General features: G+C 34.9%; 7 protein-coding genes and 1 long non-coding RNA gene across 17 annotated transcripts in view; 3 read left to right on the forward strand and 5 right to left on the reverse strand.

Annotated features, from left to right (window-relative positions):
- The window catches only part of LOC110670213 (chloride conductance regulatory protein ICln), an 11,156-nt gene extending 10,285 nt beyond the window's left edge, over window positions 1-871 (forward strand). The window contains exon 4 of one of the 2 annotated variants that reach the window (XM_058139938.1): window positions 442-871. In XM_058139938.1, the coding sequence (XP_057995921.1) occupies window positions 442-499 (58 nt within the window). In that variant the 3' untranslated portion in view covers window positions 500-871. The remainder of the gene's footprint in view (window positions 1-441) is intronic. The other variant, XM_021832190.2, reaches the window with a different exon arrangement.
- An 11,258-nt stretch (window positions 872-12,129) lies between these two features.
- LOC131175476 (uncharacterized) lies at window positions 12,130-13,451 on the reverse strand. The gene is made up of 3 exons (XR_009145675.1): window positions 13,184-13,451; window positions 12,924-13,081; window positions 12,130-12,475 (listed from the first exon to the last, which is right to left on the reverse strand). It is a non-coding gene; the product is annotated as an uncharacterized LOC131175476 (long non-coding RNA).
- A 2,640-nt stretch (window positions 13,452-16,091) lies between these two features.
- On the reverse strand, window positions 16,092-18,226 carry LOC110670215 (40S ribosomal protein S20-1). Of its 2 annotated transcripts, none has more exons than XM_021832192.2 (4): window positions 18,069-18,226; window positions 17,719-17,849; window positions 17,366-17,479; window positions 16,092-16,425 (listed from the first exon to the last, which is right to left on the reverse strand). In XM_021832192.2, exons 2-4 carry the CDS (start codon window positions 17,831-17,833, stop codon window positions 16,283-16,285), a joined length of 372 nt encoding a protein of 123 aa, XP_021687884.1. In that variant the 5' UTR covers window positions 17,834-17,849; window positions 18,069-18,226; the 3' UTR covers window positions 16,092-16,282. The 2 variants fall into 2 exon arrangements, with proteins under 2 accessions (XP_021687884.1, XP_021687885.1); XM_021832193.2 differs by having other exon boundaries at window positions 18,025-18,162.
- A 2,943-nt stretch (window positions 18,227-21,169) lies between these two features.
- Window positions 21,170-23,002, reverse strand: LOC110670209 (UDP-glucuronate 4-epimerase 3). The gene has a single exon (XM_021832185.2). It carries the CDS (start codon window positions 22,758-22,760, stop codon window positions 21,513-21,515), a length of 1,248 nt encoding a protein of 415 aa, XP_021687877.1. The 5' UTR covers window positions 22,761-23,002; the 3' UTR covers window positions 21,170-21,512.
- An 8,803-nt stretch (window positions 23,003-31,805) lies between these two features.
- On the forward strand, window positions 31,806-33,144 carry LOC110648098 (protein EXORDIUM-like 3). Its single transcript, XM_021802214.2, has one exon. It carries the CDS (start codon window positions 31,887-31,889, stop codon window positions 32,910-32,912), a length of 1,026 nt encoding a protein of 341 aa, XP_021657906.1. The 5' UTR covers window positions 31,806-31,886; the 3' UTR covers window positions 32,913-33,144.
- A 1,389-nt stretch (window positions 33,145-34,533) lies between these two features.
- LOC110648096 (protein LPA2) lies at window positions 34,534-44,788 on the reverse strand. 6 transcript variants are annotated; one of them, XR_002493517.2, is made up of 3 exons: window positions 44,208-44,788; window positions 36,490-36,782; window positions 34,534-35,927 (listed from the first exon to the last, which is right to left on the reverse strand). XR_002493517.2 is itself a non-coding variant. In XM_058139343.1 (2 exons), the coding sequence occupies exons 1-2, from the start codon at window positions 44,659-44,661 to the stop codon at window positions 36,722-36,724; spliced, it is 507 nt and encodes a 168-aa protein (XP_057995326.1). In that variant the 5' UTR covers window positions 44,662-44,788; the 3' UTR covers window positions 36,603-36,721. The 6 variants fall into 6 exon arrangements, 2 of the variants coding, with proteins under 2 accessions (XP_057995326.1, XP_021657903.1); XR_002493523.2 differs by having other exon boundaries at window positions 34,534-34,894; window positions 36,490-36,589; window positions 44,208-44,786; XR_002493522.2 differs by having other exon boundaries at window positions 34,534-35,839; window positions 36,490-36,589; window positions 44,208-44,786.
- Window positions 44,789-44,925: 137 nt separating this feature from the next.
- On the forward strand, window positions 44,926-50,438 carry LOC110648094 (uncharacterized). The gene is made up of 14 exons (XM_021802209.2): window positions 44,926-45,488; window positions 46,014-46,147; window positions 46,263-46,412; window positions 46,503-46,614; window positions 46,774-47,077; window positions 47,682-47,895; window positions 48,084-48,173; window positions 48,364-48,619; window positions 48,721-48,833; window positions 49,390-49,488; window positions 49,596-49,643; window positions 49,740-49,850; window positions 49,975-50,065; window positions 50,154-50,438. Exons 1-14 carry the CDS (start codon window positions 45,230-45,232, stop codon window positions 50,252-50,254), a joined length of 2,082 nt encoding a protein of 693 aa, XP_021657901.2. The 5' UTR covers window positions 44,926-45,229; the 3' UTR covers window positions 50,255-50,438.
- Window positions 50,381-58,487, reverse strand: LOC110648092 (mitochondrial intermediate peptidase, mitochondrial). Of its 3 annotated transcripts, none has more exons than XM_058139342.1 (18): window positions 58,106-58,246; window positions 57,817-57,887; window positions 57,618-57,699; window positions 57,469-57,496; window positions 57,316-57,370; window positions 57,043-57,181; window positions 56,877-56,931; window positions 56,530-56,752; window positions 56,173-56,268; window positions 55,615-55,734; window positions 55,380-55,505; window positions 55,047-55,202; window positions 54,045-54,161; window positions 52,220-52,342; window positions 52,065-52,132; window positions 51,484-51,619; window positions 51,231-51,396; window positions 50,381-51,031 (listed from the first exon to the last, which is right to left on the reverse strand). In XM_058139342.1, the coding sequence occupies exons 5-18, from the start codon at window positions 57,337-57,339 to the stop codon at window positions 50,766-50,768; spliced, it is 1,815 nt and encodes a 604-aa protein (XP_057995325.1). In that variant the 5' UTR covers window positions 57,340-57,370; window positions 57,469-57,496; window positions 57,618-57,699; window positions 57,817-57,887; window positions 58,106-58,246; the 3' UTR covers window positions 50,381-50,765. The 3 variants fall into 3 exon arrangements, with proteins under 3 accessions (XP_057995325.1, XP_057995324.1, XP_057995323.1); XM_058139341.1 differs by having other exon boundaries at window positions 57,469-57,521; XM_058139340.1 differs by lacking the exon at window positions 57,817-57,887 and having other exon boundaries at window positions 57,469-57,521; window positions 58,106-58,487.
- Window positions 58,488-62,726: the final 4,239 nt, after the last annotated feature.

Consider the following 62,726-nt stretch of genomic DNA (forward strand, 5'->3'; position numbering starts at 1 on the left):
ATTTGGCCGAAGAAACTGGAGCGACGCGCAGGGGAGGGGAGGAGAGAGAAAAGAAAGAGAAAAGAGAGGGACGACGCGCGCGGGAGAAGAAAAAGGAAAGGGAGCCGGTTCGATTCGACCGGTCCGATCCGGTCCGGTTCGATTCGGCCGGTTCGATTCGAAATACAAAATTTTGAATTTTTACTCTGCCTCGGGACCGAAAACGAGGTCCAAAAATTCCGAAAAAATTCCGTAAAACTCAGAAAAATACGTAGACTCCAAATATATTTTTAGTTTTGCCACGTGGTCTTTAAATTAATTTTTAAAAATCATCAAAGTTTATATTTTCGGAAAATCGAACCCGATTTTTAAAATCCGAAAAATCTCAAAAAAATTCCTAAAATTTAAATAAAATTAAAATATCAAAAATACTCATAAATAATAAAATTTGGGGTGTTACAGGTGCTATTTTGGTTATCTCCAGTCCTGGACTTTTGCCTTACAACGTTTGCTTTGGTAATTGATGCTGATTTGTTTGTGCTTTCTTTAGAGGATGAAGATGACCAGAACAAGTGGGTTTTTAGTGCTGATCAGATGGCATATGATGTTGCAAGTATGAGATTGACCAATCAACTTATCTACCTATTATCTCACATATTACTTATTGGTATCACTAGAGTAAGATTCTGGGTGGTGTTTCTCCCAAAATCCTACTAGCTCAATTGGTCATTCAAACTGGGATCATGATGTAGCCGGTAGAGTGCCTGAGGTAGGCCTGTGAATGACTGCTTCACTCACATCTTGAAATGCCAACCATGTTTATTTGATGTCTTGTACTGGTCTGGGACCTGTTTTATAGCTGTGTTGTGCAATACAATAGTTTTACATTTTCTCTGCTTGTGTTCTTATTTACATTTACTATTTATGAGCTGAAACAAGAATTTATCAAATTTCTAGTCAAATATGCCAAATTGCTATTTTATGTGCTAGTTTATACTCTGTAAAATACAAGGCATCATGGGGATGGTGGTGGTGCCTCTCTGCTTGCTCATATTTTTTTTGGGAAATTGACCGTATAAAGGTAAGGAGGAAACAAAAATTACTAAAATTGAGTGTGATGTAAAAAATTTACTTGATCAGGGGGAGAAAAATAAGAAGCTTAAAAACGCTAATACTAGTAGCGTTTTAATGTCCAAAACGCTATTAACAATAGCGTTTAAAAAAATAGTAAAAAACGGAAGCTATTCAAATTATATATAAAAAAAAAAAAATTGAAAGCTTCTTACAGTAGCGTACAATTTTTGTTTTAAATTTTTTAATATTTTAAATAAAATATAAATATTATTTATTAAAATAATATTATATATTTTAATATTTTATATTATAATATTTTTATTATAAAAAATTATTTTTTAATTTAAAATTAAATTTTAATTAAATAAAAAATTAAAATATAAAATATTATTATAATAAAAAATTTTAAAAAATTCAACAAAAACCTGAATGCTAAGTAGCGTTCAGCTTCTTATTTTATTTTTTAATTATTTTATTTTTATATTTTAAATAAAAATAAAAATATTATTTTAATAAATAATAGTATAATAATAAAAAATTTGTAATTTAAATTAATTTTAATTTTTAATTTAATTTAATTTTTAATTGAAAAATAATTTTAATTTTTTATTTAATTAAAATTTAATTTAATTTTAAATTGAAAAATAATTTTTATAATAAAAAATTATAATATATAATTTTAATTATTATTCTATTATTTATTAAAATAATATTTATATTTTTATTTAAAATATAAAATAAAATAATTAAAAAATTAAAAATAAAATCTGGACGCTATTATAAATAGCGTCCAGATTTTTCATTTTAATTTTTAATTATTTTATTATAATAATATTTTATATTTTAATTTTTTCTATTTAATTAAAGTTTAAATTTAAATTAAAAAATAAAATTTTATAATAAAAATATTATAATATATAATATTAATTATTATAATATTATTTATTAAATAATATTTATATTTTATTTAAAATATAAAAATAAAACAATTACAAAAATTAAATAAGAAGTTTGACGCTACTATAAGTAGCGTTCATATTTTTATTTAATTTTTTTATTATAATAATATTTTAAATTTTAATTTTTTATTTAATTAAAATTTAATTTTAAATTAAAAATAATTTTTTGCAATAAAAATATTATAATATATAATATTAATTATTATAATATTATTTATTGAAATAATATTTATCTTTTATTTAAAGTATTAAAAAATATTAAAACAAAGGCTGGACGCTATTTTTTGTCTCGTGTCCCAACTAAAAATGTTATTTTGACTTGCATCTATATTTTCAACTTACCCTGTTTTTGTAGTTTTTAAATTTTTAACCATTTTTCATATTTTCTTTCCCATGACACCCTCGCACAATAATTAACCCCAGAACATCCCAAGTAGATACAAGTTATTTATTTTTTTAATTATTTATTTTTTTATTTTATTAAATTTTAATTTAATTTTAAATTAAAAATAATATTTATAATAAAAATTTAAAATATATAATATTAAATATTATAATTTTATTTATTAAAATAATATTTTTAATTTATTTAAAATATAAAATAAAATAATTAAAAATTTAAAGAAAAATTATAGTAGCGTCCAATTTTTCTTAAATTTTTTTAATTATTTATTTTTTTAATTTTAATTTTTATTTTATTAAATTTTAATTTAATTTAAATTAAGAAATAATATTTATAATAAAAATATTATAATATACATTATTAAATATTATAATTTTATTTATTAAAATAATATTTATATTTTATTTAAAATATAAAATAAAATAATTAAAAATTAAAAAAAAAGGTTGGACGCTACTATCCAACCTTTAAATTTTTTTTTAATTAATTTTTTATTATTTAAAGGAAAGCTGGACGCTATTTTGAATAGCCTTCAACTTTCCTTTCAAACTTTTCGTCCGGACGCTATTATGAATAGCGTTCAGACCTTAAAAACGCTATTATAGTTAGCATCTTGTATTCAACCTGTCCACCTCAGCACAATTCACCCCCTTTTGGTAATTAATTTCAAACTCACCTGTTTTGAGAAAATTTTGTTTTTGATTACCCCTTTTTGGTAATTAACCCATTTTTTTCTTTCTTGGTTTGAAACTGAAGCATGTGTTTTCTTAAATGCCCTAATTGTCAATGTGGTATCGTGTGTGTGGCTTCAAATCAATGATCAACAGTTTGAAGATCCAGAAGAGATGAAACAGGACAGTCATAGTGGCTATTAGTGAGCTTACATAATTGAGGCTTCAGACAGTTCATTCAACTGCTGCCCATTTTATTCTTCGTTATAATCTTGCTGAGTACGTAAATCTTTGTTTTATCTAAATGTTTGACTGGTGGCAAGACCATTGGCTTGTTCTGTAGCTTTCTCCTAATGTATAAGAACAACTACTTGGAAGAAATACACAATTTCTTATCAACATTCAAACCAAAATGTCATGTTAATACTTGAATTGTCTGAAGATGCTAAGAAACAGTTGACTCTTCCTGTAGCTTTGCCCGTAAGGAAGTGGAAATGTATGCAGGCATTTGAGAAAGTTTCAGGTGTTTTTTTTTTTTTTAATTTTTTTGGATCTATCATCTCCTTAAATCATCTCTTTGTGCACAATCCTCTCACGTTCCAAACACAGAAAGCAAAAGAGCAACGCCTAACGCCTTGCTTCTAAGCTGTCAAATATCAGTTCGTTATCTTTCCTCAGTTTAAGGAGGAAACAAAGTGTCACGACCCAACCTATGGGCCGGACCGACACTAGAACCTGGGCCAGCTTAAAGCCCCCGAGGCCCGTAGTAAGCCTAACTGTTCATTAACCCAACTCTAAGGCCCATTTGGGCCCAATATCAAGAAAACAAACGGACAGAGTCCGGCCATAAAATGAACTTTCCAACGGGGAGTTTTCGACTCACCAGACCTGTAAACACAATATATAGTCAATTGGGGAGCTCAGCTCACCCTCCACATACTCATCAACATAATAATAAACGGGAGCTCAGCTCCCTCATCCAATCCATCAAAACAGACTTAAAATATTAAGTTTACAGGTTCAACATGAATATAATATTACAGACCAAATTCAAATAATTACTGCTAACACATGCGAAAATTCTAGGAGTAATTAAAATTACACAAATATTGATAAACAACCTGCGAAGGAGAAAAGCAGGTTAACCAAAATAAAATCCTCCTGTAACCTGAAAAAATATTGAACAGGAGTGAGCGTTCGACTCAGAGAGTAAAATATCAATTTTAACCATAATCTCTATAACTATCTAAATCTAATGCACCCTGTAGAGTGAAATGCAACATCCACATCATTTTCACATCATAACATCACAAAGGTAATTTGGAGCACTCACGCACCCTGTAACATCAATCATAATATATGGGAGCTGATCCTCTATCTGACTCTCTTAAATCCAACTTTGGTGCGTGAAGAACTCAGCTCGGACTTCCACTTAAATACCAAATCGGGGTCCCAGCGAAGAACTCAAGCCGTGTCTACCCCGAAAGACCGGGTCCCAGTGAAGAACTCAAGTCGTGTCTACCCGTCCTATCCATAGTCCACACCACATCACACGCACGCCAACGCACGCACACTGCTCCAAATTACCACAACAACATACATGGCACTTTAACATTTATCAATGCATCAAAAATCGTGCCTAGAGTTTAACTACATAAATATATGCATATAAGTGATGCATGGGCATGCTGAACATATAATAATATCGAAATTACAATTAAAATTAATATTCTACTCACAGACTTGACGACAATCACTGTGGCGGCTGGGCGGAGGAAGAAGGTCATGTCCGACTCACCTGACAATCATATTACATTTATTTAATACAATCTGACTCAACACAAACAAAGAAAAGACCAATTACGTCCTAAGTCGTGCCGAAAATCCGGCAGAGTCTCCCCTATACCTAGGACCTACCCAACCTGCAAAAGGGCTAAAAACGCACTTCTATATTCACAATCCATATATCAACAGTTCAATCATATCACACAGCCCCTCCTAGGCCCATCAAATCAATCACCCATCATAATACGCAAAATTTCAATTTAGTCCTTATTATTGATCATTTTTGCAAAAACTGCCCAAACAAGCTCTAAAAATTATAAAACTTTGCCCCGCGGTCCTTAGCAATATTACTAAGCTATTGCAAAAAGAATCGTAATTTTCTAAGCTACCACGAATATTTTATGGATTTTTAATCCTATTTAAGCACTAGAAAATTACGAAAAAGCAAGGTTCGGGTTTACCTTTGCCGATTCCGACTTCGGGAACGCGCTCGGGACGTCTGACAATGGGGGGCTAGCCAAAACCTCGATCCAATTCGGGGACTTTTCCGGTAACGGGTCTGTCTGGCCGGAATTTTGCAGACCCGGTCAACTGTCGAATTTCCGCGAATCGAGGATACCTACACGAAGCCCATAACACGGGGGTTAGTACATAAATTTTTCAGAATTTTCTAAGCTCATTAAATGCTCGAAAATACACTGCGAAGTTCTGTGGGACCCACCGAAAAACGGTGTCGAAAAAATTTGAAATTTATGTCGTTGCGAAGCTCTCGACGAATGGAGCGTGCTGGTGGCCTCGGTTTTCTCGTGGGATTCACGGTTTTCGAGAAATCTAGCCCAAAAGTCGAAATGGGCTAAAATCTTCCCGAGCAAAAATCGGACAATCCGCTCGATGGATTTCGGCGTTCTTGGTGTCTATGGAAAGCTCTCGCCGAGTAGATGATTTTGGACACAAGACTCGGTCCAATTGGTGGCCGGATCGGCCGGATTTGGCCGGGGAAGTCGAAACGGCGTCTTGCGCGCCTGAGGCGTTGCGCGTTTTCCGGCCGTTCGGGGCGGCCGTGGGCTAGCGGCGGCGCGGCGTCTTGGCTGGTCAGGCGGCTGGCGGTGGGGGTGGAGAGGAGAGAAACGAGAGAGAGAAGAGGGGAGGGACGACGCGCGCGGGAGGAAGAAAAAGAGAAGAGACCGGTCCGATTCGACCGGTCCGATCCGGTCCGGTTCGATTCGGCCGGTTCGATTCGAAATACAAAATTTTGAATTTTTACTCTGCCTCGGGACCGAAAACGAGGTCCAAAAATTCCGAAAAAATTCCATAAAACTCAGAAAAATACGTAGACTCCAAATATATTTTTAGTTTTGCCACGTGGTCTTTAAATTAATTTTTAAAAATCATCAAAGTTTATATTTTCGGAAAATCGAACCCGATTTTTTAAAATCCGAAAAATCTCAAAAGAATTCCTAAAATTCAAATAAAATTAAAATACCAAAAATACTCATAAAAATTAAAATTTCGGGGTGTTACATTCTTCCCCCCTTACAGAAAATTCGTCCTCGAATTTTTACACAAGGCAGAATAAAGCACATGATTATACATTGAACAAATAAGGGTACTTGCTACGCATGTCCCGTTCTGACTCCCAGGTGCACTCTTCCACCGACTGACTCCTCCACAAAACCTTAACCATAGGGATCTGTTTTGATCTCAGCTGTCTCACTTGGTAGTCCACTATGGCTACAGGCTGCTCCTCAAATGTCAAGTTCTCTTTTAGCTCTATCACATCCGGCTGCAGTACATGAGAAGGATCAGGAATGTATTTCCTGAGCATGGAGATGTGAAACACGGGATGAATGTGAGAAAGGTTGGGTGGTAGCTCCAACCGGTAAGCAACTGCTCCAACTCTATCAGTAACCTCAAAAGGTCCAATATACCGAGGTGCCAACTTGCCCTTCTTTCCAAATCTCATGACTCCCTTCATTGGAGAAACCTTCAGGAATACATAGTCGCCCACTGCAAACTCCACATCCCTCCGTCTGGGGTCTGCATAACTCTTCTGCCTACTGAAAGCTGTTTTCAGTCGTTCCCTGATTAAAGGAACTACCTCTGAAGTGTACTGCACTAGGTCTACATCATGCACCTTCGCTTCCCCCATTTCTGTCCAACACAGAGGAGACCTACACTTTCTTCCATATAATGCCTCATAGGGTGCCATCCCTATGCTGGAGTGGTAACTGTTGTTGTAGGCAAACTCCACCAAAGCTAGCTGCTCATCCCATTGACCTCCAAAATCCAAGACACTCATGCGAAGCATGTCTTCCAGTGTTTGGATTGTCCTTTCGGACTGTCCGTCTGTCTGAGGGTGGAAAGCCGTACTGAAGTTCAACTGTGTGCCAAGTGCCTCCTGCAACTTTCTCCAAAACCGAGAAGTGAACTGGGGCCCTCTGTCAGATATTATGGAAGCAGGAACTCCATGCAATCTGACTATTTCTCGAATGTAGAGTCGGGCATATTGTGCCACAGAGTAGGTAGTCTTTACAGGCAAAAAGTGAGCTGATTTGGTCAGACGGTCTACAATTACCCATATCGAATCATATCCTCGCGTGGTACGAGGCAACCCAGTCACAAAATCCATAGTGATCATTTCCCACTTCCATTCTGGGATAGGGAGCTCTTGCAGCTTCCCTGACGGTCTCTGGTGTTCAAACTTCACCTTCTGACAAGTCAAGCACTTGGACACAAAGTCTGCTATGTCTCTCTTCATGCCATTCCACCAGTAGCTATCTTTCACATCATGGTACATCTTGGTGGAACCTGGGTGGACACTGTACAGTGTGTAGTGTGCCTCTCGCATGATTTCATTCCTGAGGTTGTCCACATCGGGCACACATATCCTAGAACCTTGCACTAGGGCGCCATCATTGGCAAATCCAAACTCACCACCTTCACCTTCTTTGTACTCTTTCTATGATCTTCATCGTTGTTGGTCTCTGTCTTTGGGAAACTCTAACTCTGTCCCTCAAGTATGGCCTCATGAAAAGTGAGACAACAATACCCCTCATCCAGCGGATCTAGGATTAAACCTTGATCCATCAACTCATGTACTTCCTGAATCAACGGTCTCTTCTCTGCTGAAATGTGCGCCAAACTACCAGAAGATTTTCTGCTCAAAGCATCTGCCACAACATTGGCCTTCCCAGGGTGGTACTGGATGGTGCAATCATAGTCTTTCAGAAGCTCCATCCATCTCCTCTGTCTCAAGTTCAAGTCCCTCTGTTGGAAGATGTACTTCAAACTCTTATGGTCGGTGTATATCTCGCACACTTCACCATACAGGTAGTGTCTCCAGATTTTTAGTGCAAAGATTACAGTCGCCATTTCCAAATCATGGGTGGGGTAGTTCTGCTCATGCCTCTTCAGCTGCCTTGAAGCATAAGCCACTACCTTTCCACTCTGCATCAAAACACACCCTAGGCCAACTCTGGAGGCGTCACAATACAGTGTATCCTTCACCACTCACAGTAGTGTCAACACAGGCGGTGGTTAGACACTCCTTAAGCTCGGAAACTCACCTCACGATCATCTGTCCAAATGAATGGAACATTCTTCTGGTCAACTTAGTTAGGGAGCCGCTATCTGGAGAAATCTTGTACAAAACGCCTATAGTAGCCGGCTAAACCCGTAAAAACTTCGCACCTCGGTGGTATTGTAGGCCTAAGCCATCGATTCTGACTTCAATTTTCTTGGGATCCACTTGAATGCCGTCACTAGAAACCACGTGTCCCAAGAATGAGATGCTTTCTAGCCAAAATTCACATTTTGAAAATTTGGCATATAGCCGGTGCTCCTCAACGTCGCAACACCATCCTCAAGTGCCACACGTGTTCTTCCTCGGTCCGAGAGTATACGAATGTCATCTATGAATACGATGACAAAGCGGTCCAAAATGGCTTGAACACCTGCTCATCAAGTCCATGAAGGTTCTTTGGTGCATTAGTGAGTCCAAAAGACATCACCAAGAACTCATAATGACCATATCTTGTCCTGAAAGCCGTTTTGGACACGTCCTCATTCCTGATTCTCAACTGATGGTAGCCTGATCGCAAGTCTACCTTGGAAAAGAATCTAGCTCCTTGGAGCTGATCAAACAGATCATCGATCCGAGGAAGTGGATACTTGTTCTTCATCACACCTTGTTCAGTATGCGTAGTCGATACACAACCTCAATGACCCATCCTTCTTTCTCACAAATAAAACAGGAGCGCCCCAAGGTGAAGTGCTCGGACGTATAAAACCCTTGTCCAAAAGCTCCTGTAGTTGTTCCTTCAGCTCTTTCAATTCTGCTGGTGCCATCCTGTAAGGTGGCATCGATATGGGGTTTGTACCCGGCACAACATCAATGCAAAACTCTATTTCCCTTCCTGGTGGCAACCCTGGAAGCTCCTCAGGGAAGACATCCATGAATTCTCTGACAACATGAATGTTTTCCATGCTGACACCTTCTACAGATGTATCTCTCACCAATGCCAAATACCCTTAGCATCCACGCCTCAACATTTTTCTAGCACTAATTGCTGACACTAAATTATATGGAGCCACGCTCCTGTCACCATCAAAGCTAAACTCTTCCACACCAGGTATGTGGAAATACACCTTTTTGTTCCTGCAGTCTAAGGTGGCATAATGAGTTGCCAACCAATCCATCCCCAGGATTACATCGAAATCTATTACTGGTAGAGGAACCAAGTCTGCTGGGAGGATCTTTCCATCCACTACCACTGGGCTACCCGGAAAAACCATATCTACATCTATGTTGTCACTAAGTGGGGTAGCTACTGACAAAGGGCACTCTAAAGTTGTGGGGTTTCTACCCAACCTCATGGCAAACACAGGGGAGACAAGTGAGTGCGTAGCACCCGGATCTATCAAAACACGAGCCTCATAAGAACAGACCAGAAGAATACCTACCACAACTGCATTGGAAGCCTGAGCATCCTGGTGGGTCAGGGTGAAAACCCGAGCTTGACCCCTACCCTGAGTGGCAGAACCTTGATACTGACTTCTACCTCCCGACCGCCTCCAAATCCACGCCCCTTGTCCTCGCCCCACATCGAATCGATCGCCGCCATGTTGGAAGTACCGGATACAATCGGGCGAGGAACATTAGCAATGTAACCTGTGACCCCATCTGTGGCTCATCAAAACGGGCATTCTCTAGCAAAGTGACACGTTGGCCACACTGGCATACTCTGACCCCATCAAACAAGGTCCCGAATGTGCTCTTCCACACTGCACACGGTGCAAAGAGGATCTGAACTGCAGAGCCGTAATCGCTGCATTCTCGAATCGTTACCACCGCCGATCCGCACTCGTGCGAACCTCGTGATTTGTGTCTAAAACCACTCCTCTTATTCCTCGCTTCTTCCTCTGTAAGTAGTTTGGCCACCACTATCCGTAGTACCCATGTGGGGAACACTGACAACCTCTCGCTCGCTTTTTCTTTGCTCTCCCACCGCTATCCGCAGATAGCTAATCTCAATCTGTCTGCTCGATCAACCACCACATCAAAAGATCGATCGACATCATGGCCGTGTTTGCATATCTCCTGTCAAGCCCCTTTAGGAACCTCTTCACCTTCATAGTCTCTGTAGCTACTGCTGTAGGGGCATATCTGCTCAATTCCAGAAATTCTGTAGCATATTCATCTACAGACCTGCCATTCTGTCTTAGGGCCTCAAAAGCCCACTATTTCTGATCTCTGAAGCTTTCTGGCACAAACCGATTGATAAAAAGTTCCACAAACTGAGCCCATGTCAAACCCTCCATCCGAGGTAACACGTAGTCATTCATCCATTGTCTAGGCATGGGCCCCATGACGTGCTGCATACACTCTATCAATCTTCTATCACCAATCGTAATTGCTCTCGCTGTCTGAGAATCCAAAACCGATATGCATCGTCTGACACATCATAGGTACCAGGCACCAACTTCTTGAAATTTATGATCTGTTTGTAAGATTCCTCTCTTGGTGCGGTGGACTGCTGCTGCTGTGGAGGGTGGACCATGTACTGTGCCATCATGTCGATGGTTCTCTGCAGACCAGCTAGAGTAGCTGCCATGGGGTCCATGGGACCCTGTGCCATGAAAGATTGTTCCTGAACTGTGGGTAGTTGCTCTTCTACTTGAGCAGCTCTAGGACTCCTACCTCGCCTCCTCGGAGCAGGCGCCTCATCCTGTGCCGACACCTCGTCAGGCACATCCGTTCTCGTGCAAGTGGCAGCCTCTCTGCTTTCTACGCATTTTCCTGAAATTCAGCAGCATTAGCCCACAAAATTCAAAACTGCACATTGCACAGCTCTATAGACTCATATTTACACACAATATATGGAGTAGAAACTAGAAGCAAAGATGATAATGCAAGACGAATATGGACCCTATTTTTCCGCATGTGACTCCTAGTAGACTCTTCCCAACACTTAGACAATTTTTCCCTAAGAATCTGGAGCCTAAGCTCTGATACCACATTTGTCACGACCCAACCTATGGGCCGGACCGGCACTAGGACCTGGGCCAGCTTAAAGCCCCCGAGGCCCGTAGTAAGCCTAACTGTTCATTAACCCAACTCTAAGGCCCATTTGGGCCCAATATCAAGAAAACAAATGGACAGAGTCCGGCCATAAAATGGACTTTCCAACGGGGAGTTTTCGACTCACCCGACCTGTAAACACAATATATAGTCAATTGGGGAGCTCAGCTCACCCTCCACATACTCATCAACATAATAATAAACGGGAGCTCAGCTCCCTCATCCAATCCATCAAAACAGACTTAAAATATTAAGTTTACAGGTCCAACATGAATATAATATTACAGACCAAATTCAAATAATTACTGCTAACACATGCGGAAATTCTATGAGTAATTAAAATTATACAAATATTGATAAACAACCTGCGAAGGAAAAAAGCAGGTTAACCAAAAGAAAATCCTCCTGTAACCTGAAAAAATATTGAACAGGAGTGAGCGTTCGACTCAGAGAGTAAAATATCAATTTTAACCATAATCTCTATAACTATCTAAATCTAATGCACCCTGTAGAGTGAAATGCAACATCCACATCATTTTCACATCATAACATCACAAAGGTAATTTGGAGCACTCACGCACCCTGTAACATCAATCATAATATATGAGAGCTGATCCTATCTGACTCTCTTAAATCCAACACAGTGCCGTGAAGAACTCATTCTGACTTCCACTTAAATACCAAATCGGGGTCCCAGCGAAGAACTCAAGCCGTGTCTACCCCGAAGGACCGGGTCCCAGCGAAGAACTCAAGCCGTATCTACCCGTCCTATCCATAGTCCACACCACATCACACGCACACTGCTCCAAATTACCACAACAACATACATGGCACTTTAACATTTATCAATGCATCAAAAATCGTAACTAGAGTTTAACTACATAAATATATGCATATAAGTGATGCATGGGCATGCTGAACATATAATAATATCGAAATTACAATTAAAATTAATATTCTACTCACAGACTTGACGACAATCACTGTGGCGGCTGGGCGGAGGAAGAAGGCTGTCCCGGCTCACCTGACAATCATATTACATTTATTTAATACAATCTGACTCAACACAAACAAAGAAAAGACCAATTACGTCCTAAGTCGTACCAAAAATCCGGCAGAGTCTCCCCTATACCTAGGACCTACCCAACCTGCAAAAGGGCTAAAAACGCACTTCTATATTCACAATCCATATATCAACAGTTCAATCATATCACACAGCCCCTCCTGGGCCCATCAAATCAATCACCCATCACAATACGCAAAATTTCAATTTAGTCCTTATTATTGATCATTTTTGCAAAAACTGCCCAAACAAGCTCTAAAAATTATAAAACTTTGCCCCGCGGTCCTTAGCAATATTACTAAGCTATTGCAAAAAGAATCGTAATTTTCTAAGCTACCACGAATATTTTATGAATTTTTAATCCTATTTAAGCACTAGAAAATTACGAAAAAGCAAGGTTCGGGTTTACCTTTGCCGATTCCGACTTCGGGAACGCGCTCGGGACGTCTGACAATGGGGGGCTAGCCAAAACCTCGATCCAATTCGGGGACTTTTCCGGTAACGGGTCTGTCTGGCCGGAATTTTGCAGACCCGGTCAACTGTCGAATTTCCGCGAATCGAGGATACCTACACGAAGCCCATAACACGGGGGTTAGTACATAAATTTTATAGAATTTTCTAAGCTCATTAAATGCTCGAAAATACACTGCGAAGTTCCGTGGGACCCACCAAAAAACGGTGTCGGAAAAATTCGAAATTTATGTCGTTGCGAAGCTCTCGACGAATGGAGCGTGCTGGTGGCCTCGGTTTTCTCGTGGGATTCACGGTTTTCGAGAAATCTAGCCCAAAAGTCGAAATGGGCTAAAATCTTCCCGAGCAAAAATCGGACAATCCGCTCGATGGATTTCAGCGTTCTTGGTGTCTATGGAAAGCTCTCGCCGAGTAGATGATTTTGGACACAAGACCCGGTCCAATTGGTGGCCGGATCGGCCGGATTTGGCCGGGAAGTCAGCGCAGCCTTGTACGAGCGTTCGCGCTTTTTCCGGCCGTTCGAGCGTGGCCATTTGGTGGGGTCTTAGGGTGGTGAGGTGGAGGAGAGAGAGAAAGCGAGAGAGAAGAGGGGAGGAAGAAAAGAGAAGAGACCGGTCCGGTCGGCCGTCCGTCGATCCGGTTCGATTCGGCCGGTTCGATTCGAAATACAAAATTTTGAATTTTTACTCTGCCTCGGGACCGAAAACGAGGTCCAAAAATTCCGAAAAAATTTCATAAAACTCAGAAAAATACATAGACTCCAAATATATTTTTAGTTTTGCCACGTGGTCTTTAAATTAATTTTTAAAAATCATCAAAGTTTATATTTTCGGAAAATCGAACCCGATTTTTTAAAACCCGAAAAATCTCAAAAGAATTCCTAAAATTCAAATAAAATTAAAATACCAAAAATACTCATAAAAATTAAAATTTCGGGGTGTTACACAAAGACAGCATTAAATTGCACAAGGAGGAGAGAAAAATATTTATAGATTAACAAGGAAAAGAAAAAAGAAATGTCAAAATCTCAATCAAGTTAGATGCATTAAGGATAAAGAAGGAAAAGTGTTGGGGAAAGATGAGGACATTAAAGAAAGATGGAGAAATTATTTTAATGATCTCTTTAATAATAGTCAAAATGGTAATAGCGTGAATATAGACTATAGAATGATAGAAAAGAATGTGAATTATACTAGAAGGATTAGATCTTTAGAAGTAAATGAAGCACTTAAGAGAATGAAAGTGGGTAAAGCCTACGGACCCGATGGAATACCAATTGAAGTGTGGAAGTGTTTGGGAGATATGGGAGTGACATGATTAACTAAATTATTTAATAAGATTCTAAACTCAAAGAAAATGCCTGATGAATGGAGGAGTAGTATTTTAGTACCTATTTTTAAAAATAAGGGAGACATACAGAGTTGCTCGAACTATAGAGAAATTAAACTCATGAGCCATACTATGAAGTTGTAGGAGACAGTTGTGGAGCATCGACTACGTCATGATACTTCTATCTCTCTCAATCAATTTGGCTTCATGCCCGGTCGTTCAACTATGGAAGCGATTTTTCTCATTAGAAGCTTGATGGAGAAATATAGAGATGTGAAAAAAGATTTATACATGGTTTTTATTGATTTGGAGAAGGCTTATGATAGTGTTTCAAGAGATGTCCTACGGAGCGTGTTAGAACAAAAGAGGGTATCTATTAGGTACATGTAAGTGTTGAAAGATATGTATGAAGGAGCAACTACTATTGTGCCCACAGTGAGAGGGGACATAAGAGATTTTTCGATCTCAATTGGATTACACCAAGGATAAGCCCTTACATTTTTACATTAGTTTTAGATGAATTGATGAAATATATACAAGAGAATTCCTTGGTGCATGATATTTGCGGATGATATTGTTCTAATAGATGAGACATGAGAAGGAGTCAATAGAAAGCTAGAGCTTTGGAGAAGTACTATAGAGTCAAAGGGATTTAAGTAAAACGAAGACAGAATACATGCATTACAAGTAGATGGATGATGTGAAGAGAATGTTAGTCATACGATTAAAGCCGGATGGTTGAAGTGGAGATGTGCCACGAGAGTTTTATGTGATCACAAGATTCCTTATAAGTTGAAAAGAAAATTTTACCGTACAGCCATACGACCGGCTATGTTATATGGTAGTGAGTGTTGGGCATTGAAGGAGTCGTATGCGTTTAAGACAAGAGTTGCAGAGATGAGAATGTTAAGGCGCATGAGTGGACATACTAGACTAGATAAAGTCCGTAATGAGAGTATTAGAGAAAAGGTAGGAGTGGTACCAATTCAAGATAAATTGATAGAAGGGATATTGAAGTTGTTTAGTCATGTGAATCGTAGACATACGGAGACTCAAGTTAGACAAGTAGAGCACAATAGGTTAGAAGATAGGAAGAAAAGAAAAAGTAGACATAAATTGACTTCGAGACTTAAAAGCATTACAAATTTCTCAAGATTTAACCCCAAATCGTTTAAAGTGGAGAATGCGAATCTATATAGCCGATCCTAAATTTTTTGGATAAAAACTTAGTTGAATTGAATCGACATACTTAAAAAAACCTTTTTTTATTAAAAATTGAAAAATTAAACCATTACATTCTATGAGAACGTTTTATTTGAATCTTGAAATATATCAAATACATTAAATAATGGAGGCAGCAAACCGGAACAAGATCGAAACGCGAAAATTCTGTTGGAGTCGAAGAAACTAAATTGGCTTAGAGCTGGAAAGAACCATTTCAGAGCAAACTTAATGGATTGCTCCAAAAGGCAACCGATAAAAGCTTGGAACAAAAACGCACGACAGGCACCTAAAGGAAAATGGATCATCCTCCCAAAAAGAATAAAAAATAAAAAATTTTGATCTCTTCTATTCTATAAATGCATGTTGCTGAGATCAGGTAAACTCAAACCATTTTAAAAGCCAATAACCCGAGAGAAAATGCACTAGCTGAAAAGTGCACAACGTAATAAAAGCCACACCAAAATTCAGAGCTGTCAAGCACCTCACCTCAAGTAAACAATTTCAAGATCTTGCAAGAAACATTTTGCAAGCAAACATCATCTCATGAAATGAATAAGCAAAATTGTTACTCTGCATAACATAATCTTAAGCTTAAAATAGTATGGAACAAAAACGCATGCTAAAGTTAACCCTACAAGTATCTTTCCAAACACAAGGCCTGAAGCACATTTCGAAACAAATAGATTCATAGGGACCAAATAAACTTCTTAAAGCCAAAAAAAGAAAGCACAAGACATTGATCATTTATGAATCTGCAATGGTAACTTCCACCTCGACACCAGGTTCAATTGTAATTGAAGTGATCTGCTTGACCACCTCTGGGGAACTGAACAGGTCGATAACACGTTTGTGGACCCGAAGCTCAAATCTGTCCCATGTATTGGTTCCTGCAAACAGAACAGAAGGTTAAAAATATTTATTGCATGAGTAGAACAATCTTTAGTAATACATAAGCTACACAGAACTAAAGACCATTAACAACTTCAAAAATCAAGAACATACATTAAAAGCTTAACCAATTAAAAACCAAATGTCTGTGAACTTGTGCAGTCACTCAATTTACACCTTAGTCCTAGTATTTTCCACACAATGTTTAAAAGAGAAGTTAGGTACTCTCAATGCACAAAAACGAATCATCGTAGCATATAAGTCAAATATTTGATAATGCCTATTTGTGAGATTTTACATGGCTGATAGGAAAGAAGTGATCTGCTAAGGAAAAACAAATAACAAATGCAACTCAAAATTTAATATTTAATTACCATGATCAAGATCAAGCATAAAAGTAAAGAAAATATCTGAAATATAAAGTCCAACTTAACAGAAAAAAATAGATGCATGACAACTTGTACAACAGGATAACATGTATGATACAACTAGGATAACACATATGATACAACTTAGTTGTATAACTGATAACAACAGACATCAACTTACCTGCATAACAGACAATATCAGACATCCATGATACTGTATTAAAGCAACTTAAAATTATGATCCCAGTACACAATTTGAAAGTATAATGCAGTACCATTGATCACAAAGGCCCATTCAACCAGCACAACAGATGCATTTCCACTCTTTCAATTTCTTATCCCCACATCACAAATGTTCTTTTATCTTATGCAATTCAAATTTCTAGCAATACATGAGTATAGTGAAGAAACACTCAGAAGCATCACAAATACAGAGATATTTATACCATATTGCTACACATGGTCAAAACCAACAGAATTTTCCTCAACACTATAGGCCATACATAAATTGATTAGGATATGACATTGCATTGAAATTCAAAAAAACTAAGTTCGTTCTTTGGGTAAATACCTTCACCACAAGGAGATTTCCTAGTGGTAATGTGAAGAACCTTTGTGGGCATTCTCACAGGTCCCTTGACCCTTAATCGCTTGTCCTTAGCCCCACGAACCAAGTCCGCACAGACTATAAATTAAACAGACATAATACCAATCAATAATATAAATGCCATGCCATTTACATAAATTTAAATCTGAAATTCGACCCAGTTTTAATCAAGATTGCAGTGAGCAAATTACCATGTATGAACAACAAATTAACCAAAAAAATAAAATAATAAAAACAATCAAATTGGTTTGATCTATTGCTAATTAAACTTATTGAGTAATATGATGATTAGATAAATTCACGGGAAAAGATGGAACCTTTCTCAAGGTTTTTGACATTTTTGGAAGAGAGTGTAATCCTGATCTTATGTATCTGCTCATGGGAATCCTCCAACCCAGCCTTTGCTGGCTTCATTGCTGCGTATGCTGCCATTTTCTCCTTCACTTTCCTTTAATAGCAAAAAGACCGTTACAAAGAAGCACTATATTCATCAGAAATCAAACAAACGGGAAAAAATACAAATAAAAATATTTAAACCAGCTTTTGTTATCGAGTAACAAATTTTTGAAGTAAAAATAATCGATTACTAAAGAACAGCAAAATAGGCATATCAACGATCTAACCTAAGTTAATGACAATTTCTTCAACAAAGACACAAGAAAGGAACCTGAAAGACGAGAGAGGGGAGTTGTAGCTGCTCGGTGGTGCGGACTCTTTGCTACCTCTCTTCTCAGAACAATCGAGGGTTAAAAAGGACAAGATTCAGGTTTATATCGGTGAGCTGCTACGCTAGGGTTAGGGTTTTGTGAGGATCCAAATACTGGGCCGGGTTCTATTTAGTAGCCCATATTTCGATATGGATAAAACTTGTGAACTTTGGGGATTTGTCTCCACAAATGAATTTTCATTTTGATTTCAAAATCTACTGATTGATCAAAGGATTCAAAATAACCAGTTACGAATTAATTAAAATTGAATTAATATATTTTCAAAAAAACGAGTATTTATCATATTTACTATATATATTATATTAAATATTTAATTTTATATAAATAGATTAAAATTATATAATATATTTAAAAATTATATATATATATATAAACATTGATTTTTATTTTCATTCTTTTGTTTAGTTTAATATGATAAAAAAAATTAAAATCATATTAAAACAGTAAAATAATTTCTATTCGGTAATGATTTATTCTTATATTATTAGTTTTTCAATTTCAATTGTTATTGATTTAATTTTTTTAGTTTGGTCGAAAAAGAATTAAAACTGTACACACCGTTACTTTTAATATTAAAGTAAATGAAGATATAATAATAATAATAATAATAATAATAATAATAATAATAATAATAATAATAATAATAATAATAATAATAATGGTATAGATATTCATCTAATTAATTAATATATTAATATTCAACTTCCATTAATTATTGTAAAAGATAGCACTTGATAAGTGGAATAATGCTAATTCTACAATAGTAATTTTAAGAAAATAATAACCATAAAATATTTAAATAATTTATAATTCATAATTATTTTATAATAGAAATTTTAATTAATTAAATTAAATAATAATCATAAAAACACAAATACCTTTGAAATAACTAATTTTATAATATGAAAAATAATAAAATTAATCTAAAATAATTAAAATTATTATAAATTAAAACACAGATTATAGTTTGCAGGAATATTGTGGATAGAGCCAAGAAACAGGCTACCAAGATTTTCATAAAAGTTACGCTTGTTGAACTCGATGCGTGCTCAAAAAACTGGCTAAGAGAGAGACTTGGAACTAAACTGGATCTAGATAAAAGCAAGCAAAGAGAGTCTAAAACTTCATATAAAAAGAAGTCCTACAAGACTTCCTGAAACATGGACTGCTCTTGTTTATTAAAGTGACACACTGGTTAGATCTAGGAACAAGCTTATTGGATTTGAGCAATATCCACTTATTCTGGATGAAAACAAATCTGAAAGGCCTGAGGGAACTCATTGAAATTACCTTTGAAAATGAAACACGCTAGAAAATCAGGCAACTTTAAATATATATTTAAGACCAGCAGTAGTTGAACCAAACCACTCCAGAAGGCATTGACATGGTCCCATAACACAACTATAAGATGATTGAATTACATTGACATTCAGCAGTTGAACCACATATATCTAGAAAATCAAGGTCCTTTTCCAACCATCTAAAAATTTAAAACAAAAGTTGCTGGTGGGTCAAAAATTAGGGAAATAATAAAAATTTGATCTTTAATATCAAAAATTACATAACACTCTGAAATAAAGTTGGCTTAATCAAAGGGCAAAGAGTGTAGAAAGAACGTAAATAGAAAATACTCTTGATTTACACATTTTTCCAGAGGTTGAACAGTTAGAAATAAGAAAAAGAGTGTTAAACAACTAAATAATAGTGCATTCCATCACCCATGAAAGGAAACTTCAAATCAAGTACTCAAGTGAGAAAGATATCCATTTGACATCACTATCATGTTCAACTATAGAAAGCACATCCACTATATATGGCAAGAAAAAACATACACATAAAACAAGCACAAGAAAAGAATATTGCAAAGTTTTACATAGTACATAACAATTTATTAGCTGATTCCAAATCAGTTGAGATTATAGCTTTCCTGCAGTAAGTTGGGACCTTCACAAATTCTCTTTCGTGATGGGCTACTTGTACCTAAACACAAAGAATTACTTCCCTTATACAAAGAACTTTGTTCCCATAACTCTTTCACAATAAGCAACTTGTACCTAAACACAGAACTATTTCCCTTATACAGGAACTTTATTCCCATAATTCTTTTAAGACTTTCGGAATACAATATTTGCCAGTGTCTGTATTTTGAATGATGCACAGGTTACTTTTTCAGTAGACTTCACTAATGCTCCCTATCAAGCTACATGGTTGTTATTAATGCGATAAGATGTTTGTAAGTTGGCACGAATTCTATCCAGCATGAAGGGATATTCATATATTGTAATTCTTGAAACTACAGCAGCATCATGTTTTGAGGGGGTAAAAGTAGTCATAATCTGAATTACAAAATTTAAGCCTATAAGGTTGTTTCTCTAACCACCATGAAATGAAGTTAAGTTTTGGCAGTATTTAGATACCACGCACAACTGTTAAGGGTCTCCAAATTTTCGCGTCACATATCTTGAAATTGTTTTTCACCATGATATTATGTAAAACCACAATTCAAATCTGTTATTTTATCTCTCGTAATACATTTTCACATATTATAACTATGAGACTGCCTCTTAGTCTACAACTAAGTATCTATCAATGGACTAAACGACCAAAAGAATTTTCAATACAGATGTTGGCCACACATAGGGGAATCTCACATTTATCATGTATAAGCCAAATCAGTGAGATATAAAAAATAGTTTGGACACACAGGCGCGCGCATGTATATACTCATTCGAACACACACGCGCGTATATATATACTCATTCGAACCTAATACATGCTGAAATTCAATCTTTAAATTGTATCCAATAGTTTTCTTTTACCAACCAAAATGTAGTAAAAAAAAAAACTCATAGTTCTTCATTCAGCATAATACAGCCAACCAAGTGAATTTGCATAACACAAAAAATCACAACATGAAAGGCACTGCAAGCCATCAAAGGTTTATGCAAAAGCCACGGGAAAGTAAACAGGAAAATTATCACTCTGCATTCTCTTTTCACGTAATGATAATGAAACACCATAGAAAAAATAATACTTGATAAAACCCCCAAAATAAGATGCTCACTTATAATTCTGATTGACAATGATAATAATGTAGTTCATCATAGACAAAAACTGAAGTATCAATAACATTCTAATGAAAAAAATTAAGAATTAAAGAACAGTGATCTAAACAACGAAGAAACTTATGGTCTCAAATTACACTTCAGGAATTCTCTAAAAGCATGCATATCATCCACGAAATTCCTCTACGGTGGTTCAATAATTAACCCTATTGTCACGGCACTGTATAGCTAAATGAACAATAAAGTGAGATATCATAAGAATCAAATCAAATATAGATTCAAATGATCCTATCACAGATCCATAAAAAGCAGGAACATTTACACATTACTTTTCTTCCCTGTTGGTGTGTAGTAATCCAGATACCAACGCACAAATTTCTTCAACCCCGTTTGCAAATCAGTGGTTGGCTTATACCCAAGCTCCCTCTGCGCCAAGCTGATATTCGCATGAGTAAACAACACATCACCATTTGCAGGCATTGGCAGCACAATTTTCTTGGCCTTGACCTTCAACAGCTTCTCCAATATATTCACAAGCTTGCTAACCGGTACAGGTGAAGTATTTCCAAGGTTAAACACTCTCAATTGGGCAGGTCCCTTCTTAATCCCACCACTCCCTGTGCTCTTTTTTGCAGTATCCAATGCACCCAAGCAACCCTTCACTATATCATCAATGTAGGTAAAATCCCTTGCCACTGAGAAATGATGAGGCCCCTCAAAAATGGTTATTGGCTTTCTTTTCAATATATCCTTTGTAAAAGAGAAATAAGCCATATCCGGTCGCCCCCAGGGACCATAAACAGTGAAAAACCGCAAACCAGTGATTGATAAACCGTAGATATGATTATAAGTGTGTGCAATTTCCTCACCAGCCTTCTTGGTAGCAGCATATAGACTCGACGGTTGATCTGTTCGATCTTTTTCCGAAAAGGGGATTTTAGTATTGAGACCATAGACAGAGCTGGAAGACGCCCACACAATTGCAGGCTGGGGATTCGCCGACTTGCAGACTTCTAGTAGATTAACAAACCCAGCAATATTGCTGTGAACATATGATGAGGGGTTTTTCATCGCGTAACGGACTCCTGCCTGGGCTGCAAGGTGCATTACGTGAGTGAATTGGACTAATTCAAAGAGCTTCTTTAACAGAGTAGGGTCATTGATGTCCCCATTGACAACAAATACGTCTGCGCGTTCCAAGAGGGAGCGACGGGCTTGTTTCAAGGAAGGGTCATAATAGGCATTAAAGTTGTCAAGGCCTACTACGCCGTCCCCCCGGCGGCGCAATGCAGCGCAGACATGGGTGCCGACGAATCCAGCAGCCCCAGTGACAAGAACTCTGTGGCCGCCGGCTCGAGACCTGGGCTTTCCGGATTTGATGACCCGGGTTTCCCAATCAGGATCGGCGAGAATTCGGCGGGGGGAGGAATCAGAGGTGGAAGAAGAAGAATGAGGGGAGTGAAGGAAGAAGAGGAGGATAAGGCCAAGGAAAATGCAGGTCCAGAAGACAAATTTGGTGATGGAAAAATGGTAACGAAAGCGATTCATGTAAATGGGTTTGTCCATTGTTGGAGTTGCGTTGAGAGTAAATGTTGCTGTAGAGTTTGATCGGTGTGGGTTTTGGGATTTGAGGGAAGAGTTTGATGGAAGCAAGTAGATTAGATTGTTCTTATCTATTGCCTATTGGATTGGTATTTAGGTAGACGGTAATGTTTATTTTGGTTTCTGTTCCTTTTTTGTGTTGATCTTTTAGTTGCTTGCAGTTGCCATTTGGTGTAGTGTTGCGCTCTTTCATTGTAGAGAGAGAGAAAAAAAAAAAAAAAACCAATATATTATAAAAATAATAATGATAATAATAATAATGAATGAAATCTTTGGTGTGTAATTGTAAATGCTTCAGACCGGTGAGTGAGGTGCGACGGAGTGTAGATTCAATTGAAACCGATTTGAGGGAGAGACGAGAGAGAGCGAGTGTTCCGGTCAATTCGGATTATTTTCTTATTTTCAAAAATAATTAAAATTTTATAAATATTTAAAACATGAAATATATCCGTTATATATTCGCAAATTGCAATTTAGTAATTTACAAGTCGCTGTTGACTCTTTTACTTTTAGCAAACGTCCGCAAAAATGAAATAATGTACATACCTAACTCCTTTACTTTTTATAAATATATAAATTTTCTCAGGATGACTAATTTAACTTTTTTTCTTAGGTAATAATTATTTTTATTTAGTGATAAAAATAAATTATAATAATGAAATAAACAATAGTTCTACATTATAAATTTTTTTAAATATTAAAAGGGCATTTTAAAAAAAAAAAGAAATAAGAGGAGATTTGAACTGATATATATTAATTATTAAATTAAATTAATTTAGACATAAATTATATATAAAAAAAAAAGCTTAATTCATGTATTAGTGGGATGCGAACAAAAACAAAATTTAAAAAAAAATAATATATAAAGCAAAAGTCTAAAGTGAATCGCCTCAACGTAGGGGCAGGGGAGTGTGGACCATGATGGCTACCTTGTAATTAATTGATGGCCATTTTTTGATCTTTTTTCTATGGAAAGCGTGTGGACCACCAACCTTATCATTGCCTTCATATTCGTTTGTCCTTAGTTCTCTAGTATTGTTACTGTGCAATTAGATTTTTTTTTGTTAATTTTGATTTTTGATAAACATGGGCTGGAATTTCAAGAGAAAGTTAGGCTGGGCTGCTGTTGAGCCACTCCTAGTCCAAGACTGTAGAAACTAGCAATTGAGCAAGCGAAAAAAATCCCTAGTTTATGAAGCCCAAGTGCCCAACCTTGCAGCGTTTATAATATATTGGTATTTTACAGTGAAACTTGTAGCCATATTGATTTTGAGTCGGACCAATGGGCTACTAGTTCAACAAATATATATGTATCTTGAGGTTGGGCTTGCCTGTTCTTGTCATTGAATAACTGAGCGTAACTTAAGTCCATGACTCAATTTAGATAATCATTAACATATTGCAACATGGGTACTTGATTATTAGATCATATTGGGCTCCATGAGTAATGTCAATAAGAACCTTATAAGGTCTTTCAATCTTAGCATAATTTTGGCGCATAGATTATAAGTATATTGCTGTTTAGCTGGATTTATAAATTAGAAAAAAAACCTATTTAAAATATATTATAATTAATTGTTTAATTTGACTTAAAAATTAATTAAATCTATTTAACCAATTAAATTATTTTTAAATATATTTTAATTAAATATTTAAACTATTTAAAATTAGCTTTTTAAGTAATTTTACCAGACTTGCTTTGCTTCTATAACTGGCACTGCAATTAAAAACAGAAAAATATCAAGAGTAACTGCCTTGCACATTGATATTTGGGCTTCTTTTTTTTTTTAATTTCAGTTAATAAGAAATGTAAAACACATTCAGTTTCAATAATAGAAAAACTTTTCAATTTAAAATTTTAAAAATTATTTATATCTTTTATAATTAAAAAAATATATAAAATATTCTTAAAACTCATTTTATTTTTTAAATATTTTTTACCTGCATTATTCACTTATTTTATAATAATGTAATTAATATTTTATTATTATAAATGAATACTTTTTGAATGTTTATTTAATTTTAATTATGAAAAAATATTATAATGCAACATCAATTATAAAAAAAAAATCCATTTTTTTTTTCATTTGAAAAATAGTTAGTATATGTGAATGTAAATTTTAATTTTTCAATTTTAAAAATTTACTCTAATTTTTTATAAGTGGACAGGCATTCATCTTCAAGCACATATGATCTGATTCTTGATTGTTACTTGGCAGTTGCCGGTACAACTGAGATAGCTTTAGGTGGAGGATTTATGTGCTGCGAAGAGTCGTACTTAGTTGCCTCACAAGGCCACCTAAACCATTAGCACAGAATTTTTTTTTTTTTTTTTTTTTGAGATTTTTACTCTATGGTGTGATACACTCAAATCATATTAACTGTGAATTCGTATCACAGGTTATATCCTCATTTTTGAAGGGAAAAATAAAGCTAGAATGTGAAAAACAGGCTGAGGCTGGCTGCTTTCCTGCAACCAAAAAACAGGGGTTTCAGTTTTGGCCATCTTATGAATTCAGTGCAAGAATGCAGGCAGTGTCTGTCAGGTGGTCCAATTCCAGATTTTCTAGTTGAATAACCTTCAGAGTTGTATGTGATAGATCTCAATATCTAATACCACTAATTTCCGCTATCTCAATATCTGTACATATTTTATTTCCCTTCTTCCCTAATGTGGGTTGTGGAGTATGCACTAGGAATTGCAGGCTGCAGCTATCCTTTCTCCGATTAACTTACCTGGCACTACTCGAAATGCTCATCAGTCACCACCAAGAGTCTATCTTAAGCCTGTTTTTGTCCCTAAATTCACAACCTGACCCACCCTGGCCTCCAGCATTAAAATCCAACCATAAAGCCAAGAGGCAAGAACCCAATCCTCAGTCACTCCACTTTATCTGTCCTTTTACCTTGCACAGAAGTGGGGTGGTTAAGAGTCACCTCAACAATTCAATCAAGACTTAAGCAGTAGTTTGAAAATTTTGGTCACTGTGCACTCCCACATGACTACAAATTCACGAAAATTTAAAGAGATGACAGAAAAAAAAAATGATTTGATCAGAATTGTGCCAATAAAAGGAAGCTTTAATTGATAATTAATATGGGATCTTTAAATCATTCATGCCTAACAACATCATTTTGATTTTTGACGCTACTTTTGTTTTTTTATCCATACAGAATGATGATTTTATTGGTTGCTTTCGGTTCTTTAATTTTTTGTTTTGCCATAACAGTGTCTCTTCAGTCAATTTCCTGTCAACAAGCATCATTTGTCGCTAAATCATATCATTAGAAAGAAATTTATGCTTTCTATAAACGTGTTTTCCAATAAAGAAACCATGTCCTTGAACTAATTGTCACTGCGAAAAAAAAAGTTCTGGCTTATAAACTAAACCTGTTGAATTTCAATATAACCTTTAATTTCAGAAATTCTAAATATACTCTTAAAAACGGACTTATTGCTGAATTTCCCATTGAGTTTTTTTTTTTCTTTCAAATATGTAATATATATACACTAAAATTTAGGGATTAGACACACTACTTAATAAAATTATTAATAATAAAATCATAATAATTTTATTAAATCATATTAATTTATATAAACTCACATACATAGTCTTACATTATCAATGTGAAATAAATGATTTAAGAAAACACTTGCTTGGCTTATCTATTTATTTATTTTTTGTCCTTTTCACTCGGCCTAGTTGAATCGTTGAACTTCTTCCCCCACGTTCAGGTCAATAATTGTACTTAGACTGTTGGATGTGCGTTCTCATTGGAAATTTGTTACCTCACCACATTTTTTTATATATAGAAATTATCTGATAGGACGTAGGCCCCATTTGTTATCCAATATTATCCTAATCGTAGTAAACACGCGCCTATCAGAGAGTCCAGAAACAGTAACTCTATTGCATCTGCAAGAATGTGACGCTAATGTTCTTAAGAAAAACTTTGTAACGCTAACGCTAATAACCCACAACAACACCAAAGTTTCCGCATCATTGTCGCACCCGATACTCTAGATATATGACAGTGAGACGCACGCCTTTGTAAGTTACGGTTGATTCTTGCGTATCCGAAAGAACCCATTCACACAACAAATTATATTGATTTCAGGTAAAACAAGCTATATAAAATAATAATTAATTATCCTTTTTTTTTAATTTAATAACTATATTTATTTGTATATTTATTTTTGGTTGATTTTAATGAAACATGGTTGGGTGATTTTATTTGTAAAATGATATAGGCCTTAGCTCTAAAAGAGTTAAGGTAGTTTGAAACTTGCATGAAATCTTAAATATATTACGGTTATTATTTTTTTACGTTAAAAAGATAACAAATAGCTCAGTGATTGAAATGAATTATATATTAAAATTATAATAATTTTAAGAGGATTTTTATTCTCATATAAGTCACTCACATATCTAATCTACAATCAATGCGAGATTTCAAAAAACAGCTTATGAGATATACCCATTAACTTACAGATCTCAACTTATAGTCATAATGGGAATAAAATTGTTCACTTATTTTCACTTGTAAGGTTTTTTTTTATATATATATATATATATGTAGATAAGACAATGAACGGCTTAGTAACGAAAATAGATCACACCTCAAAATCATGATAATTTTAAGAGGATCTTTATTTATATATAAGTCATTCACACACTCAATTCACAATCAACACGAGATTCTGAAGTGCCATTGCAGTTATTGTTGAGTTAGATAATTGGCTAAATGCTCAATCTAGTCATTGTATTTATTGAAAAATTTTAATTTAGTCAATTTTTAATATTTTATATAATTTAATTTAAAATTTTTAATTTAAGATTAATTTAGCTTAAAATTTAAAATTTATGAGCTAAATTTCTTAATTTTTTGTTTTAAATCAAAAATTAAGAAGTTTAGTTTTTTAATTTTGAGATTAAATTTTTTTATTTCTTGATTTAAGTCAAAAAATTAAGGTTTTTAGTTTCTTTAATTTCTTAATTTTTGAGTTAAATTAAATTTAAATTATTAAGTTAAATTAGATAAAAAAATTAAAAATATATTAAATTAAACTCTCTTCATAAATATAAGAGTGAAATTAAATTTTAATTCTTAGATAATTTGATGGTATTCTGAATGAGTTTCTGTATTTATATTATTATATTTTGATATATTTAAATAATATGGATTGTCAGATTTATCTTTAATATATTCATTGCAATAATTGATTGGCACACTATTTGTATTATTCTCCAATTAAATAGACAAAAAAATTTCATTTATTGCATCAAAATATACCAGAGATTTTTAGAGTTGTCCCTCGTTTTTTTTTTTCTTTATTTTGCTATTACTCCATTTATTTTCTTTAAAAAAAGAAACTTAAAATAGTAAAGAGTAGAAATAAATTAAATATAAATAAATAAATTTTACTTGATTTAATTATTTTTAATAAAATAATTACTTTTTTATTTAAAAAATAAAGAACTATTTTATTTATTTCACAGAGGTCCAGAGTGAGAGCGGGGTCCACATTCCACAAAGGTAGTGCACCTTTCGGTGAAGGTCGTAGTCTCGGCCTGTAGGACTGAGCAGCCAATTGCTCCGTCGAGTGATTGGGGAAGTAAGCTCCCCCTGCTTTCTTTGTCTCGTGACTGGATTATTAATTCTCTGGGATTTTAATAAAGGAGTTTTTTTTTTGTCTTTATTTCAACCAGGATGAATATTCATTTTTTTTTTAATTCTTTTAAGTCACATATTTATATACATACACAACCACGGTAAGGACTAACCGATAATATTTATTTTTTAAAACTATATTAAATTTGCTAACTAAAAATTGAATCTAAAAATCTTGATATTGTGAGAATTAAGAGATTTCATATTCAATTTTCATTTATAATTATGATAGTGTTATTTATTTATTTTATGTTTGTAAATATATTTTAATTTTTACAAATTTAAAAATATATATATTAATTTTTATCATTTTTTTATTAAAATTATTCTAAGCGCGCAATTTATATATTTAATTTTAATAAAAAATAATTCACAATTGATCCAGGTAAATTTTTTTTTTAATCTAGCCTTTTAGTGGATATTTACCGCCATTTATGGGATTTGACTATTGACGGTAGCCTTCATAATGATTAAAATCCCTAGGGTTTTGGGATTTTCAAATTTACGTGATTTCTGCAATCTAAAAATCAATTAAATGATTGCAACTCACCTTTTCCTTGATTATACATATCAAAATTTTCTCAGACAATTTTATTAATAAATATTTTATTTTTGAGCAATTAAGTATGAAAATAGGAAAATTTTAATTTATTTTTTATATTTTTTAAAATTAAATAAAATTTAACAATTTTTTAAAAAAGTCTATCATCTAAATATATCATATTAAATATTAATTATATTAAGGATTTAAAAAATTTCCTCACATATCTAAATCTCATATTTTGTTTGAATATTTGTTGCTTTTTCCTTGGAAAAAAAAAGTAATATGTTTATCAACACTCCAGCTATAAAGTGTTTATAGCTTTAGCAAGGTTGATAATCTATTCTAATATATAATATTATAAATTATCATAATTTTCTAAACTACAGTTAAATATAATAATAGATTAATATTTAGATAATTTATTAAATTCATCAAAAAATAAATAAATAAATTTTTTTATAAAAAATTGTTAAAATAGTAAAAAGGAATAATATATATATATATAAATAAAATATTATATTTTGAGAAACATGCTAATTTTGTTAATCATCGAGGCATCCTAAATTATCAATTGAGGAGACATTTTTTCTTTAAAAAAAAACAATAATCGAGAATATGAAAAAGAAAGGGTTGTCCGGAAATAAGCAGACAAAAAGTGGGCCCTTATTCTGTCACAGGGTGACAAAGGAAAAGGTTATTTTCGTAAAATCACCGGAGCCAGCAGGAATAAATTGGACCAACCTGAGAGGTTCCGTCAATCTCTTCTCTGTTTAGGGACTGCTTCATTCTCTCTCTCTCTCTATATTGAATATAATTTCTTATTTTTAAAATTTTTGAAATAAATACTGAAAAAGGAAAAAAATGTTTTTTTACCGCTTTCACAATTATATTCTTTTTATCTATGATTTTGAAATGAGTCGGTATCTATATAAATTTCATATAAAATAACTTAAGAATTATTAAATTTAAATATTTATAAAAATTTAATTTAATAATTATTATACTTATTTTTCATATAAAATAAAAAATATGAGAACTGTACCCTTTTAAAATAGTACAATTCTCCCAAGGTAGGTGTGCCCTTAAAGTTTGAACACTCCGAACAAGTCTCAGAAATAAATTCAGAGTAACACAAAAACAAATAATGTGAATGCAATGGGCTACTTCCAACAACTTGTTGTACTTTTGTTTATATTCTATTTCACTATTTGCTTCATTAATCATCTTTGTATAATAATGATTTATATCATAATCCATGTTCATGTGCCACCTCACCACCGTAAACAAAAAATATTTAATTAAAAAATATATTAATTAATCTGTATAAATTAATTTTTATTAATTTTTTATTAATTCTATTATTTTTATATTCAGACAACCCTGATTTTATTCCTTTTATTTCTTTATTATTTTTTTATTATTTTATCTTCATATTTCTTTTCTTTTGCATTATACTATTCTCTTTATTATTCTCTCTTTATTTTTTTAATTTTAATAGCAATTAGTTTGATCTATACACATACACGGAGCTAATATTGGGCCAAGAGGGGCATTAAGCTCCCCTGAAATTTTAAAAAATTTCGAGGCATATTAATAATTTTATTCCTTAATTTAAATTTTTTTTTTCAAAATAACATCATTCATTCTCACATCTCTGCTAATAAAAATAAATTCATTTTTTCTGTAATTTCTCACCTTCACCTCACTGTCCCTTCTTTCTTTTTTGTCAATTTATATTTATTTATATATATTATTTTTATAAATTACATATTTTAATTTAGACCTCTCAACTGAATTTTTAGTTTCGTCACTGCCTATATATGTAAAAAATATTAACTAATCCTTGTTAGACATCCAAGGGCCTGTTTAGCATTGTTGTTGAAATAGAGCATATTTGACATTATTATTGAAATAATTATTGAAAAAATTACTTTTCTAAATATATTAGTTAGAGAGTGTTAAAAAATAATTAAAAATTAAATTTAATCAGTTTTAATTATAAGAACATTAAAATAATAAAATAATTTTTTTAAAATTATTTTTATCAACAATATCTAAAATGGTGCTTTTATTCAGAAAAACAGTTTCAAACCCTGAAACTCAATGCCAAACAGAGTTTAAATAATAAAAGTAATAATCTAAAAAAATTATTTTTTAATAAAAAATATAAAAGTAATATCTTAAAAATTAAATAAAACTACTTAAAAAACAAATTCAAATTTAATCTTCACAAATCAAAATTTTTATGAAAATGTTTATTTTAATCAAAATTATATTTTTTAAAATATAAAAATTAATTAATTTTATTAAAATAAAAAAATTAAATAATAGTGTAATAATAATTGAGTAATATAATATTTAATGAAAGAATTAAAAAATAAAAAGATTAAATAATTTATTTTTAAAATATATAAAAAGTAATTAATTTTATTAAAATATAAAAATTAAATAATGACTTTTTTAAAAAATTAAAAAGAAATAACCAAGTGGAAACAAACAGAATCCTCACGGTACAGCATTTTCCCGCGCAATTGGAAACAGAAAGTGTAACGTGCGATCAGGTCAGATCAGGTGACGACGACCAACATCATGATATCGATGATGCCCCCGCCCCTCTGACTCCTGGGCCCCACTATTTCCTAATCCCTCCCCGCTGCTCCTCCCTACACTTTAAATTATCTACCTGTCTTCCATTACCCGCAAATCAATGCCCCTAGTTAAAAATTTCAAATTTCTCTTTTTTTTTTTTTTTTTTACAGTCTTGTCTTCTTCTATCTCTATGCCTTTCTCTATCTATATATATAATGCGCTTCTGAGCTACCAGACACTTGGTGCTTGTTTACTCTCCAGGCAAAACCCTCCCTTCCACTACCATGACCCTGCCACCTCTCATTTCGCTGCTGCCTGTCCTTACTGTATTTTCCCTTCTCTGCGCCGTCTCTCCCGTTTTGGGGTGGCGCCCATGGCCCCACCTCCGACCCAACTCATCTGATCTCCTATATGCTGGGTCTAAGAAATTCGAGGGCTCGTCTGAGTTCGTTCGCTTGCGCTACCACATGGGACCGGTCCTCACTGCTAACATCGCCGTACACACAATCTGGTACGGCACGTGGCAGAAGTCTCAGAAGAAGATCATCCGCGAGTTCATTAGCTCCATCTCAACCGTTCGTTCCACCCACCCTTCGGTCGCCGGATGGTGGAAGACCGTACAACTTTACACCGATCAAACCGGCGCGAACATCTCCCGCAATGTTCGCTTAGGGGAGGAGAAAAACGATCGATTTTACTCCCACGGGAAATCGCTGACGAGGTTATCGATACAATCTGTGATAAAAAGTGCGGTCACAGCTAGATCAAAGCCGTTACCGATAAATCCTAAAAGTGGGTTATATCTGTTGCTCACGTCCGATGACGTGTACGTTCAGGATTTCTGCGGGCAGGTTTGCGGATTCCACTATTTCACATTCCCGGCGATTGTGGGTTATACGCTCCCGTACGCGTGGGTGGGCAATAGTGCGAAGCTATGCCCAGGAGTGTGTGCCTACCCGTTCGCCGTACCAGATTATATCCCAGGGCTGAAGCCGAGAAAGTCACCAAACGGCGACGTAGGAGTGGATGGGATGATCAGCGTGATCGGTCACGAGATTGCTGAGCTGGCAACGAACCCGTTGGTGAACGCTTGGTACGCCGGGCAGGACCCAACTTCGCCGGTGGAGATAGCGGATTTGTGCGAGGGTATATATGGAACGGGAGGAGGTGGGTCCTACACAGGGCAGCTATTGGAGGGACATGATGGTGCCACGTATAATATGAATGGAATCAGACGCAGGTACTTGGTTCAGTGGTTATGGAATCATGTGGTCAGTTACTGCACTGGCCCTAATGCACTGGATCAGTAATGAGTTTGTTTTTGTAAGTTGTATTGTGGGGGGTTTCTATAATTTTTATATTTCTTTGGGTTTGTGGGTTTTGTGAAATGCATATTTTGGTTAAAGTAGTTAAAGGTTGTTAAAAATTGTGTAATAATATATATTTTGTTATACTGTTTTTGTATACAAAATATCTAAGGTTTTCCCGCCATATTCAATGATGGGCTTCTGTATCAGAAAGTGGAAATATCTTGGAGAAGAATTCTTGTATTGAGACATGAGAATGAGAGTACCGCACAGCACTTTAGCGCATATGGGTTGGGAGGTGCTTAAACTTAAACTGTGGCTTTTATGTCTTTTGTCAATGGGTGTTCGTCATATCAGCAATAGCATGGCAATCTCAATTATCAGTACTGTTGGTGGGTACACGCAATTACAAGTCTCTAAACTTGTTAGTGCTTCTACGGGCTTATGATACCAACTACCACAGTCGCAGCTCTTTTTGACATACCATCATTTGTTTGTTTTGTTAGAGAATTTGAGCTAATCGTCCTTTGGTTATCAACTGAATTAAATCTGATTGGTGGTGTGTATTTTAGCACAATGATTGCGTTTGTAAAAGCAGACAAATGTTTTAATTGGGTTGGTAAAACGATTGCAAAATTGATGTTGACACTGGCACTTTATCTTGAATTTTCTATGATAATAACCCAAAGTAAAAGCCCTGCACAAGCATTTAGTATTAGCAACAGGAGTCATTATCAAACAAGCTGTGGATTTTAGGCGTATCTAAGCGACGGGATCCATCCCTACTGCTTGCTTTCCTATTTTTAAATAAATATTGAGGGATTATTTAGCCTATTTCTTCTTTGAAATAGTAATATTTTTGGATGTTTGTCCTCCTTCTCCTTTACTTAAGAATGCCACACTTCGACACCTGCTCAAATATGAAGGAATCTATCCTAACCAAAAATAAGACTAATGTTATCTTGAGTATTCTACTCTCTAGCACTTTTGCACTGGCACCAGCTTTGGGCTAGAAAGGAGGATTAAAAAAAAAAATCATATTATTACAAGGAACGATATCGAAATGTAATTCAATACTTCAATTTGGCCGCTATAAATGCATGGAAAGCATAAAAACCTGAACCCTCGATTTGATAAAAGACATACAAGGAAGACAATGTTGTGAGTAGAATATCTGTAGCCCTTCAAAATGTTAATACACGGAGAAGCCATCAAAATCGAGGAGGTGAAGCTCAATGCTTGAGCTACTGGACATTACTTGCTCTTTTTGGGATTGAAACCTAAACCGGAAGCGGAGAGCAGGGAGCATGGAGGGCACAACTTAAGCCTTACGAAAAAATATATATCTTTTTGAACTTTTTAATAAAGGAAAACCCATAACCAAACCAATGGCATGCACAGCAAGAACAATTCATTGCCTAAATCAAACATTGCAAATTAGTGGAAATTTGGGAACCAGCTGGCTGGCTCTTTCATTTTGTAATTGACAAACATGAAATGGGCTAGTTTGACTCTCAAGGAATTTGGAACCCACTCTTTTTAGGGTAGGTAAGGATGATAAAATATTCAGCATTTCACTTGTATCCATCCATGCTTAATAAAGAAATCATTAGAGGTCAATTCCTTCAAACGTAGCAATTGAAACACTCATTTAAATTTCAGAATCTGAATCAGTGGAAAAGTGGCAGCGGCGCCTCAACTCTTGATCTTTTTCATCAAAAAGCCCTTGCGTGCTTTTAAATATACCTTCCTTGTCCTTTATCTGGTCTTTCTCAAGTTATTAATTATTATTATTATAAATAGAGAGAGAGAGAGAGAGAGAGTACCCTAATTTAGTCCATTTACAGGCATTAAGTGCATAAAGTAACTAAAATGTATTATTGCTGGGATAACATGCATCCGTGCGTAGAAGGTGCTAATCCAACATTGCTTGTAAGCTCATCTTTCCCATTTATGTAGCTTTGGGCATCTGGCCTTGGCTATAACTTCACCAAACCAAAAGAATCAATCCAAAGAATCAATAAAAAAGGAGGAACTAGCTGTTTATATGCTGTAGCTAGCTTAGCTGCAACTTCTTGTTAACTTTGTATCTCTTCCTCTGTCTAGAGATTACAAAATTAACTACAAAAAGCACAAGGGGTCACTATCATCAAGTATCAATCAGGGCAAACAAATTAATGATGAACAAGAAAGAAAAAGAGAAAAAAAGTAAAGAATTCCCTACCCGCATCATGGATTAATTGTTTAACTAATATCAATGAGAAAAATTTTGAATAAATCAATAGAGAGAGTAAAAAAAAAAAAAAAAAAGACAAGGGGGAGAGAGGCAAAGAGAAGAAGGGATATAAAGAGTTGGTGCAAATTGATTAGCATTGAAAAGGGAAGATGTGCAAAGGAGGAGAAGCAATAATTAGAAGAGGGGACCTCTCTGGATCATGTCATCTAATTTTCACACAAATTTGATGAAGTGACACAAAAGGGTGCTTGCATTGAATTCATTTGCAAATCTGAAACCAACTGGTACTCGGTATACTAAATGATTTGGTGGTCCAAAAAGATGACCCTCGTATTCCCTGGAGGGAAACTACAGATATGACTTCAGATAATTTCCCACACATCATAAAAGCAAATAAAACTTGATCACTGAGGTTAAAGTAACAGAAACCACTTGAGTTTTGAGGATATATAGACAAGGTTCCAACTGCATTGACTAAAATAATCTATTGGTACTAGAAGGTAAAAAAAACAGTGTCATCCCGAGTGACTAGGCATAAAGCTTGTAAATTGATATGCTCATAATTGTGAACTCCGTACGAGGGGCTTTAATGCTTAACTCTACCTAGCAGCATATGTTTGATGTGCAAAATCAAATTATAGAAACTTTTTCATCCTTTAAGAGCCTTCAAATCCAATTAAATCTTCCCTGGATTCTGCCAAACTGGTATAATCAGTGCTCATTTTTGCTAATGAACAAACCATAAAATCAAACTCTTAACGATGAACTTCCAAAATGTAGACCTGTGCAAGCATATAAATGTAGGACAAATCAAGAAGCCCAATATTGATGTCCAAGTGAAAATATCTCAAGTTTGTGATATAAAGTTAATTTGACTTGAAATATTGTACTAAAGGTCTCCACATTTTTGTCACTGTATTTTTTTTTTATTTTTCTATATGTGCTGCACATGCATGATTGTTGTGAAAAAACAAAAGTGAACCAACTGGTAATTGGCCCTAAAAGTTCCAGGAAATTCTAAGTAACAAAATTCATCACCATAATTAGTATTGCACTATAACCATTTAAGAGACGAACAATGGTGATGCCTATATTTTCAAAAAGATATGCATTAATAGTGAAGTAAGAAAAATCATTAACTAAATAATTGTTTAGAGACACTATCTATAGAGTGATTACTCTTCTTGAAATATCTAAATTAACAATTTGCAGTTAAAATAAACAAGAATGGACCTGTTCATTAATGTTCAAGTATGGCATAACCGCATTTAATATGACCTTAATGTGAGACAGAACTTGATGCTCTAAAAAAATTGAAAAAAAGAAGAAAAATAGAATTCGCACCTGGCTACAAAAGCATGGGGTTCCTTGAAACCAACATCAGCACGAAGTCAAATTAACCTTTCCACAACTTCTCACATTCTGGAACAGATGATGTTGTTCACTTGAAAGAGCGATTTCAAACATGTCAGTCTTTACTATTAATTTGAAAACTTCAACCAATGGAATAAATGAAATATAAAACACTAGAGGTGACGAATGTCAAAGAAAACAGGAATTTCATGTTGTTCAGAAACTACTGCCAAACTTGCTGATTTGTGGCATTAACCAATCCATCGTCACCCAGCCCTGCAGCCCTTTACCCATAGGCAAAAAACAAGAAGAAAACAATGCGTAGTTTATGAGAAAAACAATACTGGCGAGTGAAAGAGAGTCCAACCATCAAATTTAGGCACAATAGCATAGAAAAAATAAGTTGAGCAAAAACAATAATACTGTACATCCACAATACATTGAGACATTTCAGCTCAGACAAATTTGCTTTAGTATTTTTTGCTAATAATTGAAAAGAACAAGTCATGCTTATCTCAACTATAAATGAGATAATGCAGTATATGTCCAATGAAGTATGAATTAGACAAAAAAAATTCATTATTTGACCAAATCCTAGCATTTGCGCCATCTTCCATTTTGGTCCAGCACTTCTGTCTCACCTTAAACTAGCTCACGAAGTAAAGCTAGGATTGCCACAACTTACAAAAGGTGATGATAAAAAACATACATGCATACCATAAAGCATTTAAGAAATCTCGAGTTAGTGAAACAGCACCCTCGCTTAAGAAAGAATCAAAAGAATTATCAGACTTGTTCGGCCTGTGCATTTAGTTTTAAGTAGCGGCAACTGGCAAGCAGGCCATTCAGCTTTTCAACAGACAGATTTGGCAGTAATTAGCCTGTTTATGATTTTCATAAGAAGCTTTTGTCACAAAAAAAAAAAAAAAAAAAAATTTAGCTGTCAGTAACTGCAACTCTCCAAGGGCTTCTTTCCCACCCCAAACACCCACCCGTCTTCTTCTGAATAATGCACAGTTAGTAAACAGTGCCCCTTATCTATGCCAGAAGAGAAGCCCTTTGCAATTTTACTTGTCCATGACGAGAACAATGCTAAAGCCCATCTCCAAAGTTACTATGGGTCACCATTCAGATACCTAGAAATGTTGAGACTTCTATGTCAGCATATCCTCATAACATTCTTATGAAATTTACTCCAGCTATTTAAACTTCTTACAAGAAACAACTCCAACCCAAAGAAGTGTATCCCAAACTTGGACAATGGCACTAAAGTCCAGGAACTTGAAAGGGCTCACTTGCCACCAGAGGAAAATAACGACAAAAAAATCAGAAGTGAAAAACTATGGTATGACAAAAGCAAACTAGTCAATAAATCCTAATATGAGTAAATCATGTTGAAGATATGCCGTCTAATTTGAATAAATAAATACATTAAGGCTGATAATTGATAATGCATGCCTCATTGAGAATCAATATGAGATAATATGAATGGCCTTGAAAATAGATGAGATAAATCGCATGTCTGCTTCAATAGGCAATTATGACATTTCAGCAACTTAAATGGATGCACAGCAGATGGCTCCTCTTGCAGAAACAAGTAATGCGAATTTTCTCATAAAATACATCTTCATCAACAGCATGTCAAAATACAGCCTAAGAAATAACATTGAATACTCATCTATATGTAAGAATTGCTCCTCATACAACAAGAAATATTAGTTTACATTCAGAAACCATTATTTTTGGTCTTTAAGTTTCTCATTCTGCAGGTACTTCAACACTCCATATGCAACAGTTCCAGCAACAAACAAGAAGACTGTAGGGGTGAAAGATGGGTACAGATACTTCACAAAAAATTTATCCCATTTGTCAGGTAGGAAGCCTGTGGATATAAGATAGCTAAGTTATATTTGGAATTTGGAAACATCATAAACTATAACATTAAAATCAAACTAGAAGCAATTCACCTATTTTCAATATACACTGAACTAGCTAAGTCAAAATCATGTTGTTAACTTGAGGTAGTTAAAAAATTGATTCCTGTTTCTCCCTTTTGCCTTTTCTCAAATTGGCATCAATTTTTGGAGATTTTGTAAGGAAATTAGGACACATTTAACCATTGTATCTGCTGGTTGAATAGTTTCATCTTTTTTCCACAAAACTTCATAAGTTCTATATGCTAATGTGGCTCCAGTACCACAAGGAAACACAATATACATGTACACACATATGTATGAGGCTCAATTCTTCAACAAGAAAGAAAAAAAAAACCGCATATGATTTGGATAGAATGGTTAAGTATACATCGCATAAAATCAAAAGAGTAAATGTATAGTCAAATTCCAAAACAAATTGATAATGATCTTGAGTTGAAACGAACTTTGAAGAATATAAGTTATTCAGAAAAGTTCTAGAAACAGAATAGAACAGAGGAGGAGGGAGATTTACTGTATGAGTCGTTTAGTTAGCTAAAGTTTGTTAAAACTATCAGGCTGAGTTGTCTTTTATTGATTGGACATGTGCTATATGCTACCTGTGTATATATAGATGTAATCAGCAATCAATAATACAATTCAGTTTTCATATTTTCTCTTTTCACGAGTTTTCTCATGGTATTAGAGTTAAGAAACCTGTGTAGATAAGACGGTTACTTACTAGACTCAAATCTGAGATCTGGTGACGGTTACTTTCTTGAAGTTGTTTTCATGGAAGAAACTCGACGTACAGAAGAAGTCAGAACCATGGCTCATCAATATGGTGACGATGCGTTTTCACTTCAGAACTCTGATAACCCCAGCTTGATGCTGGTAAGTGCTCAACTCAATGGCACAAATTACTTGACTTGGAGTCGTGCAATGTTGATAGCATTGCAAGCCAAGGATAAACTGGGCTTTATCAATGGTGAGACTAAGAAACCTGCGGCAAACTCGCCAGATTTTGCAAAGTGGAAGTGAGTTGACTGCGTGGTGATTTCCTGAATTCTCAATGCAATTTCTAAAGATTTGGCCAAGCTTTCTTACATGCAACGACTGCCAAACAATTGTGGGAAGAATTAAAACAAAGATTCGGCCAAAGCAATAGACCATTGATTTATCAGATTAAAAGAGAAATTAGCTCTTTTACGCAAGGAAATATGCCACTCATGGTGTATTTAACCAAGCTTAAAAAGCTTTGGGATGAGGTTGATTGCTTAAAACCCTTCCCTGTGTGCACTTGCGATGCATATTCTTGCGGAGTATCGAAAGCAATAGCAGATCTGGATAACACTGAAAAAATAATGCAGTTTCTAATGGGTTTGGGAGATAACTATGATCATGTTCGTAACCAAATATTGCTTTTAGATCCATTGCCAAGTGTAAATAAGGCATATTCCATGGTTTTGAGTGTTAAGAAGCAGAGGCAAGTTTATAATTTGGGAATGGATATGACCGATCAAGTTGCAATGGCAGTTAATGGAGCAAATAACAAAAAAGAAACGGAAAATGGAAAAGGAAAATTCAAGAAGAGCGATGCTGGGAAGAAAGAAAGTTGTTACTGTGACTATTGTAACAAAACAGGTCACGTGAGGGATACATGCTTCAAATTGAATGGTTACCCAGAATGGTTTCAAGAACTAAAACAAAAGAAGAATAAATCCCAGGCAAATACGGTGCAAGTGCGTGATACCCCGCTAAATGATGATAGTAAAATGCAATTTGGTTCTACTAATGCTTGGAATTCTAATATTGTGGTTGTGGTTTAGCAAGAGTTTGCAAAATTAATGAAGGGCAAGTCTGTGGCAGAGGCAAATTGTGTTAACTTCTCTGGGTTTGCAGGTAATAGTTCTTCAAACTATTTCAATAAGAATAGAGATGCTTGGGTAATTGACACAGGAGCAACAACACACATGACACATGATATGACCCTATTCACTAGCCATTCAAAACTAAAACAAACCTCATCTGTTCTTCTACCTGATGGAATGACTAAGGATGTTCATCATTTGGGATGCATACAATTGCATCCAAGATTGAAATTAACCAATGTCCTCCACATACTTGAATTCAAGTACAACCTATTGTCTGTGAGTAAGCTCACTTCAACCTCCAACATATCTGTTACCTTTCATCCTAACCTTTGTGTTTTGCAGGACCTCTCGACTAAAGAAGTAATCGCAATTGGGAAGATACAGGGAGGACTATACAGGTTGGATAGTGATTCATTCAATTCAAAGTTGTTGTATAACCCTTCTACTCATACCATTGCTTATAATAACACACCTTGCAATACTCTTTGTACTTCATCTTTTCAATCAAATAAAGGAGATCTTACTCAATATCCCATTTGGCATTATAAATTAGGCCATATTTCACAATAAGTCATGAAGCATATACCACATTTAGAATCAAAATCACAAATTGATACCTGTGATATCTGTCACCTTTCAAAGCAACAGCGTATCCCATTTCCCATTAGTCAGTCACATGCTGTTTTTCCATTTCAACTCATACACGTTGATCTTTGGGGGCCATATAGAGTACCATCTATGACAGGAGTCAATTATATGCTCACTATAGTTGATGATAACACTAGGACAACTTGGACTTTTCTTCTTCATACAAAACCCAAACTCACCAAACCTTATTCACTTTTCTTAACATGAACCAAACCAAATACAATGCCAAAGTTCACACTATCCGTAGTGATAATGGTACCGAGTTTATTAATTTCAATTGTCAAGTTCTATTTCAATCTAGAGGAATTTCTCACCAAAAATCTTGTGCTTATTCCCCTCAACAAAATGGCATAGTCGAATGTAAACACAAACATCTTTTACAAATAGCCCGTGCCCTCATGTTTCGGTCCAAATTACCAAAAATGTTTTGGGGAGAGTCATTACTCACAGCCACTTACATCATAAATAGGATCCCTTCCAAAATTCTTGCTTGGAAAACGCCTTATGAGCTTCTAAATGGCAAACCACCCGACTATAATACTATGCGAACATTTGGTTGTCTTTGTTATGCAACCAATATTTCTCCCCACAAAACCAAATTGACCAAAGAACATATCATTGTGTCTTTCTTGGTTACCCATTGGGTTACAAAGCTTACAAGCTATACAACTTAGACACCAAGTCCATTTGCATTTCCCGAGATGTTATATTTAATGAGCATATTTTCCCTTATCATACCATGTTAGGAACGTCTTGTGACATATCATTACCCAAACCCGTTTCTGATCACATTACGCCTCACGATACTCAGCCAATTTCACCACATTCACAGCCCATAGATTCACCAAGCCCACCTAACAATTCAAATCATTCTCATGACTTTACACAAATTAATTCTCCAGTCCAATTACCTTTAAGAAGGAGCACACGGCCCACTACCAAACCAGCTTGGTTATGCGACTTCGTTGCTTCAATCCAACCTATAAATACTCTCACATCCACTGATTCAGTTACAACTATAGTCGATGAGAACCTCGCAAATTATAAAGGGACATTCTCTTCACCTTTTACCTTTCATAATTCTATTTTTGCTACTGACTTTCTCCAATTTACTGCAAATGTGTCAAATATCTTTGAGCCTACTTCTTATTTCAAAGCTAAAGATGATCCAAATTGGGTCAGTGCTATGAACAAAGAGCTTGATGCATTGGAAGCAAATCAGACATGGGAACTTACAGAATTACCCTCTCACAAGAAAGCTATTGACTCCAAATGGGTCTATCGTGTGAAATACAATCCGGATGGTACTGTTGAGCGCTACAAGGCTAGAGTAGCAAAGGGATACAATCAACTTCTGGGCACTGATTATACTGCCTCTTTTTCTCCGGTGGCTAAAACAGTTACTGTTCAGGTTTTCCTAGCAATTGCTGCAGCTCGAGCTTGGGCCATTCACCAGCTTGATATCAATAATGCATACCTACACAGTTATATCGATGAAGAACTCTACATGAAGCCTCTAGATGGTTATACTCGTGCCAAGCTTGGTCAAGTTTTTGGTTAAATCCTTGTATGGATTAAAATAGGCTGGATGCCAATGGAATAAGGAACTCGCATCAAAATTGCATCAGTATGGTTTTACACAATCGGCACATGATAATTGTCTCTTTGTCAAAGGCTCTAATGTTAATTTTCTTGCTTTGCTTGTCTACGTTGACGATATTCTCATAACTGGTGCAAATGAAGCTGAAATCCTTCGAGTCAAACAATTTCTTCATCAAACATTCACTATAAAAGACATGGGTTATGCCAGATATTTCTTGGGTGTTGAATTAGCACGATCATCTTCTGGACTTTTTCTTAACCAACGCAAATATACACTGGATATCTTAAAGGATGCAGGGCTTCTTGATGCCAAAGCCACTGACTATCCTATGTCCAAAGGGCTCAAGCTTGATACTGAAACTGGCACCTTACTCTCGAATCCTGAACGTTATCGACGTGTGATAGGGCGGTTACTATATCTTAGTCTTACACGCCCAGATATTACCTATGCTGTACAACGTTTAAGCCAATTCATTCAAAGTCCCCGACAGCCACACTGGGATGCTGTCCTTCATTTGCTTCGATACTTGAAGGGGTCCCCAACCAAAGGATTATTCTTTCCTGCACAGAACTCACTTCAGTTAAAAGCATTCTCTGATGCTGACTGGGCAAGCTGTCCTATGACCCGAAAATCTCTAACTGGCTACTGTATATTTCTTGGCTCATCTTTGATTTCATGGAAGTCAAAAAAGCAAACTACCATTAGTCGATCTTCTGCTGAAGCAGAATACCGGAGTATGGCATCAACTGTTTGTGAATTGCAGTGGCTGTCTTACTTACTCAAGGATTTTCAACTTTCCCTTTCTTTGCCGATTCCTTTGTATTGTGATAACAAGGCAGCGATCCATATTTCTGAGAATCCTGTTTTTCACGAAAGGACCAAACACTTGGATATTGATTGTCACATAGTTCGCCAACAGGTCCTCAATGGCTTTATTCAAACAACACATCTTTCGGCCAAACATCAGCTTGCTGATTTCTTCACAAAGCTATTAACTTCACACCTTTTTCATTTCTTGGGATTGGTCAACTTAAACCCCTCTCCATCTTGAGGGGGGATGAAGAATATAAGTTATCCAGAAAAGTTCTAGAAACAGAGTAGAACAGAGGAGGCCGGAGATTTACTGTACGAGTCAGTTGGCTAAAGTTTATTAAAACTATCAGGCTGAGTTGTCCTTTATTGATTGGACATGTGCTAAATGCTAACTGTGTATATATAGATGTAATCAGCAATCAATAATACAATTCATATTTTCTCTTTTCACGAGTTTTCTCAAACTTATTTTAGTGTAGATAATGGATGATGCAAACAGGATCCCAAACAGTATTAAAACATCCACAATAACTTGATAAGTCTAAGAAGTACTTGGTTCGAGTTAATCACAATGTAATTAATGCACTTCCAAGAATTCCAAGTCACACTGCGAAATTGGAAAATTACTGAGTTCATCAAGATTTCAAAGCCTCGAGAAAATGGCTGTCTCAAACATTAAATCCCATTTCAAATTTATCTATATTATTCAGGATACTTTGATAGTTCAGGCCAAATTTAATTGAACTATCGCATGACACAACTGACTTCCAACTCATTCAACAAAAAAACAAACAAAATGCAATTTTAATAAAATTTCCAACATCCAACAACAAACCAATAAAGTGTATTAATACATACCTGATGCAGCAAGCACAATGCCCTCGACAAGAATGATCCCACCAAGGCCCAGCCAAGCAAGAAGAAAGGCACTCTCATTCTTACCCTGTTCCTTAGCTTTATCCTGGTCCTCCTGGCTTACAAATGTTGGCTTCTCAACCGGTAACCGCCTAATTATGGAGGCCCTCTCTCTTTTACCCCTCTGTTTCTTCTTCTTACTCACAGCACTGGGACCTGCCTTAGTTGGACTTGACTTGGCTGGAGCCACAGGAGATGGTGACCCAAACCCTAGCCCAGGCGGAGCGGATTTCTTAGGTGTGGCTGAATGGTTAGTAGGTTCGGTGTTGGTGGTGGGTTTTTGGGATTGGATTCTGAATCTGGGTCCGGTTCGAGATAGAAGGAGAGGTGCGCGGACAAGATGATGATTATAGGATTTTTTGGTGAGAGAATAAGGTAAGTTGATTTGAAGCGCCATTTTCAGTTTAGGTGGTTAGCGAAATTCCCGTTATTTGCCGTTTAGTACGCTTGGCTTTGCGGAATTCGGTTATATCATTACTCTCCCTGTAATTTTTAGAATAGCATGATTAAACCCCTCTTTCATTATTTTAAGAATATAAAAAAAAAATAGTATTCTCTTAAATATAATTTTTTTTTTTTAATTTTAAGAAGTGGGATTAATATTTTCATAGGGGAGTGGCGTGCGGCAGTAAATAGTAAATTTAAATTTACAATGCCGCCTGCGAAGGTGATGGCAGAGTAGCAACCAGTAGGTAGTACAAACGAAAGTAGTCCCCACCCAGATTTGGCAGATTCTCTCAGTTCCCCACGGAGCGCAGCGCAGAAGCATAAACACACAACAAAAGAGGAGTCGTGGTGCGTTCCCCTCCTCTACAAATTCACCCCATTTTTTCTCTTCCACAAATCAGATTCTCTCCCCGCACAAACAATGCCAAACGCTGTCTAAACCCTACCCCTCTCTCTCTATCTTCACTGCTTCATGGACTGTGTAGCATACATATTTCATCGTTCTCAATCTTCGCCCTATGGCTCTCCTCTTCTTCCCGCGCTCTCTCTCAATCGCCTACGCGCAAAACGTCGCCTCTGTTCCCCGGAGGAAAAGGTGCAGTTGCTCTTTCTCTGCACGAGCACCTTTGACTACAACCAACGGACGTTGCAGTGGTGGCTCCGTGATTATCTGGTTCAAGCAGGATCTTCGTGTCGATGATCATCCTGGCCTTGTAGAAGCTTCTAAATATCCATCCTTAGTTCCTCTTTACGTTTTCGATCACCGGATTCTTTCTTGTGAGTCTTCCTCGTTACTTCTTGCTCACTTTCTATTTCTCTTTACTGCTCTTAATTTGGCCGGCCGGTTGGCTTACGCTGAAATCTGTATGATTAAGCATTGCTAGACTATGAAATTTGAATGCTGTATTTGGAACATAATGAACAAGTAATGCCAAATATATACTATGTACCATTTAATTGCATGATCATGTTATAATTAATGTGTCCAAGAAATTGTTAGTCGATGGAGCTAACTTTAATTGGGGTGTAGACCTGCCATGGCTCTGAAATAAGATGCTTTTGTTAATGCCTAAATTTTCTACTGGAAATGTGTTATAGGCGGAATAAATCATTTGCAAGTAAAAGAATTCAATTGAATTCTCACACAGACATGTTTGATTTTTATTTACTTTAAAATAATTTATCTAAGTGAATTCTTCATTCCAAATATGAGAATTAATAAAAAAAATCAATTAAATTGAGTTATTGTAAAATTATAGTTTCCAAACAAGGGGATAGTGATTATATTGAAAATTTGTGTAGGTTATTCTGATGAAATGCTAGAACTTGTTCTTTTTGCACTGGAGGATTTAAGGAAGTCCCTAAAGGACCAGGGATCTAATTTGATGATCAGGTTTGGGAATGCAGAGAATGTCATAAGAGATCTTGTACAGGAGGTTATTACTTGTTAGATTTACTTATTCTGATAATATTTATGGTTCAGCTATGAAGAGAAACCTCAAGAACCCATCAGCTTGTTCACTAAATTTGTCCCTGGGATTATTGGAACAGGTGAAGGCTACGGATATATTTGCTGAAGAGGAGGTAGAGTACCACTTGCACAAGACAGTGGTAATTGTGGAAGAAACCTTAGTAAGGTCACCTCTTTTAGATGGGAATCCAAAGATGATGCTATGGCGGACTCCATTTTATGATATTAAGGTATCATCTCTGCCTTCTTTTTTTAATTACTGTTTTCATGACTGTATTTGTTAATATCGTATCTACTTTGTGCATCTCTATGTTTTATAGAATCTAAAGGACTTGCCTGCATCATATTTTGACTTCAAAAGACTTCAATTGCCCATAACTTCACCTCTTCTGCTCCCAACCTTACCTGGTGTAGCAATGGAATTGGAATGGGGTAAGTTTTCAATCTATTGAAACCTTAGCTAATGGTAGTTCTGTCCATGAATTTTCTTGGTTGAAAAAGAAATGAAAGTGACTTATGCCTTCAAAAGAAAATTTTCAATATGAAAGTTTAATGAGTATTAAGGAGAATGATGATTGAACCATGAATCAGGCTCTCTGCCCACATTGGATGAGTTGAAGAAATTTATGAATGAAAATCCTTTGAAATTGAAAGAAAGCTGGACTTTGATCAAGGGGATGTCAGCTGAAACTGTATTGCAGAAGAAGCTGTCAAAGTTGAGAGAAACAGATCTAAATAATTTGAATTTCAAGCAAAGTCAGAGGAAGAGACTGGATAAATCTGTTTTTGTCACACGAAAACAAAATTTTGTGGGAGGTGGGACAAAGAGCATACTGAAAGCATTGGCTGCATACTTAAGATATTTGGAGGGAACAGCTCAAGATGATTGGCAAGAGTATGTGGTGGTATTTTATTTGATTCATTTATCAGCAAGGATTCTTAACATCTTGCTGAAATATACAGTTTCATTTATCTGTTGTTTTTTTTTTTTTTGGCATTTATGGTAGCAATCTGTCCATGAACCAGAAGCATCTGTTGTCAGTTTACTAAAAAATCTTGCACTTACCATTATGGAATATCAAATGCTTACCATGTGGAAGAAGATTGCAATCATCTGAATGAATTGCATGCCGCACAACATAGAACAAGGAACACTGAGTTGGCACGCTATAAGTCTTCTCTATAGTTTAAATTTTGTATTCTTCAGATTACTTGTACCTTTCTTGTTTTCTGATTTGAAATTTCATATTTCCCTATCCAACATCTCTCTCTCCTCTCTCAATATATGTAATTTTTGGTTGGAAAGTGTTGTATTATAATGGAATTGCAGTCGGGTTCTTGGTCTAGATCTTTAAACACTGTTTGCAGTAGGTTTGTATTTTGTGCGCTGTGATCTTGGAAAATGACTTTTGAGGATAATTTTAACAGTATAAAAATTTATGCTATTGAGATTCAATTAAAATTAATAGGAATGATTGTATGGCTTGATCTCATATCAGGGTACATGAGAAGTTACGTGATGCAGAAAGTAGGGATGGGGCTTCTTTTTTCACGCTTTTTGGTCCTGCACTTTGTCTTGGGATTATATCCAGAAGGAGAGTGCATTATGAAGCAATAAGATATGAGAAGGAAAGAAATGCTGGATTTCTGTCACCCTTTGGATATTCAACAATCACTGTTGCTGCAGCTGCTGATGCTGTGTGCTCAATGGAGGTATTCTGTTGTCTACTATTGGCTGATGCCTGTTTGTTGTGAATTATGACATGTTACTCTTTTTTTCCCCTGCTTTGTAGTTTCTGGTATATATTATTTAATCTTCTCTCTCTCTCTCTCTCTCTCTCTCCATAACCTATGTGTTTTATGCAACCGTATTGAAGGATTTCTGTTGAACTTTGTTACAGTGGTATTGGCTTATGGCTCTAAAAGGTCAAATAAATGTTGGAGGAACATATCCTATTCGAATATGGCGATGGAATGGCTATCTAATACAGGTTTTAAATCATTCAGTAATCAGTTACTGATCCTTCATGTAGACTGCAGCAAATTTTATAGTTATCAACTTGTTGAACAAAGAAATTTATTCATTTTATTCTGGAGAAATGTTAGTCCAAGAGTAGATAATAAATTCCTGTAATAATAAATTCCTGTAATAAGTTCTTAAAGTAATTATTCGTATTTCAGTATACAATTGTTGGTCATGAAGGTCCTGCTGTTCTCCTTGTTCATGGTTTTGGTGCATTTTTGGAGCATTACCGTGATAACATAAACGTTATATCTCAAGGTGGAAACCGAGTTTGGGCAATCACAATTTTGGGATTTGGCAAATCAGAAAAGCCAAATGTTGTATACACTGAACTTCTGTGGGCTGAATTGCTTAGAGATTTTATAATTGAAGTTGTGGGTGAACCAGTGCATCTTGTTGGGAACTCCATCGGTGGTGTGTTCTGAGTTCCACCCTGTGTGTCTGATTTCATTGTTTGCTATAATTCAACATTTGCTTCTCTCCAATACTCAATATTTATTACTCTCTGTTTCCAGGCTATTTTGCATCCATTGTTGCATGTTGTTGGCCTGCTTTGGTCAAGTCAGCTGTCCTTATCAACAGTGCTGGGGATGTTATTCCAGGATATGGTTATCTACAATTCACCAAAGTAAGACTGAACGCCTTGCTTAGTTGCTACTTCCACAAATTACCTAGCACACCATTTTAGTTGCCTTTTTTGGTTTTGCCTATTAAAACTGACAATTTGACCTATTAACTATTGACATTTTGTTAAATCCGCTTTTGAGGTTTTTTTTTTTTTGGTTGGTTGTGTACCCTATCCAATTTTACTGCAAGTAGAGTGTCATCTAGATGCTTTCCATAATGTTTATTACCCGGAACAAAAGATTTTTTTTTTTTTTTTGGGGCTAGGAATCTATTGAAATGATCACAAAAAATTTTGCATGATTCAGGATTCAAATTAACAGTTAGCTGTACACTTTGTGACTTTTATTGTATGACAAAGGATTGAAACAATCACACTTCTGAGCGTGTGCGAGTCACAAATGGAGAGCACTACAGCTCGAAGCTATAATCTTAAACCAAAGCCTATCACCCAACCACCTGAGCTATTTCTGTGTTGCAATTACTTGTACTCAGAATGGAAGTTCACATCACAAATAATTAGTTGATATCTTCAACATTTCATTGTCTCTAATTTTCAGGAGAGACAAACATCAGTGATTGCACGGCTGGGTGCTCAGCTCCTTTTGCTTTACTTGAGGTGGAACATGAGAACAATAATGAAGGATTACTACCCAACAGTAAGTGTTAATCTAATTCCACATTTGATGTTTTTAAGTGGCATCTAAATTTCATATGGTTTCGATTTTAGGAGCACTTCTTGATTTTAGAGCCTCTTGCCTTGCAGAAAACAGAAAGAGTTGATGATTGGCTTATTAATGAAATGCTAAGAGCTGTATCCTCTTCATTATTGAGATATACTGGCAAATCTTGTACTATGTTAGGATCAGAAAATTATGTGATGAAGTCGTCACCTTGACATACATGACAGTCCTTCGATCCTGGTGTACCGGTGGTCCTGGAAAGTATTTTCAGTTTGAATCTTTCACTTGCGCTTAATTATCTTTTGGAAGGTTTCAAGGAAAAGGTTCTAATCATACAGGTAATCTCTGCATAGTAGGAACTTAACTAGCCATTTCTTTCTCTTCCTTTTCTTCTGTTGCTTGATGATCCAGTTGCAATTGCTTCTTATATTTGTTGCCATTGATCAATTTCTTTACTACTAGGGAATGAGAGATCCTCTTTCCGACTCCAAGTCCAAAGTTTCCCTGCTCAAAGAGCATTGTTGTGGAGTCGCAATTAGGGAACTGGATGTTGGTAATTTCACTGCCCTGTCACCAAGTAGTTGTTCGGTCGTAATCTTTCTTGCCAAAGTAATAACCCTCAAATTTGGTCAAAATTTCAGGCCACTGCCCCCAGGATGAAAAGCCAGAAGAAGTGAATCCAATCATTTGCCATTGGGTACTGGTAGCAGAAAGCGAAAGTCTGGCGGGGAGCTTTTCATAGTTCATAGAGAAGCGAGTAGTTGTTGTACGTGATATTAATTTCTAATTAACATTAAACCTTCATTTTTTTTTTCTCAAACGGCCTACAACTGTTATAACTAATTTGAACCGATAAAAAAACCTGTAGTAAGTGTAACAATATATAATATATCCAAAAATAAGGACATAAATTTAATTTTAAATAATTTTGGAAGTGGTGTGTGTGTGTGATCCATCTGACTTCCTCTCTGCAAACATTTACCCCCGTAAAAAGAATACACCAAGTCAGATGCCCGTGAGAAACCGACTCCTATGTTTGAATGGCTTCTGAAGTGGGCCATGGCTTTAAAACAATACAATCAGTCCCAGTGATTGGGAGCATTAGCAGAAGACACTTTCCTCAAATTGACGAGGCCTTTCAAAACAAAATTATCCAAAATTTTCCAATGATTCCCTTCCACCTATTGTCCTAAAATTGGCTCCTATCTTCTATCCTCTTGATTTTTCCACTTTTGCCTGACATTGATTGCTTTCTATCTTTTGGTTGCTTGCTGATCTTCCACCAGTCTTAACTCATCCATAAAGCCCGTCATATCAGGAACGATTCCTTCATTGCAATATCTAACAATCCCTTCCCCTACTAGATCATTCAACATTTCACTGGGTTCTTTGGCTCCACCATGCTGCAATAACTTTGTTCTAAGAGAAGTTCCTGTGCTTAATGAAAGTGGATCTTTCTGGCATAACTTCTTCCATATGGTTGCAGCAAAACATCTAGCATACAAGTAGCTATAGTAGCCTACACATCAAACAAAAATTTTTAGAGAACATATTAATCACTCTTAATCTTTGCACAAGAAGCATATTGGGAAGGGCTCATTATTTTCTTCAAGAAATTATAACTGCATCGCTGCTTACCACATTAGAAACAAGCACATACACACAAATACAAATAATCCACAAATAGAAACATCATATGATCTATGGCCAAGACACACCTGCACCATAATTTACAAGATGACTGAATCTGATCTGCCAGTGTGTACCCTCCACATGCTTCCAACTGGTATACTGCCTTTTAAGATCTGCAACAATAGAACTTGTATCCCTGGACAAGGCTTGCTGTTCTCCAAAAAGAGTTTGGTCGACCAAAGCATAGAAAACCTAATGAATACCAAATAAGAAAACAAAAATAGTTTAAGTTTTTTTCTTGCCTCGTAAGCTAATTTCTTCAAGGCCTATAAAATAAACCTGGCGTTGCAATTCAGTTGCTGCAAACATATCTCTAGCACCTAGCATGGACGTCACCAACTTCTCAGGTATTATTTCACCAGTTGAGTGGTGCTTGGCAAATGTTCTCAAGACTCGGTAATCCCAGGCATAGTACCTAAGGATACCACCAAGATCACATCAGGTCAAATACCATTAATGCAATGTAATTATTTTCAGAAGTGATATAAATGCATAAATACTTAAAGAAACACATCTAAGAAACAAATCGTCTTTGTTACTTTGGATGGATCAACTGGACTTTAAATGAATATACTAGAGAATGAAGTTACAGCAGATTATCATGTGTATGATGTTTACCATACTAAATTGAGCACAGATGAGTTAAGTAGCTAACCATGCTACACCCAACTGAAGATAATGATAGGATATACATGGGGACTGTATTTTGATGATGCTATCTACTGGCTCAAAATGCTTTAAGCTCATATGTTTTATGTATTTCTAGTAACACTATTTCCATAAGCAATGAAAAATATTTTGCTGATCCCAACAGCAATAAGAGGAGGATGACAATGTGTAAATTACAATTTGATACTCACTCAAACAGGTTTGAAGGCATTTCAGCAAAGTCAAGAACCACCCTAGTACCTGAAAAATGTTGAAAATCCTACAAGAATAATCATGAGATAGTGTGAACAAAAAAAAAAGCCTTATGATTTCTTCGCCCTGCAGCAATGTAGTAACAGTCTTGTACCGTTCTTGAGAGCAAGGAATGAAGAGCATGTCCAAACTCATGAAATAGAGTTTCCACTTCCCAGTGATTAAGCCTCACATTTGAACTATTTGATCCTGAAAAATTGCAAACAAGGGCCACAACCTGCAGTATAACAGAAATTAAGCTAACCACAACTTGCAGTATAACAGAAATTAAGCTAAGTAGAAAAGAATCCAACAAGTTTTTATTCATACTATGGAACAAGCATCAACTACAATACTAAGAGTGGTAACTTCATTAAAAAAAATGCAGGAAACATATCCAGGTTACACCTCTAAAAAGGCATAGCTTTTAATGGACTAGTATTGTGTCATAAAACCTTCTCTAAATGCATTTTCCTGTTTAAAAGCCAAGTGAAAAACAAGTTAATCTTTGTTAGAATAGTAATATATAGATTGATGTAAATCCCTATAATCAAGTAATCCCTAGAATAGGAATGTACGGATTGATGTAAATCCCTTTGATCAAGGAATCCCTTGCTTACTGAAATTGTGTAATTCTTCCCTAAAAAGGACTCTAATTGTGTACATATATAAAGTAATAGCCTGAGAGGATTAAATCAAGCTAATTGTTCCTCAAAATTTCCTTTCTTTTTTCTTCTCTATTTTTCTAAATTCTCATGGTATTAGAGCCTAGAAAGGCCTGATTTTTTTTTCTTCTATTGTGCTGTTTTTCTTTTCTGTCCCCATTAATTTAAAAAAAAAAATGCATGAAAAAGTTACTACATCCTTGTATTTTGTCACTCTGACTGGGGATGCTATCCTTACTGCTTGCTATTTGATTAATCGTATGCCTTCTTCTCTTTTGCAGCATCAGAATCCTCATTCAGTTCTCTATCAAGATCAAAATCATTTTCCTCTTTCATTGCGTGTATTTAGTTGTACCAGTTTTGTTCACAATCTCACCCAAGGAAAAGACAAACTTCAACCAAAATCTATTAAATGTGTTTTCCTAGGGTATTCTCGTCTTCAAAAAGGCTACAAATGCTATGATCCAACTACCAATAAATATTTTGTTTTAGCAAATGTAACCTTTTTCAAGACTTCTCCATCTTTTTCATCAAATACTGTTAACCAAACTTCCATTTCCACAGCTCTTCCCATTCCTATTCTTCCTTACCAGAAGTCCTCTCCTCCACTTTAGGTTTACTCAAAATGACCTCAATCAAATCCTCTGCCTGCTAACCCAATTGATGTTTCTTCTTATGATATAGGTCCACACACTACTTCCAGTGACTATTGATCTCCTCTCCCTGTTTAAATAAATCAAGTTTGGATACACCATGATGATAGCCATTTTCACAATTTATCCTTTAATAAACCCATTTTCATGATTCATCCTTTAATAAACTAATAGAACCATGCTTCAACTCTGTTAAAAAAAATAAATGCTTTAAATATATACATTCATCTAAACTGTATTCTTCAAAAAAATTGAATAATTAAATGTACATATTAAGGTAATAAAAGCACAAATCAAATATGACGGCTATGAATTGAAAGTCATAGGTCCAGCATGATGGTCTTGGATCTTAAAATGGTAGATCACTATACAGCAAGCTGCCCAAGGGAATCATAGGAGAAATTTGAATTTATTATAAGTTTTATATTTTTCCCTATAAACTTAATAATTCAAACACTACAGAACATTCTTATTTATGTGCTTATGTAGCAGTTTCCAACTAAAATCAGAACACCAAAGTACAACTAATAGAGAAAGTGAGTATAAAATACCATTGATAATATTGGAAAAACAGAATGTGCAACAAAAAGTTGACAAAGAGTGATAATATCTACTAGCTTACAGGAAGCTGATATTCTGTTTCAGAAATGCGCCGTCCTCCTTTAATTGCAAAGTTAGCACAACCTGGATACTTGCCCTTCCTGGAGTACAAATCAAGGTATAGATATCCCAAATCACCCTGAAACAAAAGCATAATGCCTTAATCTGATTAAAAAATATGAAAGCACCTTTGGACATGCAGATAAATGAAAATTGCAATTAGTAAATAAAAGAACTGTTGAAAACAACAGTTACCTACTATTTTTTGACCAAAGTGCAGACATAAAAAGAAAATTACTGAATAAAAACGTGTGGGATTTTTTTGGGAGGCCAAGCGTGGGAATTTTGAGATATGAAGTAATTGATGAACTTGTAAATCATGATGCAGACTGCTGGAATTGATGGCAACATCTAAAATTATAAATAATCTGAGGATGCTTGAACATTACAAGGCAGAGTCAATGAAGCATGTAGCTCATACTAGAAGATGATTTAATCTCAATAAGAAAAGCAGAAATATTTGTTTGGTCCTACAATGTCAATTCCTTTGCTTCAAGTTTCCTAAAATTAGCAGTCTAGATTCACAAACAATTTCTACTAATTATGAGTTAATAGCAGATACTCTAAGAATACAATTGCATGTTAGGTTTGCTTCAAGTTCATTACTTTGTAGCATCATCTGCATTCCCATTACCCTAACAGCAATTGGTTTGTAACAATTATACAAGTAAATGTTAATGGTTGTCGTGTCTTTTTAGGCATCCATGGTAAAGATTTATACAGAGCTCAATTTAACTAAAGGCTATGTTAAGGAAGTGAGAGAAATAGGAGGAAAGGGAAAGGGGGAGGAAGCTTCTTTGCGAAAAGAAAGGAAGTGGGGAAAGGGAAACATGGAAGAAAAAAATATTACATGGCCAACTAAATAGACAGTGTTGTGAATTATCTAAATACCTCCCGAATTGTTGAGCATTGATAGAACAATAGACAATATCAAGGGTTTCACAACATTCATCCATGTATATACCTCTTCAGGATGACGAAGAGACAGTTTAAGAACCTCTGGGTGCCATGATTCACCTGGTGCCATAGGGACATTATGAAATGTTGCACCAAATAATGACTTCACTAGTACTTTCAAACCTTCAATACACTGTCGCAAAGGAAAATATGATGCTACTATCTGCACATAGAAATGGGAAAATTAAGAAAAGAAATCCTTGGATTTGAAACAATGAAGATGTCAGAAAATTAATCCTTCTACAAAATATAAAAGAGAAAATACTTAAGGTTCAAGAAACTGGAAGGAAATATTCACATTAAAAATGAAATAAAGAACAAACAGAAACATATAACCTACTGAAGAGTCTAAATTATGAGCAGAAGACTTCATCATCCCAGTATAGTAGGTCTCATCCCATGGCTCTAAATCAATACATCTTTGACCACATTTTTCTCTCTTAAAATTTCTTATTGTCTCAAACTCCTACAGGGAAATCAAGCGCTCATTAAAGTGCAAAAAATTTTAACATGATCCAAAGTAGGAAAGTAGGTATAGTTTGTGCTCACAAGTACGTCCATAGAGACAATAATACCTGATCGGCTTTTGGCCTGATCATCTCACTCATCTCACAGAGAAAGGACATCACAACTTCGGGTGATGAAGCCAAGTTTTGTTTCACCACAAATTCAGCATAAGATCTATACCCCATTATCTGCACTTCCAAGGAACAACAAAATATGATAAGCAAATACACCATTGGATAATAGATGACTAATAAAGATCAATTATGATTATAAGAAATTAGACATGGTAATGAGTTATTAAACAACTATCATATCTTTATTAGATAATGAAATGCAAATTGAGCAATGACAGAATCAAAGCCTGGACATGATTCTTATTCCTCATAATGAAAAGTACTTTCTATCATAGCCTGTTTGTGGCTCAACATGAACTAGAAAGACCAAACTTGCTCCCTGAAAATTTTGAAGGGATATTCCCAAGAAGGTAAATCTACATCATTTGGTTAGATATCATAACAAAAACACCCAATGTTTTGATGGTTTATAATATCAAACCATCATAATGTAGAATCAGACTGCCTGACTGTGTGAACGATGATTTCCAAACACTTGATATGCTAAACAACCTGTGCAAGCTCATGGCGAGCGGCAATAAGCTCATCAAGAACTTTGAGGTTTGCACGTGGAACAGAGTTCCCTTGAATATATGCCATCTTCCTAACCTGCAACACAGGCAAAAAAAATTTAGTCCACGTGCAAGCGAGCAAGTAAACATAGAACTTCTCCCCCAAATCTTTACCCTAGAAAGTTTAAATGTGTAATTCATTAAAAGTTAACAGCTAAAATGTTATAATAGCCAAAAGAAAAGAGAGAGGGAGTGAGACAATCCTAGCAGCTAGAGCCCACATCTGGGAAATTCAACATTCTTTGAAAAGGCAGAGGCAAGAATACCACATATTTGCAGTCAATAAGCTGAAAGCTACCTCATCATCTGCTACCCAATGCAGAACTGAAACTAGATTCCGGGGCTCTGTTATTATCCGAAATCCTTTTTCTTTCATGTTACTCCATGACCCTAATGATCCTCCCGAAGTTCCAGATGTGAAGCGATGAATGGGAGTAAGAAGATGGTGTATCTGTTTTGGTATCCGGGATGCTGGAAATATATCCACATTACCCGGATCAATACTTATATTTTCACCAAACCTGACCAATAAGTACCAATATAAATTAGGATGGATCATCAAATCATTTCGAAGTAACATATAGATGATATCACAAAGATACAGAAGAGCAAATAAAGCATCAAGACAAATGATATGATACTTACTGCCTAGAGAGTTGAAAAATGTCCATGTTTAACTGATTCACTCTATCTAATTTCTCTGCAAAAACAAAACAAAACTTTCTGTGAATGGAAATTGTTACTGAAATTTCCTGTACGCGGAAAATTGTATTGTGGTAGAAAATAAAGCCAACAAAAGCAGGAAGTGCACCAGAAGATAGATGAATTCCGCCCTTTTCAAAATCAATGCGTAGGTTGTGGGCAGCCCTATGAGACTCCTTTGTAAGCAAATGATCATCTTGCTCTGCTCTTTTCACGGCCGCATATAAAGTATGATTTGTATTAAGATACTGAACATCAACAAGGAAAGACACCAAATTGGTTATACGAGATACCTAGTGAAATTTATCAATATGAACTAGAAATTCAATTACAAGGGCAAGTGCTTAAGGCAATAAACCAAATAGACCACTGGTCACCTCACATGTAGATATTCATTGATCCTCATAGATGCCTTGTTAGCCTCCTCAACAAATTCCCTGATAAACATCGTAGTGGACACCACAGCATTAAGTAATGCAACTCAATTCGATATATGTGCTAAAAAAAAATTAATCCTTGATGGGAAAAAGAAGACCTGTCTGGATGAGTATGTCTACAAAGTTCTGCAGAATCAACAACAGAGCAGACCTATCAAATCAGACATCGAAATACTCAAAATTAATACAGCTGAAATTAATTAGTAATCCTAAACAAAAGCAAAAAAGTGCTAATCCCAGAACTTACTGTGTCTGAAATCTCATCCATGGCTTGGATAATTTCAGCTGATGAAGGCATCATAGAAATACGATTGACCAATTCCCCAGACCTAACAAAGCGCAAATTTGATTCATAAAATTTAAACAGCAGCGATAGAAACAAAACTATAAGTGTATAAACCTTAAATTTGCAAAGGAAATTTATCAGAAAAACGCTTAAGTTATACTTTAGGGTTCCTTTTCCGGTTGCGAATTAGCATTCATTAAAATAAGCATCAAAATCAATCCTGGAAGTCATCTACACCAATAAAAAAAATGCAGTTAAATTCAGACAATAAACGGACAAAAACGTCCAACGTTAAATTTTTTTTCCTTCAATTTCGCAACATTTTCTCAGCAACCAGAAATGCGAAAGGAAAAAAAATATACATGGAAAATTTCATAACCTCAGCTTCTCTTTTGCTTTCAGCTTCTAGGTCTGGCAACGTATAAAATTGAGTGAAACGATGATGTTACCTCTCGATGGCTTCGTCGACGAACCGTTGAAAGCCTTTTGGAGTTTTTAAGTGGTCGAATCCGTAGAGACCGGTGGTGGTGGCTCCATCTAATCGAGGTACTGCCCAGGTGCTAAACTGTCGGGTCTTGTGAAGATCCAAACTGCATAGTTTAGAAACATATTTGGGACGGAGTTTCGCAGCAGCTCTGCGGATTAGGGTGGACATGGTGGCTAGAGTGGTGCTAATGCTGCGCTGCCGCTGGCTCTTTGTGTTTCGTCTTTCGTGGTTCCTGAAGCTGCTTTCAAGTACAGGGTTTTTTTTTTAATTTTAGGGAGGCTTTCACGTGGAGTCCCGTTGCCAAGGCGAGAACCTGGAGGCCCCATTGCGTTTTGCTAAGAATTTCTATAAAACGGCATGCCCTTTAAAGATCACTGCCCCGCCCCAATTTTGGGGAATTATATATATATATATATAAAGTTAAAAGTTTTTAAATTAACACTCGTTTATTTTTCAGAAAATATTTTTTATATTTTTTAATATTTAAAAAATAATCAACATAAAATATTTTTGAGAAAATTAAATTATTTTTTTAAAAAATTATTTTTTATTTTTGAAAATGTGATATTTTTTAAAAAAATATTTTCCATAAAAAAAATTATATATAAGTTATTTTTTTAAAATAAATGGAGCCTAGGTTTGTTTCATTCTTGTGTAAAATATTTTTCATATTTTTGAATGTTTAAGACACTAAAAAAATAATGAATAAAAAATATTTTTTTAATTAAAAAATTAAGTTATTTTTTTAAAAAATATTTAAAAAATAACATTATTTTCTAAATTTTAATAATTATATTAAAATATAAAAATATTTATACATACATTATATAAATATATATCTTTAATTCAATATTACAACTAAATAATAAAAAAAATTTTAATGTAAAGCATTTTATTCGAAAATAATATTTATGAAAAATATTTTTCATATATAAATTATTTTCTGAAAAAAAAAAACTTAAACCATTTAATCTAATAAAAGTGATTAAAAAACATAAAATTAAAAAAAATAACAAAATTTAATCACTTAACTTAATAATGTTGCTTAAAAAATATCATACAGCATTTATTTTAAAAAAATAAAAAAGTAATTTATTAATTAAATTATTTTAAAAGTTTTAATTATTTAATATTTATTTAAAATTTTTAGAATATATATGCTAAAATTAAGAGAATTTCTTCTAAAACCAAGCAACCCAATTTAATAAAAAACTTAAAAAATCATCTTGGAACATTTATGTAACACCCATACAAGTATAGTCCTGTACATTTTATTGTTCCGGTGACCGGTATCGGTTCAGACAGTCAAGAGTATTAGGACCATATTTAAGTCACCTATAAAAGTCCTGAACAAAAATTAATAGAAATTATATGAAAGAAAAATACAAATAAGAAAAATAAAACATAAAATGTCAAATAAGCTAGGGGTCACAGCGATGGGTGACCGTACTAGGAAGTGACTGCAAGATCAGTTGTAACCCTAATTTTGTATGGGACATTATGACAGCGCAGTCATAAGAATTATTGCAAAGTTAGGAAAAATGTGAAAATCACAGAAAAGAGTTGAGAACTAGGTCAAATAATTAAATCATAGTTTATGAAGTAATACAATGTCAATTCACCATTAGAGGAGACTCATGACCTAAATGTCTAATAAAATGTGGGAAATTAGAATTATGAAAGATAGATTTAAATTGAAGAGGTTATAGGAAAAGAAAAGAAAATAAATTAAAATAAAAATTTTATGACATCACTCCTTATGTAAGTATGATGCAATAAATTTTAAGTTTTAAAAATTGAATTTATGAGGATAATTTTAGCCTTATAAGACAAAAAATAAGAGAGAGAAAAAAAAAATAACAAAGTCATATTCTTCACCCAAGTAGCCGTCCCTCTCTTCTCTCTCTCCTCATGTTCTTTCCTCCATTGTTATACCTTCAAGCTTCAATTTCTCTTCTTTTCCACCATAAACCCTAAAGCCACTTGAACAAAAATTCACTCTTGGACCTTGATAGGAAGCTTGGCATCCATTAAAGCCATGAATTTGAAGAGAATTGGAAGTTATAAATTTTGCCTAATAAGCTAAACTCCTCTTTCATCTTGATTAGTTATGTAATCTTAGAAATTGAATTGTTAGGAGGAAATTTAATTCAAAAAAATGGAAGAAATCATTAGGTATGATGAGGTAGAAAATTCGGCCAGCATAGATACTCTAGGGTTTGAAGAGTTTGATGAAGTTATATCTTGATTTAGAGCTTGTGTGAGGTTGGATACATGATGTGAACATTGAATTGCATGAATTAAAACAATTGCATGATTAGGGTTCTTGAATCATGGAAAAATTGGGGAAATTTTGGGGGAATTAGTAATTTGATTCAATTAGACATAATTGAGGTTTAAAATGGCCAATTGGTGTGTTTGGGAGTGTATGTGAATACATGGGGTGGACTTAGGGCTAAATGGGATGCTGCCCCAATTTGGATAGCCTAACCATGGTTCAGTCACATTGGCATAATTGCAATTTTGTTGCTCTAATTGGTGTGAGGCCAATTGGAGATAAAAATTAAGACCCAAAGCTACAATTTTGATGAAGAACCTTGCGCTAAAACTGACTTTAAGTTGGTGTAAAATTAGGTCAAACCTGGATTAGGCACACTATCACTGTTCAAAAATGACTATATGAACAGTACTTGTTCAAATTGTCAAAACTTGGTTTAGGATGATCCAAATGACCTGAAATTTATACCATTGGAAATCTATGACAATGTACTACAACTTTCATGAAGAACATAAACCCAAATTCTGCTCATAAGCAAGTCAAATTATCAACTAAAGTTGGTTGCTCAAAATTACCAGAACTAAATTGGTACCCAGAATTCTGGGTATGAACTAATTCGGCTAGCCACCTTAGAAGTAGTATAACTTGAGCTACAAAACTCCAAATGGAGTGATTCAAAAAGAGAATTAAAGTTAAGACATTAAAAAACAACTTTGATGAAGGAAAGTTGGCCAAATTCCCACTGTAGAAAAGACCAATGGAATAATACAAACAAGTGACCCAAAACTGAATTTTTGAAGTTTCACTTAGGGAGATTAGAAATTCAATTGGCAATCAATGTCAATATAATTATGACCCAAAATGTGGTATGTGGATGCAATTAGAGTTAACAAACCTATTTAGTATGAAAAGTCAACATTTTGACCAATTGGTCAAATAAATAGTAATCATCAATATACTACATACAAAAAGCTCAAAACTTAGGGGAAAATTATAAGAGAAATTTAGTATGCATATAATTAGTGTTAAATTAATTATGGGAAATGGTTTAGATGAGTATTGAGACGTTTTTAATTTTGTGTTTCAGTAGAAGAAGAGATTAGAAAAGATAAGGAAAAAGTGAATTAAGACCTAGAGGCGACTCATACGAGGTTTATGCACAATAAATTTTGATTTATTGTTTTCTACTTGAAAACTTGTTTAGATGTGCATTGTGAACTATTTGTATTCATTATGGGTTTCGAGAAATGCTGTGTTGCCTAATTGGGAATTGAAATTTGAAATGAAAATTTGCTTAATGATTGAATGAAATGTTTGAAAAACTTGATTTTGAATTGGTTTTGGATTTACACTTAGCATGATAAAATCATTGTGTTCCTTCTCCATTTTATGGGGTTGAGATAGACTATTTTCCTCCCTCTCTAGCTTGCCAGTTGAGGTTGAGATCAAGATCGGATAAGTACTCATATAGCTAGTTAGCCACCTCCCTCATTGATTTCAATTAGTGGGATTGAGATTGCTTTGTCGTGATGTACAACACGGTATTGATCAGAAATTTTGTGTCATGACCTAAGTTGTGTATATGTGAATAGATGTTTAAATATGTGAATATTAAATTGGGTTGAGTTAAGAATATGTTAGCTGTTGAAAACTTATATAATTGAGTAATATTCTTAAATAAAATATTCATGGGTTATTAAAAAATTACAATTCTTTTTGCGATAACTTTATAACTTTATTAAAGATCGCAAAGCAAAATTTTAGAATTTTTAGAGTTTGTTTGAGTGAATTTTTATAAAATATCAATTATAGGGACTAAAACGTAAATTTTCAAGTTTATGACTATTGTCGAGGGGCTATATAATGTTGATGAGATGTGATAGTGGAAATTGAGAATTTAAAAGTGTTATTTGAATATTTTTGCAGGTTGGGTAGGTCATAGATATAGGGGAAACTCTGCCGAAATTTCAGCATAAATTAGGATTACCTCTTTAAATTTATTTTTATTTGAATTGATACTAATAAATTTACAATAAAATTATGTAGGTGATCAGGGTCAACCATCTTCCTTCACCCAATCTCTACCGTCATCTCTGGTGTACTGTGAGTAAAATATTAATTTTAATTATAATTTCGATATTATTATATGTTTAAGCATGCCCATGCATCATTTATAAATATATATCTATATAGTTAAACACTAGGCACGTTTTATATTGCATTCATAATTGATGAAGTGTTATGGATATTGTTTATGATAATTTTGAGCAGTGTGCATGCGTTGGCGTGCGTGTGGTATGGTATT

Source organism: Hevea brasiliensis, chromosome 17 (assembly GCF_030052815.1).
Source record: "Hevea brasiliensis isolate MT/VB/25A 57/8 chromosome 17, ASM3005281v1, whole genome shotgun sequence".
Lineage (NCBI taxonomy): Eukaryota > Viridiplantae > Streptophyta > Magnoliopsida > Malpighiales > Euphorbiaceae > Hevea > Hevea brasiliensis.

Coding starts and splice junctions, on each gene's coding strand:
- LOC110670215 (XM_021832192.2), bottom strand. CDS start 17,833: ATGGCAGCATACGCAGCAATGAAGCCAGCAAAGGCTGGGTTGGAGGAT. Junction 17,480..17,718: donor TGTCAAAAACCTTGAGAAAG/GTTCCATCTTTT, acceptor TTTAATTTATAG/TCTGTGCGGACTTGGTTCGT. Junction 16,426..17,365: donor GAAATCTCCTTGTGGTGAAG/GTATTTACCCAA, acceptor TTCTGTTTGCAG/GAACCAATACATGGGACAGA.
- LOC110648098 (XM_021802214.2), top strand. CDS start 31,887: ATGACCCTGCCACCTCTCATTTCGCTGCTGCCTGTCCTTACTGTATTT.
- LOC110648092 (XM_058139340.1), bottom strand. CDS start 58,311: ATGTCCACCCTAATCCGCAGAGCTGCTGCGAAACTCCGTCCCAAATAT. Junction 57,371..57,468: donor AGACATACTCATCCAGACAG/GTCTTCTTTTTC, acceptor GATGTTTATCAG/GGAATTTGTTGAGGAGGCTA. Junction 51,620..52,064: donor ATGCCTTCAAACCTGTTTGA/GTGAGTATCAAA, acceptor TGGTATCCTTAG/GTACTATGCCTGGGATTACC.
- LOC110670209 (XM_021832185.2), bottom strand. CDS start 22,760: ATGGACAAACCCATTTACATGAATCGCTTTCGTTACCATTTTTCCATC.
- LOC110648096 (XM_021802211.2), bottom strand. CDS start 44,661: ATGGCGCTTCAAATCAACTTACCTTATTCTCTCACCAAAAAATCCTAT. Junction 38,381..44,207: donor CATTGTGCTTGCTGCATCAG/GTATGTATTAAT, acceptor TTATATCCACAG/GCTTCCTACCTGACAAATGG.
- LOC110648094 (XM_021802209.2), top strand. CDS start 45,230: ATGGCTCTCCTCTTCTTCCCGCGCTCTCTCTCAATCGCCTACGCGCAA. Junction 49,489..49,595: donor TGAAGGATTACTACCCAACA/GTAAGTGTTAAT, acceptor CTTGCCTTGCAG/AAAACAGAAAGAGTTGATGA. Junction 49,851..49,974: donor AAAAGGTTCTAATCATACAG/GTAATCTCTGCA, acceptor CTTTACTACTAG/GGAATGAGAGATCCTCTTTC.